We start from the raw sequence: 72,089 nt of genomic DNA on the forward strand, positions 1-72,089 counted from the left end.
ATTTTATTATTTTAATTAACATTTTAAGCTTAAAATTTTTAATTTTTACATTGTGTTAATTATTTTATTATTTTTTCATTATATTATCCTATTAGGACATTCTATATATTTTTACAGTTGTTTGGTCCTTTATATGTAAATTATTAAAATTATAATTGAACAACACTCATTATTTTATGTTTTTTTTTACTAAACCCACTATTTTATGTAGAATTGTGTTTCTAAGAATTTTGAGTTTTCTCATTCAATTGTCTAGAAATAAACACTAAATAAAAAATAATTAATATAATAAGGTGTTATAATCTTCACTATGTCAAGGTAGATACCTTGTTTAGTCATCTACTAGTCAAATGTAGAGTGTAAGAAAAATAAAAAATACAATATAAAAAAGTGAGAATTCATACATAAGTAAACTATAAGAAAATGAAATAGACAATACAAAATACACACACAAATAGTAACACATATTTTCTAAGTATTAATATCAGAGAGTAATATCATATATCACTATCAAACATACGAACACGTGCATAACAATCAAGTGTATGTGTGACAAGTATATGCTCATGAATGAGAGTAGACGGTACTTTGTGAAGCTAACTCACATCCTTGAGTGATAGGATCAATTATGTTTTCTAACATAGTAATATATAAAAAAACATGATTTATGTATCATTCTCACCACATCACGTGCTAAAAAATATTTAGTGAGCATATTAAAATTGATCGTGGTGTGACAATGACTTGTCATGAAGTTTGTACATGTGTAGTAAACTCAATATGACATGAGCGTACATTATCCACATCTCTTATGAAATATTGCACCTCAAAGTCCCCTAAGTCTCCAGTAAATTAATGGTCATTGTATAACTCAATTATGGAATGCTGTGTGAATATTAAATCATGAATATTGTGTTAACATACATTTAACTCATCCACATGCCTTAGGCTATATGGCTTTTTATATATCTCAATCTTTAATCCAACATCTCTTGACCATTAAGGGTCTCAATCCATCACCACATACATGTGCAAAGACCATTAATTCAATTTTAACAATAGAAAACATAACATCCTTTTTTTCTTGCAACATCTCTAACAACATCCTCGTGTAACCTTGACTCATCATCTAAGCCAAGAATCTTATCTCCTTCCATTCATAGTCCATAGAAATTGGGATTTAGGTCATCCTTTACCCTAAGAAAATAATCTTATATGATATTGGCTTTATTTCCAACTTTGTCCTCGTAGTCATTGAGAATTGAACTTTTGCAAGAGTTCCCTCTTTTGCCTTCTCAAGTGGTTGAAGAGCTAAGCAAGTCTGACATTACCTTTATTTTTCCCCCTTAGAAGGTTAACCTATGTTGACATTTACTTTCTGCATGCTTATGATGAGATGGTCTATTCTTCTTGTGTTATTAAGCAAGAAACCCTAAGGGAGAAAGAAACCCTAGGAGAGCATGGCATCCTTTTGTATCTTCTAATATAATTTCTAAATTTGTCCTATATTATTTCAAAGTATAATTATACTAAATATATTCTTTCTTTATACAATAATAACTAAAGTTTTCTTGTTAGCAAATTGTATTACTTGGATAAAAGAAAGTATAATATTTTGTAGTAAATTATATCTATAAATAAACTATTAATCTTTGAAATCATGAAAAATATATTAATATTTGAATCCTTCTTAATAATTCTACTTTTCATCTTGTGTAATGGAGAATAAATATTCTCTACAGATACAATCTTGAAAGAAAAACATTCAAATATAGAACTGAATAGTATAAATATTTTGTATTACCATAGTATATAGTTTTTGAAAATAAAATAATGATATCTTAGTTATTTCAATCAAAAGCCACATCCATTCATTCACCAAGTCTTATGGAGTATATTCTACAAGATTTTCAAGCTAAGCTTTTTTCCGAGTACCTTACCTATTACAACTTTTTGCTATGGTTCATCAGTCTTTTTTCTTTCTTTCTATAGAGACTCTAACAATAGGATATAATACATCATCTTCTTTTAACTTTTTTGTGGAAACTCCTCGTTTGAGCTAGATAGCTTTTCTACTTCTGTTCACAATCCATGAGAGTCAAGATTTGATTTTCCATTCACCCCAAACAAATATACTTTTATCATATTTTCTTTCCTTCCAACTTTGTCTTTGGAACCATTGGGAGGGACTTTTTATAGAAGTTCCATCCTTTGCCTTCATAAGTGGCTTGGGCTCAAGTGAGTTTGACACTACCTCTACTTTGCACCTCTTAAAGGGTTAACCTTTGTTGATCTTTATTTTCTTTAAGCTCCTGACAAGTTGGTTTTCCTTTTACTTATGTTAACAATAAAGAAATCCTATGGGAGCAAGAAACGCTAGGAGAGCATAACATCATTCCCTATCTTCTATTAGTATTTATAACATCATTACAATAACAACTAAACATTTTCTATTAGAAGATTTAGTTACACAAATAAATGAATGTATATTTTGTAGTAAACTATATAAATTATTAATCTTTGAATCCTTCTTAATATTTTACTCTCCGGTTGTAATATGCATAGAGAGTAAATATTATCTACAAATACAATCCTAAAAGAAAAACAACCAAATAAATGAATATTAATCTAGTACAAAAGTATTTTGTATGACCATAGTTTTAGAAATAAAATAATAATATCTTTTAGACATGGTAGTGCAATACTTGTCAAGACAATTGTAGAATATAGAAAGACAAATGTTGATGTGTTAAACAAAGATGGAGATCTTCCTCATGTTTTTGCATGAATTGTTGATCCCCGGAATGTGTCTGTATCCTTATCAAAATAAATGTTAATGCGTGGTCACAACTAAGAGATGATTTGGAACTATTGTGGCTCACATTTATGCCTACCATTAAGGGTGATAAACAAACCAACACCCGAATCGAATCCAACATAACCTAGAAAAAGTATTATTTTATTTAGTTGATTTACAACTAGTAGATGGGTTAATAAGTTTAAGAAACAACATGTAACATGTTGTTATGGTTGGGTGCAAATTGATTTTATTATTTCATCGATACCTGAACCAGTCAACACTAGTAATAAAATTCTAGAGGTTTGATGAAGTTTCTCGAAACCCTCACATGTTGAAGACAACTTTGCACAGTTACACATACATCATAATAACATATGCTTCTAGTAAAAAGCAGATATGCTTCCCCCATGATGAAACGCATCACCAAAGAACATCAATTTTGGTACTTATTTTAATATTTTATTATTTTATTTTGTAGATGTGACTTTCGTAGGTCCATTCACTGTTTCAACACTCTAGCTTTGCTCCTTTGTTTTCCTCTTTCTTTTTCCTTCTATCTATTTCTTTCTCTGCAACACTTTTTCATTAAGTTTTTCCCCATGATACTTTCTTCTCCCTTTGTTCTAATGTTGATGAATAAATTATTTAAGAAGTTACATGATATACCACCAATTCATATATCAAAAGAATCGAGCTTGCATGTTGAGGGTACATTTGTGGGTGAAAAATTTTCAGTGGCCATTATTGGGATTGCATTTTTTTTATTAGTCGAATATCTGCCACAACCTATTTGCGTACCCATAAAGTTGACAAAGCTACCACTCGAAGTAACCAAACACAAGTTTGGACGAATTTGGCTTAGGATTTAATACACCTCAATTTGCTTCGGTTGAGGATATGCGAACTCAAACTTGATTGATGATTTTCCATACCTACCATGGCCAACTAGGCGAGCATGTTTGCCTAAATTGTACTTAAATGTTGCTTCATCATCATTAGAACCAAACAAATAACACGAGTTACTGTTAGTTGGATCTGATCCTGGATAATGGTGAGTCTATGAGATAGGAAGACTATCAACACTAAATTTTATAGACTTTCAATGTTTATTATTTACTGCCAAATTAGTGAGGAGAGCAAATCATTTGGGGAAAATGATAGAAAGGTAAAGGGGAGATAAGATATTCCTATTAATATGAGATGTTTTGCTTATTGTTTACGGCCAAACTCACATGTTATAATAAGCTCATTTAAATTCTAATGTGAGATATTTTGCGTGGTTATCTTATTATTAACTTTAGCTTAGATGTGACATGTGTATCCCTATCCAGTTATACAACTCCTTGTTTTTCTATTTTCTTCACCTTTATCTATTGTGTTATCATGGGAGGGACATGAAACTTATGCCATTTTATTATCTTTTCTTTCATCCTTGTTAGCATGCTTTTTGTTTGCAATGTCAAACCTACTCCAAAAGCATTTGCTTACATGTTACCTTCTCTATTCTTTTTTCCCCTCTAACAATAGTTTCATCAGCTACTTTGCTTTTCACAGTGGTTGAAATATTCAAGGTTTTCACTACATTGACATTTAGAGTCCAAAAGCATTCTCCTAACCTCCAAATTCCCTAAAACAACAATACGAGTTGTAGGTTTGTTTCTTTCTTATTTTCCATGTCCTTATCTTTTGCTAAAACATTTGACATACTTCTTTATGATGACAAAACCTACCACATGCAAACCACGCAAGTGCATACCTTATTATAACATTATAAATCTAATGATTAAGGTGAAAAATTTAAATCAACGTCTTGAAGAGTTCCACTTCAACACAAACTCAAGAGAAAAATTGTGTATATTGCAACTATAGATTTTAGTAGGATAAATAAGGATGTGAATCTAAACAACCATTCTTCTAAAGTCATTTTCAAAAATTAAAAAAGTAACCTTCCATCTTTTGACAAAGAACATAATGATATGTTACAAGCCATGAACCAACTTCAAAGACATGGCACAAGTCTTTCCAATCTTAGAACATAACCAAGAAATATTCATCACCCAGTCTATGACCTCCATTACTCCATTTAGCTTTCACATCTTATTGTGAATCTATTCTGCAAGAACTTGAGGCTAAGCTTCTTACTAAGCACATTGACTATCACATCCTTTTGCCATGGTTCGTAAGCCTTTGTTTTTCTCTTCTTTGAAGTCCCTAATAGGGAGACATAAAATATCTTGTAATTTCTTTGGTGGTAGATAACTTCTATTCTTCCATTTAGAGTTTGTGGAAGTCAAGATTTGGTTTGTCGTTCACCTTATGTAAATATCTTTATATAATATTTATTTCCTTTTTAACTTCATATTCATAGCCGTCGAAAATGAATCCTCTAATGAAGTTCCCTCCTTTGTCTCTACAAGTGGTTGAGGCTCAAGCAAGTTCACCACTATATATACTTTGACCCTTAGAGGGCTGGTTTGTGTTGGCTTGTACTTTATGCACTTGACAAACCAATATGCCTCTTTCTATGTTAGCGAGTAAGAGAAACCCTAGGAAAGCAAGTAGCCCTAAGAAAGCATAACACTCTTCTAAATCTTTTCATTATTTTAAAGTATATATATTTTTACCACATTTATTCTTTTTTTATATAATAGAAACTTAACATTTTTTTGTTAATAAATTAAGTTTATTAAACAAAAGTATAATATTTTATAATAATTATATCAGTAAATAAACTATTAATTTTTGAATCCTTCTCGGTAATTCTACTTCCCTTGCATAATGGAGAGTAAATATTTTTCAATAAATACAATCTTAAAAAGAAAAATCATTCAAATATGCAAATGAATATTAATATAGTATAAAAATATTTCGTATATCCATAGTCTTAGAAAATATTTATTTCAATCAAAAGCACCCGTTCGTACAATGATGGCATCTTCATCACGATGATCACATCGTTTTTCCATTTTCTTCATGGAATAAAGGAGCATTATTTTTCGAAAAAGGAGTTTATCTAGGAAGAACTTTCACACCGTGCAAAAAGGCAGAAAAAAATAAAAGTGGGCAATGCATCCGTATAGGTATAGGAGCAACCCCAAATTTGGCAAGCACAGAACTCCAAGAACCTCTCCCTTTCTTGGCGACCACAACCCAAACAAAACCTAGTTTAAAAGAAAAATCTAGAGATAAAAAGCACCCACATAATAACAATAATAGAAATATTGAACCAAAAGAAAGCCTAAAAAACAAGGATCCCTCAAAATTATTCCACTTCTGTGAAGCAAAGTGATTTTGGTTTTGGGGGGTGGTGAGGTGTGTAGTGTAGTACTAGTTCAAGTACTTCTTCAAAGTCCAAAGCCACCTACATCATCTCTCTCGCCTTTTGTTTCCAACCTATCCACCTAAGGCCAAACCTTTCTCACAAATGGAAAAACCGCAACGAAAGAAAGAAGAAACTAATAAAAGCAAAAAAAAAAAAAAAGAGAGAAAACATCTAAATACCAAAATCCCCCTCTCAATTCATTTTCTTTAACTTTTGTTCAGCAACCACAACAACTTCTTCCCTTCTTCTCTTTCTCTCTCTAAAACCCTTTTTCTCTCTAGATTATTTCCTTCATCATTAGCTTAATTGATCAAGCTTTAGTCCTTTCGTTTGCTTCACCCCATGGATCTAACATTCGCACCTTAAAAGAGATCCTTCAAAGTTCAGTTCAATTTCGGATCAAAGTGGTGGCGTTCCGACACTGATAAATTAAAATTGAGAGAAGAGAGAGAAAAAAAAATGAAAATCCCGTGTTGTTCGGTTTGCCAAACGCGGTACAACGAGGAGGAGCGAGTTCCGCTTCTGCTCCAATGCGGGCACGGGTTCTGCAGAGAGTGTCTCTCGAGAATGTTTTCGGCGTCTTCGGACGCCACGCTGGCGTGTCCCAGGTGCCGCCACGTGTCCACCGTCGGAAACTCGGTTCAGGCGCTGAGGAAGAACTACGCGGTGCTCGCGCTACTCCAATCCGCCGCTGCCGCCGCCAACGGCGGCGGTGGAGGGCGGTCGAATTTTGATTGCGACTACACCGACGACGAGGAGGACGGTGACGGCGGTAGAGAGGATGAGGACGAGGAGGACGACGAGAAGCGGCGGCGGAACAGCCGCGAGTCGCAGGCGTCGAGCTCCGGCGGTGGTTGCGCGCCGGTGATCGAGCTCGGCGGCGGCGGCGGCGGCGCGCACAATGACCTGAAGCTGGTGCGGCGGATTGGGGAGGGGAGGAGGGCGGGGGTGGAGATGTGGATGGCGGTGATCGGCGGTGGTGGCGGCGGCGAGGGAGGAGGAAGGCAGCGGTGCCGGCACAACGTGGCGGTGAAGAAGGTGGCGGTGGCGGAGGGGATTGATTTGGATTGGGTGCAGGGGAAGTTGGAGGATTTGCGTAGGGCTTCGATGTGGTGCAGGAATGTGTGCACTTTCCATGGCACAATGAGGGTGGAAGATAGTTTGTGTCTTGTGATGGATAAGTGCTATGGATCGGTTCAGTCTGAGATGCAGCGTAATGAAGGGAGGCTCACTTTGGAACAAGTTCTAAGGTCTTTGATTTTTTTTTTTTCCTTTTTAGATTTAGGAATCTTTTGTTTCTTCTTGTGGTTGATTAATCTTGTTGTGAGAAGTTTATTTGACTTGATAGTGACTATGTAGTGAGTAGACTGAAAGAAGTGTGGTGATTGTTGCGTTTGATTAGTTTAGTTTCTCTTGGTTTGTTTGATGAGTAATTGTTGTGGTTGCAGTTGTGTGATTATTGTGTTTGATTAGTTCAGTTTCTCTGATTTGTTTGATGAGTAATTGTGGTTTTAAGTTACGGTTTTGGTTGATTAGTTTATATTTTTCATTATGTGGTTGTTGCAACCTCAGTACTGCAATTTTTCAAGTGATGTCTGCAATTTGAAAACTTGATCAGTATTATCCAATGTTGTTAAATGGCAGCATGATGGCAGAATGACGTGGCAGATTTTTTGCAAACCCCATAGGAAATTTTGAAGGGAGGACCGCAATGGCGGAAATTGTGTGTTTATATGGCGAAATTTTGGCCTTCTGCCATGTTCCGCCATTCACCATTGATAACATTGTTATTATTGCAATTTCACTGATAAGTAGGAAGCACTACATTCTGGTTAAAATTTGGGGATAATGCAATGTCTAAGTAGGCTGGACTAAATTAGGTTGGTTTATTCAACGTCTAAAATTTATCATTTTACTCCTGCTTAGGTGCGTTTATGTTTGTAGAAAATGTGTTGTTATCATGTCTCTGCTAGTCATTAACTAACCAATGTTTGGAGGGAGACACTGTCTATCTATGTGTTTTTCTAGGCTGACTATGTGCTTTCCTGTTGGTTAGGCAGATAGAAAATAGTTGAATGAGTAATCCCATATTGCATTTCAATTTTCCATGATGCTATAAATAATGATATTAAAATTTTCCAAATGTAGATATGGAGCGGACATTGCACGAGGGGTTGTTGAGCTTCATGCTGCTGGAGTTGTTTGCATGAATTTAAAACCTTCCAATCTTCTTCTTGATGCAAATGGTCACGCTGTGGTTTCTGACTATGGACTTGCTACAATTCTCAAGAAGCCTTCCTGTTGGAAGGCTCGACCGGAGTGTGACTCTGCGAAGATCCATTCCTGTATGGAATGTATAATGCTCAGCCCACATTATACAGCACCGGAGGCTTGGGAACCTGTCAAGAAATCATTGAATTTGTTTTGGGATGATGGAATAGGTATATCTTCTGAATCAGATGCGTGGAGTTTTGGTTGTACATTGGTGGAGATGTGCACTGGTGCCATTCCGTACGTGGAGCAATTCATTCTTTACTCAACTTTTCGTTCTTATGTTCTTCCAGCTTTTTCAAATTTCTTAGTGCAAAATCTGGTTGTGCAGTTGGGCAGGTTTAAGTGCTGAGGAAATCTATCGAGCTGTCGTTAAAGCTAAGAAACTGCCTCCACAGTATGCTAGTGTTGTTGGTGGTGGAATTCCGAGGGAATTGTGGAAGATGATTGGAGAGTGCTTGCAATTCAAGCCATCTAAAAGGCCTACTTTTAGTGCAATGCTTGCAGTATTTCTCCGTCATTTGCAGGAAATACCACGCAGCCCTCCTGCAAGCCCTGATAAGTAAGTCTGTTAAGCAAGCTATTATTACTGTGACTGCATCTTCTGTGTTGGTTTTGACAGCACTTGATTGAGAAGTTAAGGCTACTTACGGTTTTTAGTATGGAAATGTGAGCTTCAATAGGAATGAGCCAAATGCACAGTTGTCATTGATGTTCAACAAACAGCAATTGTCTTATACAATGTTATACATTTATGTGGATACAGTGGCTTAGATAAGGGCTCTGTGTCAAATGTGATGGAGCCTTCCCCAGTACCTGAAATGGAAGTTCCTCAGCAAAACCCAAACCATCTTCATCGACTTGTGTCTGAAGGAGATACTGCAGGTGTTAGGTTAGTTGGTGTCACGGCACTTCTCATCTGAGCTTGCTATTACTTAAACTTTATCATTTCATTCATTTGCTATGTATTTCTTGCTCAGAGATCTTCTTGCAAAGGCTGCATCAGAAAATGGCAGCAACTACCTATCGTCGCTATTGGAAGCTCAAAATGCTGATGGTCAAACAGCTCTTCACTTAGCTTGTAGACGTGGTAGTGCAGAACTTGTTGAGACAATTCTGGAGTGTAGTGAAGCAAATGTTGATGTATTGGACAAAGATGGAGATCCTCCTCTTGTTTTTGCATTAGCAGCTGGGTCCCCAGAATGTGTTCGTATCCTTATCAATAGAAATGCTAATGTGCGGTCACGATTGAGAGATGGTTTTGGCCCATCAGTAGCTCACGTTTGTGCCTATCATGGTCAACCAGATTGTATGCGGGTATGTTTTTCTTAAATTATACTTAAATGTTTCTTCTTGTTCTTCATTAGAACTATATTCGTCTGAGTTTATGTGGACAAATATCAGGAATTACTATTAGCTGGAGCTGATCCCAATGCAGTGGATGATGAAGGTGAATCTGTTCTGCATAGAGCAATTGCCAAGAAGTACACAGACTGTGCTCTTGTGATATTGGAGAATGGAGGCTGTAGATCAATGGCCATCTTGAATTCAAAGAATCTGACGTGAGTATTGTCTTAGATTCAGTTTTCTTTATAACTTGGAATTTGTTTGCCATGTGTGTCAATCAGTATAGAGGTATGACAACTGATCTTAATTAACTGGTTGGGAAATGCAACAATAGCTTATGTATTATTCCACAGGAAAGACAACTTTCCTGAAGTTGTCATTTTGTCATCAATTTTAATTTTCACGTTGGCTATCGTCATTCTTGGAATTTCAGATTTTAAAATCTAGGCTGGTTCTGTTCAACAGTTACAATATTGTAAACTATTTCATTTATGTTAAATTGATATTTTGTATCACATGAATATATAATCAATTAATCACACAGTTTTACTCTGGTGTTGCAGACCGTTGCACCATTGTGTGGCAATATGGAATGTTGCTGTTGTGAAGAGATGGGTGGAAGTTGCTACTTCTGATGAGATTGCTGAAGCAATTGACATACCAAGCCCTATTGGCACTGCCTTGTGCATGGCAGCTGCTTCTAAGAAAGACCATGAAAATGGTATCAAAACTTCATTGTTTGATAGTGATTTGAACATTTGGCTATTTTTTTTATTGTGGTTTATTTATTTATTTTTATAATTTAGTGCATCTAGAAATGCTTCAATATTGGCCATATATCAATTTCAAATGGTTTAGATAACAAGGAGTGTTGAAATTGTAAGTTTTAGGTATAGAGGAATAGATATATAAAAGAATTAAACACTGAAATTATATTAACCTAGTTGTATTACAATGTATTGATGTTTTTCAAACCTAGAGCACTAACCCTTCTTTTTTACTAATTATGAATTTGTCATCCTAACTAATTAGGGAAACAAATCATGATAAGATGAAATATGGTAACCAATCCTTAGAGATAATGAGATGATAGTGAAAGTAATCCTAGAGGATAATTTAAAATATGATCCAATATTTTCATATTATTCACAAAGAGAATCACAACTGTAGGATGTTAAGGAATCCTCCACTTCACCTGATCTGAGAAAATTTTCATGTTCATTATTGGCAAGTATTATGTTGTCTGCCGAAGGTGTAATAGATCTGAGATAACTAAGAACAAAATTCTAAAATGTTTTTTAAAAAATTAGCAAACCTGCCCAATCTCTAGTGGCATACTTAAATTAGTCAGTCACTGGCTAAGCATCAAAGGGACAAATATATTCTATCCCATAAGAAGTTGAGAAGCACACTGAGACTAATGCATGCATTCTACGCCAATGATGAATACACCAACGAACTGCTAATGCCACATAATTTATACTTCCTCATTGACAAAGCCTTGATCAAGCAGAACTTGTTCCAGAGTAAAGGTCAGGACCTATGCTTCCAATGAACCCTAGCATATTATTCCATGTGATGGGTGCCTTATAGTGCAAGTGCTCTTTTGGATCTGAACTGGAACTGTGCATAAGACACATCTGATGCTGGAGCTAAGTGAGGCCTAAGTACTACAAAAAATCATCTCTATTATTTGGATTAATTACCACTGTCCAAAAGAGAAAGAAGCTTGTTTGACCCCATGCTTGCTACCCGGAAATCATAACTGCTTATTTTAAAACTAGCTTACACTTTTCTGCCAAATTCCATAATTTTCGCAAGATCGGATAGTTTTCAAGAGCTATATGGATGGGATGTTGGAGTCATTATTTAACCATCTATCTTAAGTAGTTATCCTAATCTTACCTGTCCCTCACACATTTTCATTGAAGAGTAATTAATGTAATGCTATATAAGGCTTATTTCCTTATTTAATATAGGGATAGGATAGGAGTCTTATCGTAATAGTGATATTTGGTCTGTAGTTGTACTGTTGTAGCATTACTAAAATGTGCTTAATCTAACTCTGCGTAAATCAATGTTAGCTCTTTGTATTTATGCGTCATAACAAATCATTATCATTTTATATAAAAAAAATAAAAGCAAGAGTTGAAAAGTTCAAATTCTTTCTAATATAAAAGTTGAAGAGCTGTTACAGTGACAAATAAATCCTTGCTTTCTAATTTAAAAGCTTTAGTGTTGTACCTAGAAGGATTTATTTGTAACTGTAACATGATGACTCTGTTCACCTGCATTTGGAGGCTGCTTTTAATGTAGCAGCCATGGCGATAGCAAAGAAGACAAAGATGAAAAGGGAATGATGAGTTGGCAGAAATCTGATTAGGGAAAAAAATGGGTCTTGGGTCATCTAACCCGACCCAACCCACTCTTAAATTATAAAAGCCTAAAAACCAACTCAGCCCTCAACCTGTTCCTTTTTTCCCTTTGACCCCTGACTGTTTGACAATACCTCTGTATTGCAATTTTATCTCTGCGCACATTTATATGGCGGATTTTCAGATGGCCGTCATAGTCCACCACCCGTCATCGAGAACACTGCTTCTAATTAGTACTTCATTTATGCTATTTAGTCTCTTTAGCAAAATAGTTGAATTGTCTAATCTTGTTTGTTCATGCCAAATATAGAGGGGAGAGAACTGGTGCGGATATTGCTTGCAGCAGGAGCTGATCCATCTGCTCAAGATTCCCAGAATGGGAGGACAGCTTTGCATACAGCTGCTATGACTAATGACGTGGACTTGGTTAAGGTAAGTGAATGAGCTTCTTGATTAAAATGATTATTAAAATAATTTTTTGTTGCTAAAAAATGCACATTTTGGGTATTTTGAGTAGGTTATTTTAGGTGCTGGGGTTGATGTGAACATTCGCAATGTGCACAACAGTATACCTCTTCACTTGGCCTTAGCTAGGGGTGCAAAGGCATGTGTTGGACTGCTTCTTGATGCTGGAGCAGATTATAATTTGAAGGTTTTCATCCAAGTCCCCATTTGATCACATATAAGTATAATTATAATTATAACTAGCAGAAAGATAGCCATTGTTATGCTTGTCTGTCCACATTTTTTGGTTACGAAGAGGAGAATGAGAGCCATTAATTTCTAACGTAGCACTAGTCCAAAAAGAAAACTGAAATTGGAGTGTGTAATTACAGTACAATTGCATTAGTAGCAGTTTATGGGTAAAATGGCTCAAGAAATGTCTACATTAAAAGTTGGTATCACTTTTATATATTGTTATAGATGAAATAGAAATTTCAATATGCTATTTTGCTTTGTGATTTCTTCTTTTTCCCTGATTTCTCGTATAGTTTATAAAACTTTCTATTTACTACATTAGATCTTTATTATATGACATTTATTGCTGAGTTCAGTATCTGATGTAGCCATTCTTTATTATTTGAGTAATTTAAGCTTAATGATAGTTAATACCATTAAAGGTGGTTGGGGGGTAACAAATCTAAGGAAAATGATTTCTATTAAAATTCAATAACCCAGTAAGCTGGAGAAGACATAGAATGAATATTAAAACCATTTTAGTAAGTTTATATAATTGACTTTTATTCTGAAATGAATGGTGAACTATTGATTTAGTTGTGGGCATATGCTTGTTTCCATGGACATTGAAACAGTATTTGTATATATTTGAACCTTTTGCACTGGTTATATGTACGACCCATAATAAGTGTGTGCAACTTATGTTTAGCTTATTAAAAAAAAACAGTTATGTTTAGCTTGAATTTTGTTTACTTAGTAGAAATAATTGGAAGTTGACATGTTCCCTGTCTTGTGGAAGGAAGCTTTGCCGTAATGTCCTTGTCAGCTAAGGTTCTAATGTAACTTAATGTCAGGATGATGATGGTGACAATGCTTTCCATATAGCAGCAGAGACAGCAAAAATGATTCGTGAAAATCTTGACTGGCTTATTGTTATGCTAATGAAGCCTGATGCTGACATTGAAGTTAGAAACCACAGGTAAGCCACAGCTAAGGGCACTGTATTTTCATTAAGTTGTAATTATTATTTTTGAACATCATATACATATCTAAAATATTATTGTCATAACTTTGAAACTGCATTTAACTGTTGCATGTTAGTCCTATGTAACCTATTAATGACATTGAACTCCAATGACTAATATGACTGATGGGGTTATGTTTTTTGACAGTGGCAAGACACTACGTGACATTTTAGAGGCTCTCCCCCGAGAATGGTTATCTGAAGATCTGATGGAAGCACTCGTGAATAAGGGAGTTCATTTGTTTCCTACAATGTGAGTGGAAGATATTATTTTCTAGTGTTTCTTGTTTATGATATTTATTGTCTATTGATATGTGGCTAATATGTTTAAAAATTTGTTTATTGATGACTATATAGATTTAAAGTGGGAGACTGGGTGAAGTTTAAAAGATCTGTCACAACTCCAACACATGGATGGCAAGGTGCTAAACCAAAGAGTGTTGGTTTTGTGCAAAGTGTTCTAGACAGAGATAATCTCATTGTTTCATTTTGTTCTGGAGAGGTTCATGTTCTTGCAAATGAAGTCATAAAAGTCGTTCCATTGGATAGGGGACAACATGTACACCTGAAAGAAGATGTAAAAGAGCCTAGGTAAAATTTTACATAACTGATACACCTTTTTTTTGTATTTAATGGCTTTATGTTATGTGTCTAATGTTGGGGAGTTTCTTTGATCTTTGTTAATAACAATTCTTTTGGTTTATCATGTCTTATTTTGACTAGAAAATTGGGTAAACTAACTAGTTGCAAAGAACATTTGGTTTATCATGTCTTCTTTAGTAAGTGATGTGATCCTTATTAGGAGCAGATCGCTTGGTAAAGGTCAAGGAATCAGATGATGCCACTTCCAGAGATGGAAGATAAGTCAAGGGTAGACGCCACAAGGGTTCAACCTTGATAAGTTTGAGATTGGTTCAACAAGGAACCCAGAGAGAAGCTCTCACAAAATATATGTATTTTCTCAAAATGCCAAAAGTTCCCTTTTCTTCAAAATGAGTTCAATACATATAGTGTAGCTGAAGTGCAGCTGAAAAGACACCAATTTATTTAATTAAAATTACAAAAATAGGAAAAATATTCGATATGGGCCTTCAAATTATTTTGGGCCTTCAGCAATCAAGATTCTTGGGAGTGTCTCTGGGCCTTCCTCCTTCTTCATTTTGGCCTTGTCAAGTATGATTGTTACCATTTATTGGAGGGTATCCTCTGACTGTTTGGTCCTATTTCTGGTCATAGGTCCCTGTAGTTTGGCAGCTTTAGGATTCTCATCATTCCCTCTTTCTTGAAAAGCATTTGCCCCCAAATCTTCTGAATCACTACCTACAACAAATGGAGTCAAGTCAACAACATTAAAAGAGAAACTTACTCCATACTCACTTGGAATATGGATCTTGTAAGCATTGTCATTGATCCTCTCTAGTATTTGGAAAGGTCCGTCTCTTCTAGGTTGAAGTTTGGACTTCCTTTATTCAGGAAACCTCTCATTCCTCATGTGTACCCAAACTCAATCACCTGGTTCAAGTACCACTTTCTTCCTATTCTTGTTGGCTTGCTTGACATAGCTTTCATTCTTCTTTGCAATTTGAGCCTTCACTTGCTCATGCAATTTTTTTACATATTCAACTTTTGCCTGTGCATCCTTATGCTTAAAATAAAAAATGTTTGGCAATGATAACAAATCAAGAGGAGTCAAGGGATTAAAACCATACACTACTTCAAATGGAGAGTGTTGTATAGTGCTATGTACGACCCTATTGTATTCAAACTCAACATGAGGCAGACATTCTTCTCAACTCTTTATATTCTTTTTAATCACAGCCCTAAGAAGAGAATTCAAAGTTCTGTTTACTACCTCAGTTTGGCTATCGGTCTGAGGATGACATGTGGTGGAAAAAAGAAGTTTTGTTCCAACCTTACCCCATAATGTTCTCCAAAAGTGATCGAGGAACTTGGTGTCTCGGTCCGAAACGATGCTTCTTGGTAGTCCGTGGAGGCGCACCACTTCCTTGAAAAATAATTTAGTAACATGGCACACATCATCATTTTTCTTACATGGTACGAAATGTACCATTTTTGAAAACCTGTCAACCACAACAAAAATGGAGTCCTTACCATTCCTCATCCGAGGCAAACCTAAAACAAAATTCATAGATAAATTAGTCCTAGGATATTCAGGAACAGACAAAGGAGAATAAAGACCATTAGGCATGACTTTAGATTTTGACTGCTTACAAACAATGCACTGTTCACAAAACTTATGCACATCATGTTTCATATGTGGCCAATAAAAATTCTCTTGTAACATGTCTAAAGTCTTTTGAACCCCAAAATGTCCCATTAATCCCCCCTCGTGGGCTTCTTTCACAAGTAATCTTCTTATGGATCCTTTAGGCACAACAAAAATGGAGTCCTTACCATTCCTCATCCGAGGCAAACCTAAAACAAAATTCATAGATAAATTAGTCCTAGGATATTCAGGAACAGACAAAGGAGAATAAAGACCATTAGGCATGACTCTAGATTTTGACTGCTTACAAACAATGTACTGTTCACAAAACTTATGCACATCATGTTTCATATGTGGCCAATAAAAATGCTCTTGTAACATGTCTAAAGTCTTTTGAACCCCAAAATGTTCCATTAATCCCCCCTCGTGGGCTTCTTTCACAAGTAATCTTCTTATGGATCCTTTAGGCACACATAATCTTTTTTCTTTGAACAAATAATCATTATGCCAAAAGAAACCATTTTGGGCAGTATGTACATATGCAGAATATTTAGAAGCAAAATCTGGTTCATGGTCATACAATTCTTTAATGTGCTCAAACCCAATGAATTTAGTTTCAAGAGTAGAGAATAAAGCATACCTTCTTGAAAGTGCATCAGCAACTACATTGGATTACCTTTCTTGTGCTTGATCACATATTGAAATTTTTCAAGAAGCTCCACCCACCTGGCATGTCTCTTGCTCAATTTACTTTGTCCCTTGAGATGTGTTAGGAACCAAGAATTGAAATGAGAAAGAAAATAAAAGATTTTATTGACTAGTAAGAAAAGAACAGAAAATAGGAGAGAAAATTCTCCTCCAAGGGTTTCCTCTTCACAAAGGATTTCTCCTTTCATAAAGAGCTAATGCTCAATAAATCCCCCTCTCTCCTATCATTCTTCCTTTATTTATATCTAATAAATCCCTCTAACTAACTAACTAACTCATTAGTAGTCTAACTATATTAACTAACTCTTTCTTCTCCTTATATCCTAACAATACATCCTTCCTATAAATCAACCTTGTCCTCAAGGTTGGAATCTGAAAACTAGAATTGTACACTGAAACTTCTAAAGTTTTGTTTGATTGCTGGAAGACAACTGCACCCCTTGTAGCTTAATTGGGAACGACCCACTGTCCCTGCATGCAAACTGAGGTCTAGTGGCTTCGGTGGTGGGAGGGACAAGGGTGGACTCCATATAACTTTAATCAACTTGATTGATTCAGTACATTCCTTAGCCATAGCTCCATGGCTAAGCTGTCAGCCATAGATGCAACAAAATTTAATGCTCAAGGCTCTCCCAACAGGTTGACATTCCAAGATTCTAGCACCATTGTTGTTCCAACCACCTTCATGAATGATTTTTGTTTCACCATAACAATCTTTTTATGGAAATTTGAATCTTGAAAACAATGTGGCTTGGTTGAATCACCAGCTTTGACTTCCTTCTTGATCAAATCTGTAATTGGGTTATCAAGAAAATCGTCTTCGTAGCCCACATTTGTCACTCCATTTTCCTTGTGCTTCTCCCTCTTTATCGATGGATCAACTTCTTTCTCCATAACCTTTTCAATCTTTTTTTCTCTTGCTAACTTTGCTTCCTCATTTTTGGTTTCTTCTCCACCACAAAGGGTGTGGTTCTTGACTATTGAACCTTTTTTACTTTTATTTTCTGATTTCAAGAACTACAATGGGTCACTGGCACACTCAAAACTACTACCCTTCAAATCAGTTCCCCCTTTTCTATCAAAGTTGGGTAGTTCCACCTTTCTTGCCCAAGAACTAGCATTTGCTTACTGAATTCTGACCCACTTCCCTCCATGCTATTTTTGTCTTGTTGAGAGGCATGAGAATCAACTTCTTCATTCAATATCTTGCGCAACATGTGTTTTCGCTCTGAAATCTTGGTCTTCCCTTTCAAGAACTCTGTGGAAGTCTCCCATTTTTTGATGTGGGTTTCTGTCTCAGTTGGCTTTTCTTGCTTCAAGATACTCAATCTTTCAAATATGTGGCTACCATGGCGATCTCTGAATCTTTTGATCGAAGCTGTGGAAAATGACTCCCAATCTGAATCTGGGTTGTTTGGGCTCCAAATGTAGAACCAATGTATCGCAGCACCCTCCATGCTCATGAATGCATATTGCAGCTTATGGAATGAAGGAATTTCTTGTACCTCAGAATTTTTCAGCCCTAGCAATCCAACCAATTGGGTCTGTCCTCATGAACACTGGTAGCTCCACCTTCTTAGCCCAAATTTGCGCTTCCTCCATCTCTAACGCTGGCTTCCCCTCGAAGATCCGATAGGTCGGACCAATTTGTTAGGAATCAAGAATTGAAATGAGAAAGAAAATAAAAGATTTTATTGACTAGTAAGAAAAGAACAGAAAATAAGAGAGAAAACTCTCCTCCAAGGGTTTCCCCTTCACAAAGGATTTCTCCTTTCACAAAGAGCTAATGTTCAATCTACAAATGATATAATCCCCCTCTCTCCTATCCTTCTTCCTCTATTTATATCTAATAAACCCCTTTAACTAACTAACTCATTAGTAGTCTAACTATATTAACTAACTCTTCCTTTTCCTTATATCCTAACAAGATGCTTCAAGGATTCATGACCATTATGTATGACAAATTGTTTGGGTAGAAGATAATGCTGCCAAGTTTGTAATGCCTTTACCAACGCGTACAACTCCTTGTCATATGTGAAATAATTAAGGACAACCTCATTCAGTTTTTCACTAAAGTAGGCAATGAGATGTCCCTCTTGCATTAAAACAGCCCCTATCCCAACCCCAGACGCATCACACTCAATTTCGAAGGATTTGCCAAAATTAGGTAATGCAAGAATTGGTGCATGCATCAATTTTCCTGAGTGTAGCGAATGCATGTTCTTGTTTTTCTCCCCATTTAAATCCTACATTTTTCTTGGAAATCTCAGTAAGAGGTGTTGCCACAATACTAAAATACCTAACAAATCTCCTGTAGAAACTTGTCAAACCATGAAAGCTTCTTACATCACCAACAACTTTGGGGGTTGGCCATTCTTGAATGGCTTTTACCTTTTCTTGATCAACCTGTACTCCTTGTGAGCTAATAACAAAACCAAGGAAAACTACATGGTCCAAACAAATCACACATTTATCCATGTTAGCATACAAGCTCTCACGCCTAAGGGCCTCTAAAATTCTCTTCAAATGCACAAGATGTTCATCATGGAATTTGCTATAAATCAAGATATCAAAATAAAGCACAACAAATTTTCCTTGAAATTCCCTTAACACATGGTTCATTAATCTCATGAAAGTGCTAGGAGCATTGGTCAACCCAAAGGGCATAACCAACCATTCATTCAATCCATATTTAGTTTTGAAAGTTGTTTTTCATTTATCCCCCTCTCTAATCTTAATTTGATGATACCTACCTTTCAAATCAATTTTAGAAAAAACACAAGCTCCATGCAATTCATCCAACATATCATCTAACCTAGGAATGAGATGCCTATACTTTATTGTGATGTTGTTGATGGCTCTGCAGTCTGTGCGCATCCTCTAAGTTCCATCTTTCTTTGGCACTAGAATAACTGGAACGACACACGAACTCAAGCTTTCTTGCACCCACCCCTTTGCATGAGGTCTTGCCCTTGCTTCTGAATCTCCTCAGTCTCTTGTGGATTGCTCCTGTAAGCTGGCTTGTTAGGCAATGAATCTCCTGGAAGGAGGTTAATTTGATGTTCTATGCCTCTTGAAGGTGGTAGTCCATGAGGAATCTCCTTGAGAAAAACATCTTTAAATTCCTACAATAGGAGTTCAACACTAGGAGAAACAAAAATAGTTAACTCATTAGAATTATAAGCAGAAATGGTATTGTCTTTGCAGTACAGTAGATAGAGTGACTCACGAGCAAGTAGTACTTTCCTCACTTCACTCACCTTTGCTAAACAATTAAATTTTTGCATGTGTATCACACTTTCTCTCATGTGTATCACTCTTCTTTTTCTTATTCCTCTTTGGTGCTTCATTTTTCTCTTTCTCTTGTTCTCTCTTTTCTCTCATTCTGATTTGGTCATCACACACTTCTTTAGGCGATAGAGGTTTAAAAATAATTTTCCGGTCATGGTGCTGGAAAGAAATCTTGTTGGTGAAGCCATCATGTACTGCTTTAGTGTCATACTGTCATGGTCTTCCTAATAGTATATGAGTCGTCTCCATTGGAACCACATCACACAACACCTTATCATTGTATCTTCCAATGGTGAGACACAACTCAACCTGCTGAGTCACTTTTACCTCTTCATCTTTACTAAGCCATTGGAGTCTGTATGGTCTAGGATGAGGCTTAGTTTCCAAATTCAGTTTGGACACTAACTCCCTCAATCAATAATTATAGAACAAAGCTTACCATTAATGGTACACCTGGTGTGGAAAATATTTTATCTTTGGGTGTCGTCCAGTGGCTGCATCTGACTTTCCAACAGCTTTCTCACCAATAACATATCACCTTGCGTAGCTTCCTTCTCAAGCTCTTCTTTTACTTCTTCATTGATTTCAGATTCACTGGTGATTTCTCCATCTGCCTTCATGATTATGGTCCTCCTGGTTGGACATTCAAAAGCAATATGTCTTCTGCCTAAGCATTTGAAGCATTTTATGTTTCTGGTACCAGTGTTGGACGAGGTAGAATTATGTTTGGTTCTAGCATTGGACACTGCTGACTTTCCATGAGGGGACGCTGCTGATGGATTGGATGAGTTGCCTCCCTTCTTCTTCGATCTGTTGGTCTAGTTCTAGTTGAAAGTATTGGATGAGTTCCTTCTTGATGCACTTTTCCTCGAGTTGTTGTTCAACCTGTACTGTCTTATGCAACAAGTCATCCAACTCCTATAATTCAACAACACCTCTAATGTTAGGATTTAGACCATTCAAAAAACGAGCCATTGTATCCCCAGTTTTCTCTTCAATGTTGACTCTCACTAGTGCCATCTCCATTCTGTTTTGCCTCGGTCCATCATTGCCCTCTCTGTTCCCACTATAAGGTCTTTTAGCATTCTGATTCAGATGGTTCTCTAGTCCTTCTATTCATTTATAGAGCTCTTCATTGTTACGGTTCAACAAACGTTGCATTTGTGTAATCATCACGTCCAGTAACAAACGCTGAGATCCGTCCAGTTGATGATATTCACCGCCACCGTCACTAGCTCCTGCCATAATTAAGGAACAGAAAAATTTGAAGTAAATTAAACAAAGGTTTCAGGACCTCACCACACTCTACTTACATATTTTTCTCTTTGATGGTAGTACACTCATGTTTGATGCTCTCAATATAGGCTTTTGTGTGATATTTTTTCCATTCTTGCCTTTTATCACTCACTCCTCTTAAGTTCCTAGATGAATCAAATTGGACTTAATAACAGACAACTGAATTCATAAATAGAAGACAAAAAGGCATGGACAACACAAAACAGGTAGAAGAAACAAAGAGACTACTCAATTAACAGAGAAGAAGAAGAATAGAAATAGCGAAAATGACATGTAAACTTCTAATGGTCATAACTTTTGTTACGGTTGTCCGTTTGAGGCCCACTATATATGAAAATGCTCAGAATTGAAAGGGAAATCCCTAGGCAAATTCTCGAAGGGGATCTGGTCCACTATTTTTGCCTAAAAATGCCTCTAACTACCTCAAATCTGCGTTCAAAGATCAAACACCCAATCTTTTTTTTTAAACTTTTCAAACTTTCTGCAATTGCTTTCTTTTTTTTTTTTTTTGTTTTATAATGCGCTTTTCACAATTCCACTGGTCCCGCCAATGTATTCGTTCAATAGGCAATTAGGCAAACAGGCAATTAGACTAAACCCTAAATTCATCAAGCAAGCAGAATTCGTTCCTAATAGTATTCGAATATAACAAGGCACAAACTGACCATCCATAGCAAGCAGACAGAGAAACGAAATCGAATAGAATAGACAGAAAATGAAAACGAGAACAAAAACAAGAACGAAAACAGGAACAGAAACAACAGGAATGAAAAACAACAAGAACAAAAACAACAAGATACGAAGGAAAAAAATATCGAATAGGATAGAACCTGTATCAAAAGTCGAAGCTCTGATACCAGATGATGTGATCCTTATTAGGAGCGGATCGCTTGGAACAGGTCAAGGAATCAGATGATGCCACTTCCAGAGATAAAAGATAAGTCAAGGGTAGACGCCACAAGGGTTCACCCTTGATAAGTCCGAGATTGGTTCAATAAGGAACCCAAAGAGAAGCTCTCACAAAATACACATGTATTTTCTCAAAATTCCAAAAGTTCCCTTTTCTTCAAAATGAGTTCAATACATATAGTGTAGCTGAGGTGCAGTTGAAAAGACACCAATAAAATTACAAAAATAGAAAAATATTCGATATGGCCTTCAGCAATCAAGATTCTTGGGTTGGGAGTGCCTCTAGGTCTTCATCCTTCTCCACTTGGGCCTTGTCAAGTATGGTTGCTACCATTTGTTGGAGGGTATCCTCTGACTGTTTGGTCCTACTCCTGGTCATAGGTCCCTGTATTTGGGCAACTTTGGGATTCTCATAAGTAAGTTTCTTTGGTTTATCATCCTCTGGATTAACAGAACAGAGTATGTCAAACAAGAGTTCCAGAAAAACTTGAGATCAGAATAGTGACAGGACTAGTTGCAGAGGATGATACTGCTCTATTATCTTGTTGAAAATATAGGGCTTATAGATAAGGAAGGAAAAAAAGAGAAAACAGAAAATCAAAATAATAGGATATTAGATTAATATGGTGTAATGTGTTGCGATGCAAAAGACTATACTAATCCCTATTTATTCTCGGAATTAGGTTAAGTACCGAACTCCTAATTCTAATCAAATAAGGTAACAAATGACTTACCAAAGATATGATAAAATTCTTAAGAACAAGGTTCCTAACAAAGATAACAAATTATCCTAAAATAAGAAATAATCATTCCTAAAATAACAAATTATCCTAATATAATATGCATCATTCTCTCCATCTAAGATATTTTATTGATATTCTAACATTAGCCAGCAAAGTAATGTACATAAAGAAACCATTTGTTGTGCATAAAAATGAGGGCATACAGACTTGCATATTCTGCATAAGCTGATTAGGTAGAACTTAATGGCTGAATATTGTAGCTTTAAGCGGCTACCAAACATATTGATCCCTGCTAGCAAATCTCCCTTCCCCAATCTTTCAATGATTATAGACCCATCTCCCTTATAGGGTGTGTCTATAAAATTGTGGCAAAAGTTTTGTCCAAGAGGTTGGCTGCTGTTATTCCTCGCCTTATAGATGAAAGGCAGACGGCTTTTTTGAAGGGGAGGCACATCCTTCATGGTGTTTTAATTGCCAATGAGGCTCTAGCTGAGGCCAAATCAAGAAGCAAGCCTTGTATGGTCTTCAAAGCGGACTTTGAAAAGGCCTATGACTCAGTTTCTTGGGGATTTCTTGACTACATGCTTATGAGGATGGGATTTTGCGAAAGGTGGAGGAAATGGATAAGTGGTTGTCTAAACACTGCAACCATATCCATCTTAGTGAATGGAAGCCCATCTAAGGAATTTATTCCTAAGAGGGGTCTAAGGCAAGGTGACCCCCTTGCACCTTTCCTTTTCAATATTGTAGCGGAAGGGCTCACTGGTTTAATGAGGTCAGCTGTATCCAAGAATTTGTTCAAAAGCTTCCTAGTGGGATCTTTAAAAGAAGAAGTAAACATCCTCCAGTATGCTGATGATACCCTGTTTTTTGGAGATGCTACTCAGCATAATGTCAGAATCTTAAAATGCATTCTGAGATGCTTTGAAGAGGCTTCTGGTCTCAAGATAAACTACTCAAAAAGTCATCTTGGCTGTGTGGGTAAATCTGTCAGCTGGTGCAGGGAAGCTGCCCATTTTCTCAACTGCAGTACTTTGGAATTCCCATTTAATTACCTTGGAATTCCAATAGGGGTGTCCTCTAAAAGCTGGATCGTGTGGCAGCCTATTGTTAGGAAGTTTGAAACCAAACTTGCAAAATGGAAGCAAAGAACTCTATCAATGGGGGGCAGAATCACCCTTATTAATTCTGTTCTCTCAGCCTTACCTATCTACCTTCTATCCTTCTTTAGGATCCCCAAAAAAGCGGTGCACAAAATTGTTTCCATTCAGAGAAATTTCCTTTGGGGAGCTCACTAAGAGGCCAGAAAGATTCCTTGGGTAAAGTGGGATATAATTTGTCTTCCTAAGAACCAAGGGGGCCTAGGGATTAAAGATTTATCTTTATTTAACGAGGCTTTACTTGGTAAATGGGGATGGCAGTTGGCAAATGATCATAACCAACCTTGGTCTAGAATTTTAACTTCGAAGTATGGTGGATGGAAGGAGCTGATTTCTGGTGGAAGGAGAAATATCAGCTCCCAATGGTGGCAGGACTTGAAGATAATCTTTCAGCAGCAACACAACAAATGCCTTAGTGATAATTTAAAATGGAGAGTGGGTACGGGGTCCAACATCAGGTTCTGGAAGGATATATGGCTAGAGAACAATTGTGATCTCCAAGGAAGATATCCCCAATTATATGTTATTAGTAAACAACAACATTCTCCAATTAGTTCCATGGGAGACTTTGTGGAGGGCAGATGGGAATGGAAGTTATCATGGAGAAGGGATTTTTTTGATCATGAAATACAAATGGTAGTTGATCTTCTAGCGGAGATTGATTCTGCTCACATAAACCAATCCAACAGGGATATCCTTTGGTGGAAGCCAGACCCTAATGGATTATTTTCAACAAGATCTGCCTACAAAGTGCTGCAGGAGACTCATCATAGTGTTAGTCAAGACAATGTTCTTAACACTATGTGGAAGTTGAAAATCCCTCCAAAAGTGAGTGCTTTTTCTTGGAGACTCCTCAAGAATCGACTCCCTTCTAGGGACAATCTCAGAAAGAGACAGGTCACAATGCCTTCCTATAGCTGTCCCCTTTGTGATCATGAAGAAGAATCGGTCGACCATCTTATGTTCAAATGTGTTATGACAAGGAACCTTTGGTGGGAGCCATTGAGATGGGTTAATAGAGTGGGTCCTTTTTTCATAGACCCAAAGAATCACTTCTTACAATTCACTCAATGGAATAGCAAAGCTAGTACAAACAGAAGATGGGAATTTCTGTGGCTAGCCCTGTCCTTCTCCATTTGGCATTATAGAAATGCCATGATTTTCAAGAACCAGCCTTTTAATCCTGAAAAGGTCATGGATGATGCCCTGTTTCATACTTGGTCATGGCTAAAATATGTTGAGAAGGACTCCCAACTGCACTTTCACTCTTGGTCAACCAATTTACAGGATGTTTTTTCCTAGAGGGGTTGGGCTTGTTGTATTCTGTGGGCTGCCTTCGATTTTCCCTAGTGGGGTTCACTTTGTATCTTTCTTGCCTTTATCTTTGTATCTTCAGTACAACTAGTACCGAATCTCTTTTATAATATATATTAATGATTTTTGCAGTGCAAAAAAAAAATATCTTTGTTTTGTTAAATGATTTCAAGTATTTAGGGAAGATTTACTACGAGTGTAGTTTGAAGCTACCAAGTCACCCAACAATAAATGAAAATTAAACTGCAATTTATTTGGTCTTTTTTTTTGAACAGCCAAATATATATATATATATATATATATATATATATATATTATAAGATAATTAGTACCAGAGGTACTGCAAGATAACACATGAGAGAAGATTTCCTCAGATATAGCAATACATCAGCCCGACAATAAAACACCAAAAGCCCAACCCTACAGACCACACACTAATTAAAAGCCATAGCCATAGCTGAGGACCATTGATGGAAAGGAACATTAAAATCCTTTTCCCACCCCCTTAGCCAGGACCAAGTGAGAAAATTTGTATTATCCACCAACTTCGAGATGACAAAAGGTTGATTATTAAAGATCATGTCGTTTCTGAGCTTCCATATAGACCTTGTAGCTGCTATCCACCATATTTTCCACCTTCTATTGGTATCCTTCGAGCCTGCCAAGGAAGAGTGCTGGAGGAAATTATCCATAGGCTCTATCTTCCTTAACCCAGGAATTAAATTCCCACCACAGAGGCATAACTTTTTGACACGTGAAAAACAGATGAGAGGCAGATTCAGCTTTGCTTTGGTAGAAGGGACAAAGGTCATTTTCAATGTCGACTTGCCTCCTAGATAAGTTCTCCTTAGAGGGAAGCCTATCCCAAAGTAATCTCCAGGCAAAAGATAAAGCTCTAGGTGGAATTTTAATGTCCCAAAGCTGACGGAAACCTAGACATTGATCTTCAGAAAGCTGCTCAGCTTTGATACAAAGATAAGCATAATTGGTAGAGAAGATCCCCTTAGGTTCAGCTCCCCACACCCAAGTATCCTTCACATTTGCATGTGGACTTATTGCAGCAGTTTGATCAATAAAAACTGAAGCTCTCCCCATCTCATTGTCAAACAGATTTCGCCTCCAAGAAAACTTCCATTCCCATCCAGTTTCACAAAGGAACCCATATTTGCCACTGTCTGAAGTTTTTGAGATGAAATTTGATATAATTCTGGGAATTTTTCTTTAAGGGTTATCCCACCATTCACCCAAGAGTCTTCCCAAAAAAGAATTTGATCACCCCTACCCAACTTCCAAATGGACCTCAGCCATACTACTGTGATGATTAATGGACCTCAGATCAGACCACCAGTGAGAGAAATACTGCTTTGGAGGCCCCTCTTCTAAGCCTCTCCAACCCCTGTACTTCGAAGTCAGAATTCTGCTCCAAATTGATCTGGTTGTTGAAACATCAACCATTTCCATTTAATTAGAAGAGCTTTGTTGAGAGCCTTGATGTCTTTGATTCCCAATCCTCCCCTTTCTCTAGAGGCACACACTTGACTCCAAGCCACTCAAGCTATCTTCTTCCCTTCTAAATTACCACCTCAAAGAAAGTTTCTTTGAATGGCAATAAGCCTATTAATCACTGCTGTAGGGGCCTTGAAAAAAGACATATAAAACAAGGGCAATGCTGTTAAGACAACATTAATTAAAGTGATTCTGCCCGCCATTGATATACTTCTCTGGTTCCATTTATTCAGCCTAGCCTTGAATTTTCTGATTATAGGCTCCCACACCACCTTCCTTCTCGAATTGATTCCTATAGGCAGCCCTAGATAGTAGAAGGGAAAATGCAGAGGGCCACAGTTCAAGTAGTCAGCAGCAAGTCTGCACCACTCCTCAGATTGCCCAATTGCTCCAAATTGGCTCTTAGCAAAATTGATTCTCAGGCCAGAAACCATCTCAAAGCTTCTAAGAATAGCCTTGATAACTTTAACATTATCCATTGAAGCTTCCCCAAAAAAGATAGTGTCATCAGCAAATTGAAGGATATTCACTGGAACCTTGTTCTTCCCCACCATAAAGCTGTGGAAGCAGTTTTTGGATATTGCTTCCCTCATCATTCCTGTCAAACCTTCAGCAACCAAGTCAAACAATAGAAGGGCCAAAGGATCCCCTTGTCTCAAACCTCTTTGAGGCTTAAAGTTGGGCTTCCATTCACTAGGATAGATATAGAGACTGATGTGAGGCACCCCTTAACCCAACCAATCCACCTGTCATGAAACCCCATTCTTCTCATCATATAAAAAAGGAATTGCCAAGACACAAGGTCATAGGCTTTTTCGAAATCCACTTTAAACACCAAGCAAGACCTCTTTGACCTCCTAGCCTCCTCAACAACCTCATTAGCAATCAGAACTCCATGGAGCAGCTGTCTACCCTTAACAAAGGTTGACTGCCTTTCATCTATGAGGTGATTCATGACCTTGCTAAGCCTGTTAGTTAGAATTTTAGCAATGACTTTGTAGACACATCCTATGAGGGATATGGGTCTGAAATCACTAATATATTGAGGGTCCTTAATCTTAGGGATAAGGGCAATGAATGATGAATTGAGACCCTTAGGAAAAGCAGCATTCACATGAAATTCTGCAAAAAACCTTAGAAACTCAGGTTTCAGATCCTTCCAAAAATGCTTAATAAACCTGAAGTTAAACCCATCTAGCCCTGGGCTTTTGTCACTGCCACAAGTCCACACTGCACAAGATATCTCCTCCTCTTTAAAAGGCTCAACCATCATCTCTCTCTGATTTGAAGTCAGGACATTAAAAGAGACCCCATCTAGATTAGGTTTGAGCAGATGAGGTTCAGAAAATCTGCTCTGAAAATGCTGCAGAATTTCAGCCTTAATCAGATTAGGGTTTTCAACCCAGATACCATCAATCAACATCCCCCTCAAGGCATTTCTCCTCTTGCTGTAATTAATAATTTTGTGAAAGTAAGAGGTATTGTTGTCTCCCTCTTTGATCCATTTGCTTCTTGACTTCTGTCTCACAATAGATTCATGAAGAGTAGCCTTTTCCCAAAGATCAGCTTGAGTTTTCTTGAGCTCTTGGACTTGCTGGTCAGAAGGCTGAGCTGTCGAAGAGTTCTCCAAATCATTTAACTTTTGTTGGATCTGCTTCACCTTGTTACCCAAGTCTCCAATATTGTCTTTACTCCAATTTTTCAACCTTTGCTTGGGGTTCTGAAGTTTGCATTTTAGAGCATAACCACCCCATCCCCTAGGCTGAGTTTCAAACCAGCAATCCCTCACCACCTTCTGATAGTCTTTATTCATTAACCAACCATCATAAACCTTAAAAGGCTTAGGGCCTCAATCAATGCATTTAGAATACATAATGATAGGACAATGATCAGCATAGTTCCTTTCAAGGTTAAATTGGGAGCTATCAGGCCACTTAGATAACCATTCTTCAGAGACCACCACTCTATCCAATTTGCTTTTACATGATCCATTTGACCTAACCCAGGTAAAAGGCTTACCCACACAAGGAATGTCATCTACCTCCATAACGGCAAGTCAATCATTGAATTCAGCTATAAGATTAGTATCTGGATTATTGTGATTGCTTCCCATTCTTTCAGAGGGATGTCTAACAATATTAAAATCCCCTACAAGACACCAGCAATTAACTTGGGACTGAATCTTCCTTCTACTCAAAATCTGCCACAACTATCTTTTACCTTCTATATCACAAGGAACATAAATATTGGCCACAACAACTCTCTGCATGTCAGCCAACCATACCCCTTCCAACATAATGAACCCCTTTTCAGAGATTCTAAAATCAACTTGGAAGTTTTTGTTATTCCAAACACACAGCAGCCCCCCAGCAGTGTTCACAGCTGGGTGCCATTCCCAAGCAATATCTGGGTGCCCCCACAAGGCCTGGCAAGCTGCCTTATCGAAGGAGTCCCTCTTTGTTTCTTGCAAACAGAGAAGGTCCACCTTGAGCTTCCCAACCAAGTTCCTGATAGAGGCCCATTTAATACCTCTACCCAGCCCTCTAATGTTATAGGATAGAATATTCATCTATGGGCTTTCCTATTACCCAACTCCATAGCTTCTTTTCTGTCTCTGGATTCCATATTGGCATAGTTTTGGATAAAGTCAGAATGGTCTGTAACTGCCTCCATGCCTATGCTTTTTCCCAAATTCCATAGTTGTTGAGCCTCTTCCAACACCTCTGTGTTGCATTCAATTTTACTTTTTAACCTCCTTTCTGCTTCAAAATGACTCTGGTTTTGGGCCTTGTCCCAGTTATCAATTATGGCAGCCATAACATTATCTCCTTCTTGCAGCTGAGATTGATCTTCGACAGGTTGAAGAGGTCGGGCTTTATATTGAGGGTGTCTTTGTCTAACATAGACTTTGGAATATTTATCTGGGGTCTCTTTAGAGGATTGGGCTACAGGAAAGAGTTCTTCCTTATTACACCCCTCGTTTTTCCAAAGTGGGCCCATGTTGTGGCTTGGCCCAACACCTTCTTGAGACTGCACAGAATGCGGATCTGAATGGGGTTCTACGCGTCTTGTGTCTCCCTCGACTTCCCCATTAAAAGGCTGTTCAATAGGAACTTTATCTCCACCATTCAAATTGTTTCCCTCTCTGGTTGACTACTCTGCTTTCGTGCAACAGCTTGAGTCTTGTAACAGGTTGCCTCTTTAATGAAAGCTTTTTCTTTTTTCGTTTTTACATTACTTTCTCCTAGGTCAAACTTTGCCATAACAGGACCCTGTGTACCCTCCTCAATATCCTCTAACTTGTCCCTGTGGATGTCGTCAGATTGGGTTTTGCCCAATGGTCTGGTTTCACGGCAGCACCCATAAGTTCCTCCTTCTGACCGTTGGATATGGGGGGATCTCGGTTTCTTGTTGGACAACTCTGTCGTCGTCGGCGTCGCCGACGTCTCCTCCGTCGTCCAACGTTATCTCCTCCGACCATACATCGGATGCTGAGCTTCCCTTCTGGTACAACCCGCCATCTACCCCGGTCTCCTCCACAATCCACACCCGATAATCAATCTCGCCCACTCGAACGATGACATCTCTCCTTATCGACGGCTGGAAAGGTGTCCGCACCAACAGCCGAGCCCGGTCCAGTCTGCGCCGGTCCTCTGTGTCATCGTCTGGTTCAATGACGTCGCCGATAGTGGATACAACTTTCTTGAGGTGATCCATTTCCCACACCTCTATCGGAAATCCCCACACTTGAAGCCAAACAACCCGGTTATTAGGCTTACATCCCGACCTCCACTTCTCCATAGAGTAGAAAAGGGAGTTTCCGCTTTCCATCTTCATTTGAATGATGAGTTGAGCTTTTTTGTCCGACAACCCAGTGAGGAGAATCATGTCATCTCCGAGAAATTTGGTACGAATATTGTACCCTAAGTCCCATGCTATTCGGTCCTCTAAGGTCTCCACCGCCATTACCTTTAACTTCCCAACCCAGGCTTCGTTGCACCAATATCCCCTACCTTCATTTGGGGTGATCAATATAGTTGATGTTTAGACCTCACCTCTCGTCCTATCACCTAGAAGTTCCCCCTTAGTCGTCACTTCTGCGTATGATCTCCGAAAAGGTCTAGTGGTTACATCGCAAGGTTTACAGGGTTCCTTGAAGGGCTTCCTCCCGACAATAGTCTTTTGCTGCAACTCTTTAGTCCATGCTGTCCTCGTGAACCTAGGTAAGTTGACAAATAGTTTATAATCGTTGATGAAGATATTGTCCAACTTCACCTCCAGTCCTTTTGCATCCGAGACTCCCTTGAATCGCACGAAACCATATCTTCTACCTTCCTTGTTGCGTCTTTTAGCAATGTAGACTTCTCGCACATCACCCCATATTTTGAAATATTTCCATAACAACTCTTCGTTAGCTTCGTCGGGAAAGTGAGTGAAGTAGTATGATGTAATGTCGTCCTTGTTCCTCCAGTTGAGGTGGTAGCGTGTAGAGTTGCCCCGTGCCTCAAGGTTCTGTGTTTGTCTATCAGCTATTAGAATCTTCTTCCTATCCTTTGCTGTCTTTCTGCTAACCACCTTAGTCCATACACCTTCGTCAGCACAGGTAGTGTCCCTTCCAAAGTCGTTGAGGCACGTCCCGACATTTGGTTTTTCCTTTCGATCCATGCTCCTCCATCTCCTTGAAAGACCTGTTGGAGTTCTTCTGTTTGCTCTAGAGGTGACTCTGTCTCTGTTCCTGTCTCCGTTGTCCTTACGTACCAGCTTTTTCTCTCTATACTGGTGTTTTTCTCTCACCCTCGCTCTCTCTGTTTCACTCCCTCTCCCTCTCCCTCTATCTTTCTCTGTATCTCTCTCTCTCACTCCCTCTCCCTCTCCCGCGCCCTCTCTCTCTCTCTCTCTCTCTCTCTCTCTCTCTCATGCTCTCTCTGCAAAGTTGCGTTTGTCTGATGTAAGGCGTTTTGTGGACAACTCCTTTAAGGTCGTAAATAAAATCAAAAAGATTCGATGGGAGGCAAGAACATCTGCTGATTGAAGTTGTTGTGATAAAACCAAAAAGATATCTGGCCTGCAATTTATTTGGTCTTTGAACTTGTAACAACTCATTTGTCTTAATTCATGATGAGGCAGAGGCAGTCTGGTCCTTCCTGAAGGAGGTTGAGTAGTAATATCTGACTAAAAGGAGACCAGATAAGATTTTGGAAGCAAGATATTGAAATTAAATGCCAGAGGACTCTGGTGGCTCAGTGGTATCACCCACGTCTGATGCTTCTTCCATATAGGTCTTACTACAGTCTACAATTGCTTTGGTATATCATGGATTCTTAAAGGATGTCATGTGTCTGGAGTGCCTAATTAGTTTGGTGTCATCATGCTATTTTTTAAATCTATTTGTTTGGTGGATTTATTATGCTGTTATATATTCTTTGCTCAAGGTTTTTGTTTAAAAATAGTATACAAGACAAGGGAATGATAATGTAGAAGACAATATGCTTTACTACCAAAGTCTGTTTATTAGTACCTTGTGCATGACATGCTTGCAATCATTGATGCTTTTGCATTTGCCTTCAAATATTGATGACTGTTTGTCTATGTTAGATTTGGTTGGCGTGGGCAGTCACGTGACAGCATTGGGACAGTATTATGTGTTGACGATGATGGAATCCTCCGTGTTGGATTTCCTGGAGCATCCAGAGGATGGAAAGCTGACCCAGCTGAGATGGAACGTGTTGAGGAATTCAAGGTTGGAGACTGGGTTCGTATTCGTCCGACTCTTACATCTGCAAAGCATGGACTAGGATCTGTGACACCAGGAAGCATTGGCATTGTATATTGTATCCGACCAGACAGTAGTCTGTTAATAGAACTGAGCTATCTTCCAAATCCATGGCATTGTGAACCAGAGGAGGTTGAGCACGTTGCTCCTTTTAGGGTAAGAAAAATGCAGATAATTTTCATTCTATGATGTTTATTTGTCTCCTGTCTTTACATGACTTGTATTAACAAAATTTGTCTTACAGATTGGGGACCAGGTATGTGTTAAACGATCTGTTGCAGAACCTAGATATGCTTGGGGTGGTGAGACACATCATAGTGTTGGAAGAATAAGCGAGATTGAGAATGACGGTCTCTTAATAATAGAGATACCAAATAGACCCATACCATGGCAAGCTGATCCATCAGATATGGAGAAGGTGGAAGATTTCAAGGTAGCTATTCATTCTGTTGAAGTTGTTCATTTGCTACCTTTTTAGTTTGTTCTTTCTATATATTTAATATCAGATGCCTTATTATTGGTTTTGCTCTGTTTAATTGTTGATATGTCCAAAGCAGGTTGGAGATTGGGTAAGAGTGAAAGCTTCGGTGTCTTCTCCAAAATATGGATGGGAGGATGTTACCAGGACTAGTATTGGGGTAATTCATAGCTTGGAGGAGGATGGCGATATGGGTGTTGCTTTTTGTTTCAGAAGTAAGCCCTTTTCTTGCTCAGTCACTGATATGGAGAAGGTTCCTCCATTTGAGGTGGGCCAAGAAATTCATGTGATGCCATCTGTTACTCAGCCACGGCTTGGGTGGTCAAATGAATCACCAGCTACTGTTGGAAAAATATTGAAAATTGACATGGATGGTGCTCTCAATGTAAGCTTAGTTTTTTTTTTTTTTTTTCTAGTTTATGCGTGATTCTACACCTTTAATGACTTTAAGCTAACTACAACATCTGAAATGTCTTTCATACCAAACTGAGTCTATCACTACTTAACAGTGTGAGAAAACCACCTCGTACTTAGCTTTGCTGGAATCCCTGCCTAAACTACATGAGAAAATTAGACTAAAATATTTGACCATTGTAACTATGGGATTATATAAATTTCATATAAAACATTTCATAGACAATGTTATTTGTGATTCATCCTGAGATTACAAATAATAAGTGATTTTGTTGGTTTCTTTGTAGGTGAGGGTCACTGGTAGGCAGAACTTGTGGAAAGTTTCTCCTGGAGATGCAGAACGGGTTCCGGGATTTGAAGTTGGGGATTGGGTACGGTCAAAACCAAGCCTGGGAACCAGACCAAGCTATGACTGGAATAGTGTTGGGAGAGAAAGTTTAGCTGTTGTGCATAGTGTACAGGATTCTGGATACTTGGAGTTGGCTTGCTGTTTTCGCAAAGGGAAGTGGATCACTCATTATACAGATGTTGAAAAGGTTCCTAGCTTTAAAGTTGGGCAATATGTTAGGTTCCGAACTGGTTTGGTTGAGCCAAGGTGGGGTTGGAGAGGAGCTGAGCCTGAATCTCATGGGGTTATAACTAGTATTCATGCTGATGGAGAAGTCAGGTTCGCATTTTTTGGTCTGCCAGGATTGTGGAGGGGAGATCCTTCAGACCTTGAGATTGAACAAATGTTTGAAGTGGGAGAGTGGGTGAGGTTGAACTACAATGCAAATAATTGGAAATCAATTGGGCCAGGTAGTGTTGGTGTTGTTCAAGGAATAGGGTATGAAGGAGATGAATTGGACAGAAGCATTTTTGTTGGATTTTGTGGGGAGCAAGAAAAGTGGGTAGGACCAAGTTCCCATCTTGAAAGATTTGACAAACTCTTTGTTGGACAGAAGGTTAGAGTAAAACAATATGTAAAGCAACCAAGATTTGGATGGTCAGGGCATACACATGCTAGTATTGGGACTATACAAGCAATTGATGCTGATGGAAAGCTCCGGATATATACACCAGCAGGATCCAAAACATGGGTCTTGGACCCATCAGAAGTGGAGGTGGTAGAAGAGAAGGAGCTCTGTATTGGAGACTGGGTTAGGGTTAAAGCATCAATTTCAACCCCAACCCACCATTGGGGGGAAGTGAGTCATTCAAGCATAGGGGTGGTGCATCGGATGGAAGACGAGGATCTGTGGGTGTCATTCTGTTTTACGGAGAGGCTATGGCTTTGTAAGGCATGGGAAATGGAATGGGTTAGGCCATTTAAAGTGGGGGACAAGGTAAGGATCAGAGACGGACTGGTGACCCCACGATGGGGATGGGGAATGGAGACACATGCAAGCAAGGGACAGGTTGTAGGGGTAGATGCAAATGGAAAACTGAGAATAAAATTCCGGTGGAGGGAAGGGAGGCCCTGGATAGGAGACCCTGCTGATCTTGCCCTTGATGAGGACTGATATGTTATTTTAGGAACATGGAAGGTTGTATCATAAGTAAATTTTCTCATTCAGCTCTTTAGCCTATGTTTTTCTGGGCTGAGCTTGTGCAAAGTGGAAAGCTATATATGCGGTCTGCTACTTGATGTGCTCTAAACCATAACTCCTTTATGAAGGTTGAAATGCAGTTTGGCCATACATGTATTGATGTTAATAAACAGAAGGGGTGGAAGAATGGAAGCTGTGGAGATAGGAAAACTGTCTTGCTGACCGAGTGGTGGAGATTTAAAGGCAGCTAAAATAAATATATTGGCAGTTGGCCCATTTATATATTCATTACTCACAAGTTTGTAGTCCCAGATTTTGAGGTTTATATCGTATGTATGTTTATTTCATATTGTACAAATTGTATTCAACTGTCAACTTAATGCATTTTTTTGACTCGATTATGCAGTTGCATAATTCTTGAAATAGAATTGATTCCATTATACAGCTTGTGCAATACCTACTGTTTCTGCTTTGGCAATATGGGTATGGCTGTGAGCATTTTCTCCTCAGTTCAATTAGTGCTCCAATTCGTTGCTTGGTGACAAGACAACACTGTTGTAAATGGAGAATCAAGAATGAGCTAGGGGAAGACAACACAGGTTAAGAAATTAATATAGTTCTATTTCCGTCGGGAGCTAGCTGACCCAATTCAAAGGGCCCTCGAATCTTTCATGCTTTACTATTTTGGGTGTTGCTAGGTGCACCTAGCATTATTGCTGGTGCACCCAGTACTTAAGGTGAAATGATGAAAATACCCTTGATCCATAAGTATTTAAATTGATCTGTAAAAGTCTTACGGATCAACTTGATCCGTAAGCTTTTTACAGTTCAACTTGATCCGTAAGTTTTTTATGGATCAAGTTGATTCGTATTGTTCCGTAAAAGACTTACGGATCAAGTTGATCCGTATCAACCTTACGGATCAACTTGATCCGTATGATTTACGGATCACCTTCACACACACCCATCACAAATGCGAAAAAAGCATAGGGATAATTTTGGTATTGTAATAAAATGTTGGGTGCACTAGCAATAATGCTGGGTGCACCTAACAACACCCTACTATTTTTGTTCCGGTCAATTATCACAGTTAATCGATTGGATTCATGATTAATTTATCTCGCGACGTGTGATTGTTGTTGGTTCAAGAGAATTTTTCACAGGATAAGAATTGAATACAAATTTTTCTGTTAAATAATTTAGTTTCACATATGTGAACACAATGGAAATTTACATAACTGAATCAACCATTTAGGGATTAATCTTTCATGCTTTACCATCTTACAATCACGCACCAATTATGATTTATGAAAAACAAAATATGAAACTCTTCGCAATGATTTTTATGTATGAAAGAACGGTGAAAGATAAAAAGCAAAATCAAATCAGAATAAATGCTGCATGAAAACAGCGATTAGCATTCAGCCAACTGATTGTCCCTTCAGTACCAAGGGGGCGGTATGAACCAAGAGATATTCTTCATTATGTTTCAAATAAAAAAAAAAAAGAGCAGAGAAAAATTTGAGTACATAAATATAATCAATATGAATTTTATTGAAATGCACAACATGATTTTTTTTTTCTAATTGTGATCTAATCATAAATTTATATATAATTAATTTTTTTTTATAATAAGTACATTTAAAAGTGATATGATAATTTTAATTAATTGACTGTAAACCTATTTACACTTACAGTGTATTAACATTTTAGTTACTACATGAAATACTCAATTGACATTCTTTAAATTTATATCTAATCATAACTTTGCATACTATTTTCAAACAGATTTCGGCCTTAAAAAATTAAAAACTTACCGCGTGTGTTTTTAGTCCTTAATTTTTTTCATCAATTTTTAGTCTTTAACTTTTTTTTTTTTACTGAATTTTAGTTCCTTGACTTTTTTTATCCTTATTTTTAGTCCCTTAAAAGGATCAAAATAAGAATAAAAAAAATTAAAATACTAAAAGTAAAGATAAAAAAATTAATTAAAAATAGACTTAAAAAGTTCAGTGTCTAACAGAAATTTTAAAAAAGTTTAAGGATTAAAAAGATAATTTACCCTATTTTAAAATTGCTCTCAAAATTTCATCAAATAACTCTTTCTGAAAAAAGATTTTCAAATTTACTTTCTAAATTAGCTTGGAACAAAAAAAAAAAAAAAAAGAGAGAGAATCAACCACACCTATGTAATCCTGATCAGAAATATCCTTCCTAAAATAAGTGTCACTAATCTTTTTCATTATTGGCCCCTACAAATGGTTGTCAGTTCAGTCTTGAATAGCACTCCTCATTTTTTTTACTGCTATAACTATTTTTTACTTTCTGTGATAACTTAATTTTTTAAAACAGAAAAGAATATTGAAATTTAACATAAAATAAAAGGTTTAATTATTCTGAGTCTTGAACTTTTACCATATTTTAATTAGATTTTAGATTTTTTTTCTTATAATTGGGACCTTGGACTTGTATTTGTTTTTTAATTAGTTCAATGTCGAAACTAATTAAGAAATAAATACAGATCCAATTGAAACAAAAAAAGAAGTTTAAAAATTTATTTAAAAAATATGTAACTTAGGAACTTAATTAAAAAAATTGTGAATCTCTGTTGGCCAATATTTTCACCCCCACAAGTTCTAAACTGGTGTGAATCTCTGTTGCCAATATGTTCACCCCTTGCAAGTTTCAAACTAGTTGAAGAACCTAAGAATATTCAGTTTAGAACTTGCAGAAGTGAAAATACCAGTTTGCAGAGGATAACTTCTTAATTAATTCCCTAAATCATTTTTCATTTTTAAATAGATCCTGAACTAATTTATTTTTTAGTTGGATCCTAAAATTTTTTTTGATTATTAATTAAGTCTATATTGAATTCCTGTTGAATCTAATAAAAAAAAAAGAAATATAAGCTCAGAGACCTAATTGAAAGAAGAAAAAAAGTTTAGAAACTTAATAAAAAAAATTGATTATCGTTCAAGAAACTACAATATAATTAAACTTAAAAATAAAGTTAAGAATAATTTCATTTAATTATCTAAATAAATTCATAAGGCATAATTTATTTTCACAAGAAAAATGTATAGTTAGAGAATATTGACATAATATAATAATTATTATATTTTTATTTTTACTTACATTATAAAAATATAGTCAAGTAATCTTCCAAGATATAGTAACGTGCTTGCCAAGTATTCCACATAATAATAAAATAAGTAAATCTTCTAATCAATCAAAATTACACTTGATATTTTGATCTAATATTTAAACAATATGATAAGAAAATATAGAAACAAATTAAAAGAATAAAAATAAATCTGAAAATTCTAAAACAATTATAGAAAAATTTATTATAGCAGAACTTTTAATCATGAAATATCATTCATTTACCTAAAGCAACTCAAAAAAGAAAAAAAAAACATTTAGTATTGATAAAATGTCAAATTGCTACTATTAAAGTTAGTAACATTTTCAAGTTAAACAAAGTCAAAAACAATTAAACGACACACAAACTTTGGACAAATCAATAGTTTCACTCTTCATATATTTAACATTATTCTTATCATTTAGTTGTTATTACTTCTCATGGTTGGAAGTTTTCTCTTCATCCAATGAGCATGTTGAATTCTTCATTATAGTACACAACTAATGACATTTTGAGTCTTCTTTTATATTTTTAAATCCATTATCCTTTCTGAATGATTCATGATAGTCTTTAATTTACTTTAGTTGTTGTTCTTTATTGAATTTGTCTTTTCTAAATACATTTAAACAAACTTATCAGTAGACATAAACTCAAAAGACTTATGATTTATGTTACACAAAGTTTTGAACTCAACAATACAAAAATACAATTATCATAGAGGCAAGCTTCCCTTACCTTACAACTTTCCCTCAAGCTAGGTCTTTGAAGAAGAGAAGAGAAGAAGATGATCTTGAGCTCTATCCATGGTTTCCCTCCAATCAACAACACCAACCGACCATACCCATCTAATACAGCCCAAAAACAACACTTAAGAAGTTTTCTACACCAAAACCCACCATGGTTAGTGAAAAAGGAAGGGAGGAGAGGAGGAGAAAACTCACCTTCCATGGAAGCTCAACCAAGCTCAAGAAGAAAGGGACAAACAATTGTCACGAAGGACTTGACCCTTAGCTCAAAGGGATTCAATGAGACAGGGAAGAAGGAGAGGAGAATGAAAAGAGTTCATGAATGAGGAAGAGAAGAAAGAGAGTATTTGAGTGGGAAAAAAAAATTTCTATTTATATTCTCAGTATCCTCGACCATTCTCACTTAAGCTCACATGAAACAAAACTAAAGCGCCATTTTTAGAAACAAGTTCTAATTTTAGCACTTAAGCCTAGCTAGGTCAGTTCGTGCTTAAGCTTAACTCTGGCTTAAGCCCCAAAATCAACAACACCATTTCTTTTGTCACTTAATTCTAATCAAGATTTGACTTTAAGGGATTACAAAACAAACCAAAACCACCCCACTAGATCATTAACAAGCTTTATTATCTTTAAATTCTAAAAATTAAACATAATTTATTTTGCATTTTAAATCAAACACTTATCATCCATGATGAAAATCACAATGTTACAATAAATCAAGAAGGGTGATCAACTCTCTCACACTTATCATATGAAGAAAGTAAATCATTAAAATCATCACTAATACACCAAGGAAGATGAGATAAAGAAGAAAGATTCCTTAACATGTTCCAAGAATCTTTTCTCCTATTATGCTAAGAAAAACCATACATACTAGTAAAACACCAAATTTTTATTATTATTATCCGCAACCATTACATTAATGAAATTCAAAGAATAACTAATAATCTAGCATTTAACTTTATTATTCCAAAACATAGCTAGTCCCCCGCTCCTCCCGTCTCAGCTAATTGCAAAGCAACTATCAAACCCAATAGTCTTTTTTATATCCCCAACTTTGTTAACGTGCACCAACGTCCCAGATAAAAGCAAAACATCCGATTATAGCTCCAAATGAGGTCCTTAAAGAATATGAACTACGCGCAAGTTACCCGGTCCCGACAGATCCAACTCAGAATCATCATTGTTCCTTGTTCATCTTCATTGACTCCTCCCACCAACATCTTCAATTTCTACGATTCTATTTCTCCATGCCTGCGCCTCTTTTTTTCAATTTGGTGGTCTATTACTTTGTAACAGCTTCCTTTGTCATGGTCCCACCTACACGTGTTGTTTGGTCGTCAATAATGACTGATTGCACAGAATGGGATGTTTCACCAATCTGGGGATTTGAGTTATTGTGGCCACTGTTAGCTTTATTTCCTCCATCAATTCTAGATGTTTTAATTAACGCACCATTATTAGGATTCTGAATTTGTCCCCATCACTATTATTGCCCTCATCATTATGTTGACTTCCATCATTATTGCTCCCTTAATAACTGCTATCACCATAATTGTGGCAAAATTCTCCTCTGCTTTCTTCCCTCAACTACTTGCTTCCCATGGAATCACCATAACGATAGTTGTTGGCACGTATATCAGCCCCCCATTCTCTTACTCCATCATCACCCAAATGTTAGAAAGCATCTCTTCCACTCATAATATATCGATGCACCACATCGTATTAAACTCAACACTAATTAATAAGATATTCGATACAAATTGTACTACAAACTAATCATTTAAATACATGTTTTTTTCAGAAAAGAAATACATGTTTTTGAATTTATATTGTTTCATCATTAACTAATTTTATCTTCATTGCATTAATAGAATATTAAATTAACAAGTATTTTTGAATATACTAATTTAAATTTGTATAAATGATTAATTGAAACTTGAAAATTTAAAAATATTATAAATACTTTATTGAAATATAATAGTTTAGAATATAAAATTAAATTCAAATTTATAAATTGTAATTATTTGAAAATGGTTATGAATACTTATCTGAAATTTTAAAATTTTCAAAAATATTACAAATGCTTTATTGATACTTGGAAACAATAAAATAAAATAGTTAAATTAAGATTTAATAAATATTTGATCATTTATAAGTATTTTTTAATGTACTAATTTTAATTATTTAAATTTTTTATAAATTCTTTCTTAAAACTTTAAATTTTTAAAATATAATTAATATTAGTAATGAATTTAAATCCAATTTTATAATACTATATTTTTTATTGAATTAAATAAATTAAAAGTAGTTTTTGAATAAATTAATAAAGTTATTAATATATTTCTTTCATATAATCCAAAAAAAAATCCCTTCAAATTTACCCGTAAAATGATGTCTCGCCTTATTTATTCTAAATTTGAAATGCACTAATTGATTCCACATAATTATATTTGATTGATTTAATCAAGATTAATTTAAAATTTAATGATTTCAAATATGTTCCACTTTATGATATATTTATTTTAAAATATATTTATTTTTGATTGAATTGATTGATTTGATTAAGATCAATTTAAGATTTAATAATTTCAAATATATCCCATCTTATGATATATTTATTTTAAAATATTTTACATTTTAATTGAATATATTAAATGGTATGCCACGCCTTATGATATAGGCAAAATCTAGAGTGAACCAGCAAATATATGATTCACCCGTGAATCCTCTTATAAAAAGTGATTTCAAGTTTTATTTATGTGGTGCACTGGTGAGGAATGTAGTTAGCAGCCGTTGGATATATAAAAAAAATAGTGAACGGTGAAAGATGATGGACAGGTAATCTTCTGGTGGTGTTTTTTAAAATATATTAACGTAAATAAAACAAGTGACTTGACGAAATTGACCCTACCAAACACCTTCCGCTAAGATCTCCACCCCACCAAACGCTCAAGCCAAACACCATCACCCAGGACCACGAAACCCATCACCCAGTACGACCTATGTTTCCTACAACAGCATTATATCTGGTTACTCGATGAACACAAATTTCACCCCTGCAAGAGAATGTTTGATAGAATGCCCCCCAAAAAATTATTTTCCTGGAATCTAATGCTTATTGGGTATACCAGGAATCCACTGTTGCTTTTGCTTTAATCACTGTTTCAAACCCATCTCCAACTAGTGAAAGATTACCAGGTGATCCTTCTTTGCAATATTTAAGATTAATATTGAAAACACAACCCTTTATATTTGGAGTGTCTTTCGATAGGACTATCATAACGGTAAAGGTGCTGTCTCTGGCAGTTCTGGAGTCACTTTTGTAGGATTAGTTGCTAACTTGTTATGTTTATCAATCAACAGAGAAGGGAAAATGTATTCGTTGACTGGGAGTTTTGTTGGGTTTAGATGCACTTTTATAATTAATGCACTTGGTTATTAATAGGAACGCTTTTGTAATATTTTTGTTATATACCCTGGCTGGGAGTTTGTTATCGTGATTAGAAACATGATGGGGGACCAGAGTGTAGTTTAGATTCTCACTTTGTTTCATATGCTTCTTTTCTTGTTACTCGAATAGTGCAGGTTCAAGGGATCTTTTGATCCATTTTGATGTTTGTAATTTGAGGGTACTTCTTATACCCAAGTAATATAATTATTTGTTGATAAAAAAAAATAATATTGCAGACACAACATAAATAATATCTTATTAGTTTCATTGGAAGATGTTGTATCAAACATTTGTTACGCAGAAGGAGCGACAATGTTCGACGGCAGCGGTCAAGTTGGTGTATAGCTTTCCCAGTCACTTTTTCAATTATTTTATGGGGGTTAATTTGTCATTTTACAGTTTTTATAATAAAAATAGACAAAATAATAGTTATCTACAGTAGTCACTTTTTGACTGGTTTAGGTGAACCATTTGGTGAACTAGCTCACCCTAGAATGCCCATATGATATATTTATTTTAAAATATATCAATATTTTGATTGAATCATTTATATTATTTCTATCATTTGAGTTTTTTTTATTTAAATATAATTTTTTGAATTCTTTCAACAAATTGGTATTTCGAGTTTCGGTTCAAGATTAGTTCCGCATCTGTTTTATGGTAGATCAAGTCATTAATGATTAATCATTTTGTTATCTATTTGTGTTGCATCTTTAAGATTTTATTAAGAAGATGATTAACACAATCAAGATTGAGAAATTCACGGTGAAAAATAGCTTCAACCTTTGGTGTAGGTGGAATGCATTGAGAAAGTGCTAAATTGTTTAGGGATGACATTTGCAAAACTAGTAGAAGGAATACATTGAGAAAATGCTAAATTGTTTTGGGATGACACCTAAGCACATTTTGTTATGGTAGAAGGAATACATTGAGAAAGTACTAAATTGTTTTGGGATGACATCTGCAAAACTAGTATGTACTCCTTTAACAGTGTCCATTCATCTATCTGAACTCAATACTACTCAATCAGAATTAGAGAAAGAATACATGCCTCGTGTTCCTTATGCAAGTGTTATTGGTAGTCTCATGTATGTTATGGTATGCACCAGACTAGACCTAGTACAAGCAGTTAGTGTTATGAGTAGGTAATGGGTAATCTTGGTAAGGAACATTAGCAAGCTGTGAAACGTATATTCAAGTACCTTAATGGTACAATTGATATTGGACTCGTCTACCATGGAAACACATCTTGTGCTCTTGCTGGTTACTCAGATTCTAACTTTGCTATAAATTTGGATGCAAAGAGATCTATGTTTGGGCACGTATTCACGATTGGAAACTCTCTTATCAGTTGGAAGGAAACACTTCAGCTCACAGTGGCTTTATCCATTATAGAGGCATAGTACATGGCTCTGGTAGAAGCAATAAAGGAAGGAATCAAACTGAAGGGTTTGATTAACAATCTTAGGTTTCCACAAGAAAATGCTACGATTTTCTACGGTAATCTATTTAGTCAAGGATCAAGTCCTTCATGAGAGGAATAAGCACATTAAATCAGATACCACTTCATTCATTTAGAGAAGAAGGTCAAACTCTAGAAAGATGATACAACAGATAATCCAATTGATATGTTCATGAAGCCTATTCCAATAAGCATATTCATGCTTTGTCTGGATCTACATAACATAGATTGTTGGAAATGGATTAGGTTTCTTGTAATTTAGAAATGTTATTGAACCAAGATGGAGATTGTAGATTACTGGACATTGAATGATAGAGATAGGGTGGTTGACAATGGTTGTCCAATCTTCTGTAATCTAATGGAGTGTCTAGTCATGTAGAAAGGAGCGTCCATCTGGTAGTTCGTTAGCATAGGTTATGTTGTAATTGTAACTGTTTTTTGTTTTTCTATTGTAACCATTTTTTGTTAGACAGTTTGTTGGTGTTTCCTTAATAAGGAGCTTTGTATTTTGGATTCAGTGAGCTTGAGATTGCATTGAACCCCTTCATTGTAAATTCTATTATTCATAATAAACTAAACAATTTTGTGCGATATTTCTATTCTCCTTCTATCATATGAGCTTCCCTATCTAAATAGAATTTCTTGAATCTTCCTAACAATGATGCATTCAACTTTAGCTTTTACTTTTTATCCCTTTTTTGTTTGTTACCTTCTTCATCAAGCTTCCTAAAAAACTCATCACTAGAAGAATCAAAATCTGATGAAAGATCAATAGGATAAGGAAAAATTGGACTACCTAAAGGAGTAAGGAGTTCTTGGAGGCTCTCATCCAATGATCTTGTAAAAATAATCTCCAGTTAGATGCCACTTCACAACTTCTTTTTTGGCATAATCACGATCTTCAAGAGCTTGTGCAAGTGCTTGAAATACAATAAATCACACTAGAAGGGGGTTGAATAGTGTGTTACTCAAAATATAAAACCTTTTTGAAATGAGAGATATTTATAATAAACAAGTTTATAGAACCCTCGTTAAGTGACTAAAAGTGGATTGTCGTCCATTGATGTGTAAAACTTATTTTTTAGTGAAAACCTTGTGTGCAGAATGTATCAATAATGGACTTTGAAATACTTTGATACACTAAAGAAGAGTAGTAAAATACTTAGTTTTATAATTCAGTTCTCCTTTACTAACCAGTAAAGGATTCCATTAATCAAATTTGATTACAACAAGTATTATTTTCTGCCACTTCTGGCTTACAAGTTTCTCAAGGCCACTATTGGCACAACAAGTATTATTCAAGGATGCTTCAATAACAAATTGGAGCATGACCTCTTCAAGAGTTTCCCTTTCTGCATGATCCATATCTTTAGGAACAACAACAACTTCCATCTTTGTCTATCTTTGAGCAACATCCATAGACAGGAGTCCAGCAACATGTTCTATTGTAGATTAAACTTTTTCCAGTTCTTCCATCTCTGCCTTCTTTAACTTTTGTTCAGACTATGCTAGAATGGACTCAACTATTACAACTTCAAGCACTAGCTCACCATCTATGTGCATCATGGTGTCTTTCTCTGAACTTTGCCTTTGAACTTCTTCAGTAGACAATGTCTTAAGAGATTCCAGAACAACGTCTTCATGAATTTCTTCAGATGTCTTGTCTGCTAAGTCAACAAGTCTTGCATCTTTAACCAGCTTTTTCTTATGCTCTTCATCTCACAAAGCTTTCACATATGCAAGAACACACTCTTCCAACTCTAAGGCTTCCTTCTTTTTCTAAGTCTCATCCAACTTGACCTTCTTGTGTGATTCAACGAAAGACTTCTTTTTATCCTTAGCTGTCAGACCCTAATTTCATCTGGGGACTATCATTCATTGATGTTTTGATTCTCGCTAGCCGAAATGCGTTGTTCAACACCATTTACCACACAAGATGAAAGATCGTTCAATGTTTTGATAAAAAATGCGAAATATACCAAAATGAGGGGCAAAAGGGTCTTTTTACTAAGTTTTCTGGACCTTAATTTCTTCAGTCTTTACATTTTAAGACTTCAATGTCTTCACTCTTTAAATTTTCAAGACTTCAATGTCTGCAGTCCTTACATTTTCAAAACTTCAATGTCTTCAGTCTTTACTTTCCAAGAGTTCAATGTCTTCAGTCTTTACATTTTCAAGACTTCAATGTCTTCAGTCTTTACATTTCAAGACTTCAACGTCTTCAGTCTTTACTTTCCAAGAGTTCAATGTCTTCAGTCTTTACATTTTCAAGACTTCAATGTCTTAGTCTTTACTTTTCAAGACTTCAATGCCTTCAGTCTTTTACATTTTCAAGACTTCAATGTCTTCAGTCTTTACATTCCAAGACTTCAATGTCTTCAACCTTTACTTTTGAAGACTTCAATGTCTTCAGTCTTTACATTTTCAAGACTTCAATGTCTTAAGTCTTTACTTTTCAAGACTTCAATGTCTTCAGTCTTTACCTTTTCAAGACTTCAATGTCTTCAGTCTTTACATTTTCAAGACTTCAATGTCTTTAGCCTAAAGGAACCAGCTCGCCTGGGTGAGCCAATAACTTCAGGAGTAAGTCTCAGCTCGCCTGGGCGAGCTCCAGCTCACTTGGGCGAGTTGCCATGGTTCCAAATGCCATTTTTTCTATAAATAGGAATGAAGGGGAGATTAGGAAGGGGTTCCAGCATTCAATATTGAGAGAAATTGAGAGAAATAAGGGAGAAGAAGAAGAAAGAAGAGAAAACGAAGCCGAGGTGCTGCCAAATCGTGACTGTGATCAACCTCTACATCGTTCTTCGTTCGGTGTTCTTCGTGCGACCATCGGTTAGTTTTTTTTTTTTAAGATATGAATGTGATCTATGCACCCTTAGGGGTTCTCTTTGTTGTTTTGTTCATATTCATCTCCTCCTTCTATCATCGGTAATCACCTTTCTTTTGTAATGTATAATCTTAACCGATCATTAGCGCCGTAAAGTTGTCTTTTAGAGAAATTTAACAAATAGAACTAAGATAAAATCGATTCATAACTGGATTTCTCTCTGCCAAAGTCACTTGAGATCCTTCAAGGTCCAACGCCTTAATGACCCTTTTTGTTCTTGTTGTTTAAAAAAGAATCTTTCAAAAGCATAAAAAAAATTTGACACACTAACTTTCTCACTTTAAAGAACTACGTAGGTCTGAATTCCTCATCGCACCTGAGGATACATAGAAGCAAGGGCATCCCTTTGTCGACCCCAAAAAATAAAGATATAAAAAAGGGGGAAAATAAATAACTTTTGAAGTCACATTGCACACTTGATTTGAGGCCATCGTCCCTTGTGACAGGCGCATGGGGTGTTAATACCTTCCCCACGCGTAAACAACTCCCTAACCCTTATTTTCAATATTCGTAGACCTCTTTTTAGTTTTTCTAACGTTTTTATCGAATAAACATTGGTGGTGACTCTCGCTCGTCAAAGGGTAGGTTGCGACAGATGGCGACTCCACTGGGGATTTTTGTTAGAAAGTTAGGCCATTCGATCAATGTGCAATTTTATCGTGACTTTTTCTTTATTTATCTTCCCTTTTTCCCTTCTACGTTTTGTTTTGTTCATATTTGTGTATAACATTTGCTGTGTTATTTTGTTTTGTGTGTCTATCTATTACATCCGTAGCTAGAAATATTTGTTTGTGCTATGCACACATGGCACCTACACCTTTGCACACATGTTGAGGTATTAGGCCCTATACCCGGGTCTGTGTGATACATAGGGAGTGGAGGTCGATCTGTGGTCTTGCTAGGTCTTTGACCCGCTTGATAACAATGAAGCCTCATCTAGAGTTTTCCTCTTTTGATGATACGTTGTCGCTGGTAGTCCCTACCACCACAATGTTGTTATCAAAGAGGATGATATTTCTAGAAACCTTGAAAGTTACGTACAACTACCCTTGAGAATTATCATCGGATAACAAACTTTTGATCCCCTCCATTAGGATCCTAAACTAGGGACACAAAACAAACTCACTATGTCTTGTTTCCTTGATCTAGTCATGCATATCTTCATACATCGTAATAGTATGCATCATTCCTGTGTTTACCAGTCAAGGAGAATGGGCAACATTCGTCGATGTATTAGCTCTGCTAGTGTTTGGGAAGTACTATTCCTGAATGTAGACGGGTTGGTGGATCTAGCGACAATCAACGCCTTTCTGGCTTATCACCACAGCAAGGAAAGCCTGGTCATCGCTGTTTTGGCGGATACATATGATATGTTCGACTTGAGATGCGAGAAGAGCAATGCAAGAATTGTCTATTGTACACTTGCTCTTTATGTAAGGTTGGTATCCCACGTTTTTAATCATGAAGGTAGATTTGTCTGTCCCCTACAAGGTCACCGCATGTGCTCTGGAAAAGGGCAAATAAAATTGGGAAGAACTCTTGGCAGGCATGACGGGAGCGTCCATTAGTTGGTTCTCATGGTGGAAAGAAGGAGGGGCAGGAGTGTTATGCTCGTGTGAGGGATTCCCAAATGTCCCCTTGATGGGGACGAGAGGTTGTATTAATTATAATCCCATGCTGGCCATAAGACAGTTAGGCTACCCTATGAGAGGTGCACCGTCGGAGGAAATCATCACGTCTTTCATCGCGCGAGGTCTTAATGAAGCTAATGCGAAGATACTTCAGAAAATCCGTAAAGCATGGAATAGAGTGGGAAGAAAAGATAAGGAGCTTAGGGGAAGTAGCAATGGCGTCATCGATGGCTATCACAAGTGGTTGAAGTCTAGAACGCAAGGGATAACTTGGCTCCCAAATCTGAAAAGTCTAAGTGAGAAAGAGGTTGAAATTCCTGAGGAAAGTGAAAAAGTGTAAGCTTTGAAAATAGAGCTCAAAAAGACAAGAATGGAGAAAGAGAAGTTGAAGACAACAGTCACTAGCGTCAGGAAAGAGTGTGATGAGCTGAAAGATATCAACATGACCACAGTTGAAGCATTAGAGCGGGAAACAAAAAGGGCCTGAAAGGAAGAATGGAGCAGGAACAAGTTCTGAGGGGCTCTTTGGGGCAGCAGTAACGAGCTCAAGCTTAGAAAGGTCGAGAGGGACGAATCAAGGATGGAAAGCCTGGTGTTAGAGGATAAGTTAAAGGCTTGTCAGAGGTCAAAGAGAAGTTTGATGGAACAGCTAAGCAAAATAGAAGAGAATATGTTAATAATCATTGATCAATATAAGGAGAAGGTGAACCTTGCTGTTAGCCATGGACAGATGCTGGAAGATGAACAGGCAAAGGTGTCGGCTCTATAGATTGAAAGGGAAGCGATAGATAGGGTGATAGAGTTATTGCACGGGGAAGCCATGAAATGGATGAATATATTCGCTCTCACTCTGAATGAGAGTCAAGAGCTGCCAAGGTTGTTAGCCAGAGCCAAGGCAGTGGCTGACACATACTCGGCTTCCGACGAAGTCCACGGTCTTTTCAATTTCTGTTAACACATGGTCGAACTAATGACCCACATAATTAGGAGTCGTTGAGGAGTCTGTGTTGTATTTATGCTTTGACTATGACAAGATGTGATGAACCATGTTGTTTTAATGAAAATAGGATTTGATTCGACCCTATATTCTACGAAATGTTTTGTGTGAATTCAATACTTCAGCGACTTATCATTGTCATGCATTCACATTTATCCAGTTGTTGCATTACTCATTGCATTCTGTTTTTAGCAGTCATTGTCATCATAAAAAAGTAACCATAGTAACCAAAAAGAATGTATGCGCTTTACGGCACCCTTACCGAACCTGTGCCAAGGCTAAAATCATGAGCAAGATAGAGGAAGTTCAGGAACAGTTGAAGGCTGACATGGATGCCATGAAAGAACAAACGACTACCATGATGGAGACCATTATGAGCATGAGGAAAATGATGGAGGTCAACACGGATGCAGTTGCCGCTACAAGTGCTGCCATTGAGGTAGACGCGACTAACCCATCTGGTGTGAATCAAGTAAGTCATCCAGTCCTGAACATGGTAGGTCAGGGGGGCAAAGTATTAGGAAGTACGGGTGGCCCCCATTTTGCGCAGGTCTAGAGCAAGCATCCATTCCCACCGTATGGCTTGCCTCCCAATTATACACCACCCAATGTTGCACATGTGCCCAATGAGAACATCGACCACTCCACTCCTATACCCTTGAGAGCCAATAACCTCAGTCTGGGCATGCACATGCTGCTTAACCCATGGGGGAGACACATGAAGTACCCCGAGACCACATGCTGGCCGACTTCGAGCCTTACCCCGGATATGCCGCCGAGGGGAAAGCATTTGGTGGCATACCCCAGCCAAACACCTTAGGGGGCCTTCAGTATCGCCCACAATTGCAACTATAACCCTTACATTTTTTTGTGGAAAGACTGCCTCCTGCCATGATGGAAAGGAAAAATTTTGATCACCTAGAAGAAAGGCTAAGGGCCATTGAAGGATGGGGAGACTACCCTTTTGTCGACATGGCGGAACTGTGCCTAGTACCCGACATCATCATTCCTTCGAAGTTCAAGGTGCCGGACTTTAACAAATACAAGGGGACTACTTGCCCCAAGAACCACCTGAAGATGTACTGCCGAAAGATGGGGGCGTACGCGAAGGATGAGAAGCTCTTGATGCATTTTTTTCAAGAGAGTTTGACCGGGGCAGCTATCACTTGGTACACTAATTTGGAATCTTCCTGGATCCGTTCTTGGAAAGACCTAATGGCTACCTTCATTAGGCAGTACCAGTACAATTCTGACATGGCCCCGGATAGAATGCAATTGCAAAACATGTGCAAAAGGGAGCATGAGTCCTTCAAAGAATATGCCTAGAGGTGGAGGGATCTGGAAGCTCAAGTAGCGCCCCCAATGATGGAGAGGGAAATGATAACAATGATAATGGACACATTACCAGTGTTTTACTATGAGAAGATGGTGGGTTACATGCCTTCAAGCTTTGCAGATCTGGTATTTGCGGGCGAAAGGATCGAAGTGGGCCTAAGAAAGGGCAAATTCGATTACACCGCATCAACAAGTGCTGAAAATAGGAGGACTGGAACAGGTGGGGCAAAGAAAAAGGAGGGAGATGCCCATGCCGTAACCACAACACCCACACAACCAAATTCCCAACAAACCCCTCAAGATCCCATGTACCAATATCCTTCACACCAACATAATTACTCGGCCAACATCGGGTCTCCCCCCCGCCCGACGCCTGTCCGAACAAGCATGCCCAATGAATCACAAAGACCTCCTTAACACAACCCACAAAATCCATTCCCCACAGCTCCCTGACCAAATGTAAATCCCAACCCTAATACAAACACCAACCTAAGGAGGAACTTCCTAGAAAGAAAACCCGCAGAGTTCACCCCAATACCAATGCCAATGCCATATGCTGACCTGCTGCCATCCTTGCTCAGCAACGAATTAGCTATGGTGAGCCCCGAAAAAGTCTATGATGTGCCATTATTTTATCATATTCTTAACCCTTTTTGCACCATTTTAAATACTGATTAGTCTTAATTGTCAAATTTATGAGGCAGTTTTATTATTTGGGCCCATTCAGCTAATTTGATGTTTTAAATCTAATTTCAAGAATTAATAAAGCATTGGACTTGAATCTAGAATTGGGCTTGGGCTTGAATCCAGAATTGGGCTTGGACTTGAAGAGGACAGACTAATTTATTCTACAAAATTAGATCTTATCTTATTTTATCTAGATATTATTTAGATTTGATCTCATCTAGATATTATTTCATCTAGATCTTATCTTATCTTATCTAGATTTGATTTGATTTTACTTATGGGCTTGGATTTAAAACAAATTTGTGAGCTTTGGGGCTGAAAAACTATATAACAGCACCAAGGTTATAGTCTCTTCTCTCTCTCTCTCTCTTCTATTTTTGATTTTTAGTTTTAGTCTCTCTTCTCTTTCTCTTTTATTTTCGTTTTTTATAATTCCAGTTCAGACTTTTAGTTTTATCAATAAAATTTCGTTCTCTATTTGATTAATGGAAGGCTAAGTCCGCAACGTTGTTTTCTTTTGAGGATCAAGCACAGTTCTCTTTGAGGTTCTATTATTACTGTTAAATTTTGTTCAGTTTTTCCTCTTTACTAATTACTCTGAATTTGTTGCTATTAATTCATGCATGCTTAGTGCTTGATTAATTGTCTCTGCGCTTAATTTACGCTCATGCTTAATGATTGTTTATGAGTAATTGGTGTGTGTGATGCTTAATCACATAATGAATGCTTTATGTTAAATTTCGCTTAGTAATTTAATTTAGGGTTGGATTAAGTGGTTGAATTGATAAAGGATAAATTCTCGCAACCTAGGATAAGAGACTTGCTTGTGAATCAAGGGGAAGCAACGTATTTTAATTTTGATAAATTCTAATTTAATTTACTCGTTTAATTTACAAAAGCAAACAACCCCCCATTTGTTACTATTTCCTACTATCTGTTATGAACATTTGGTGTATCATTGCTCGTTGGAAACGACCTAAGATCACTTCCTAGTTACTACATTTTAATATTTATTTGATTCGGGTACGGCCTCAATCAAATTTGGCGCCGTTGCTTGGGAGCAGTGTCCAAAGGTTCATAATAGCTAGTGTCGTGTTAGTGTTTAATTCTTTCGTGTTTTATGTTTAATTGTTAGTGTTGTGTTCGTGTGTTAGTGTTGTTTAGTGTCTTGGTATTTTGTTGTGTGTGTGTTCTGTTTTAGTTTTTCTGTTGAGCGCTTCCCCTGTTTCAGTTTTGGGTGTTTTGTTGTGAAAAGTGTTTTGCGACGGACTTAGCGCCCACTTTTGCTTGCGGCAAAACGAAGTAGTAGTGGAAATCATGTAGCGACGGATTTTAGCGACCACCCTTGCTGAATTATTTGGGATTTTTTGTTTTAGTAGCTAGAGTTGTTATTTTTGGCTGAATTTTTTTTGTGGTAACTTCTTTTAATCTATATTTTGTGGAAAAAATATCTAGAGCCTTTAGTTTAGTCAGATTTGAAAGTTCCAAAAAAGTAGCAAATTTGATTTTTGTCAAAACTTCAAACGACCATAACTTTTGCTCCAATTATCAGAATCACAATTATTATATATGTATTTGGGGTAGAAAAAATTTTCCTACGCCATGGTAGCCTGCTATAGGCTGGCTGAGGTCTCCATCGTCCAAAAAAAGTGATTCTGTCAAAAGTTTTTTATTTTCCAAGTATTATTCTCTTATTTTTCTTAACTTATCATTTTTAGCTTATATAGTTAGACTTTGAATTTTCATTTGAAATTTTTTGTGCTATCTTCTCATCATTTTATAAGGTTGCTCACAAAATTTCAAGTCATTTGGATATCATTTAATGGTAGTTGTAGTTCAAACCTACACTGTTACTTGCATAAGAAGGCAACTAGTTGTGCATGCTGAATTTAGTGTATGACTAGAGGAAATCCATCTGACTTACAACCCTTTGATCCTGAGATAGATAGGACATTTTATAGATTAGTTAGACATCATTTAGTACCTTTTGAGCATCCTGAGCATTCTGATATTGGTGATTTTGAGCATTATAATTTTAAACATTCTGATTTTGTACATTATGAGAATATGACACACCCTCCACCCCGTGAGAGGACTCTAAGGGAAATGGCTGCACCTGATTTCACCTATGAAAGCTTGTGCATCCAGTACCCTGATGAGGATGTTCCATATGTTCTCAAGACTAGACTAATACATTTGCTGCCCAAGTTTCATGGTCTTGCAGGTGAAGATCCTTATAAGCATCTTAAGGAGTTCCATATTGTTTGTTTCACCATGAAGCCCCCTGATGTCCAGGAAGATCATATCTTTCTAAAGGATTTTCCTCATTCACTGGAGGGAGTGGCAAAAGATTGGCTGTACTACCTTGCTCCCAGACCCATCTCTAGCTGGGATGACCTTAAGAGAGTGTTCTTGGAGAAATTCTTCCCTGCATCTAGGACCACTGCCATGAGAAAAGACATTTCAGGCATCAGGCAACTTAGTGGAGAAAGCTTGTATGAGTACTGGGAAAGATTCATGAAATTGTGTGCAAACTGCCCTCACCACCAGATTTCTGAGCAACTCCTTCTCCAATATTTTTATGAAGGACTCAACAACATGGAGAAAAGTATGATAGATGCTGCCAGTGGTGGAGCCCTTGGAGACATGACCCCTGCTGAAGCCATAAATTTAATTGAGAAGATGACTTCCAACTCCCAGTAATTCAGTGCCATAAATGATGCTATTGTCATTAGAGGAGTGCATGAAGTAGCCACAAATTCATCTTCATCAGGTGAGACTAAGAAGCTTGAAGGTAAACTAGATGACTTGGTTAACCTAGTAACCCAACTGGCCATGAATAAAAAATCTGCACCTGTCACCAGACTCTGTGGTTTATGCTCCTCTGCCGACCACCACACATAGCTTTGCCCTTCTGGGCAACAATCTAAAGCAATTGAACAGCCTGAAGCTTATGCTGCAAACATCTACAACAGACCTCCTCAACCTCAACAACAAAATTAGCCACAACAAAATAACTATGACCTCTCCAGCAACAGGTACAATCCCGGATGGAGGAGTCATCCCAACCTTAGATGGTCGAATCCTTCACAACAGCAGCAACAACAACAACCTTATTTTCAAAATGTTGCTGGCCCAAGCATACCATACGTTCCTCCACCAATTCAGCAACAACAACAACAGCAACAACCTCAGAAACAACAAACAGTTGAGGCCCCTCCGCAACCTTCCATTGAAGAACTTGTGAGGCAAATGACTATGCAAAACATACAGTTTCAGCAAGAGACCAGAGCCTCCATTCAGAGCTTAACTAATCAAATGGGAGATTTGGCTACACAGTTAAATCAACAACAATCCCAGAATTCTGATAGATTACCTTCTCAATCAGTCCAGAATCCCAAAAATGTGAGTGCCATTACATTGAGGTTAGGAAAGCAGTGTCAAGGACCTCAACCAGTAGCATCTTCCTCATCCGCCAATGAACCTGCCCAACCTCACTCTACTCCAGAAAAAGATGGTGACAAAAATTTAAAGAGTAAGTTACCTAACAATTTCTATGCAGGTGAATCTAAAGAGAAGCAGCATATCCCTCTTCCATTCCCTCCAAGAGCAATTTCCAACAAAAAAATGGAAGAGGCAGAGAAGGAGATCTTGGAAACATTTAGGAAAGTAGAGGTAAACATACCTCTGCTGGATGCAATAAATAAAATTCCAAGATATGCTAAATTCTTGAAGGAGTTGTGCACTAATAAGCGGAAACTTAAAGGAAGTGAAATAATTAGTATGGGCAGAAATGTCTCCGCATTGATTGGTAAATCTGTTCCCCAAATCCCTAAAAAATGTAAAGATCCAGGTACATTCAGCATACCTTGTATTATAGGGAACAATAAGTTTGACAATGCCATGCTAGATTTAGGAGCTTCTGTTAGTGTTACGCCTCTGTCTATTTTTAATTCTCTATCTCTAGGTCCTTTGCAGTCAACTGATGTGGTGATTCATTTAGCTAATAGATGTGTTGCCTATCCTGTTGGTTTCATAGAGGATGTCTTAGTTAGAGTTGGTGAGCTGATTTTCCCTGTTGTTTTTTATATTTTAAATATAGAGGAGGGATTTTCTAAAGGATTAGTTCCCATCATTCTAGGCAGACCTTTTATGAAAACTGCTAGAACTAAGATAGATGTATATGCAGGCACACTATCTATGGAGTTTGGTGATAGAACTGTTCATTATAATATTCTTGATGCTATGAATCACCCATTTGAAGATCTTTCTGTATTTCGTGTTGAAATAATTGACCATATTGTTGATGAATACATGACTGATCTTCATTCTAATCTACATGCCTATCACTCTTCATGCATTGAATCTAAATTTGTACTTGATCATATGTCTGAATTTGATGCTGAGAGTGAATCTGAATTTGATATTGATTACATGTCTGCTGATGTTTTACCTCTTGAGATTGATTTTATAGAGTCAGATAGAACTAACCATGTTTCAAGAAGTACGCATACCTCTGACTTTCTATATGAGGTACAGGCTGAGAAACCATCTGCTGGATGATAGCAAAAGTTTTCAAGTAATTATATCTGCCTCCCTTGTTGATGAGCAAGAGGAGAAGCTGTTATCAGTTCTCAAGAAGCATACGAAGGCTATAGGCTGGACCCTGGCGGACATTCCTAGTATTAGCCCATCCACATGTATGCATCAAATAAATTTAGAAGATGAAGCTAAACCAGTAAGACAGCGACAGAGAAGACTCAACCCGGTGATTCTTGATGCAGTGAAGAAGGAGGTAACCAAGCTTTTGCAAGCTGGAATCATTTATCCTATCTCCGACAGCCAATGGGTGAGTCCCGTCCAGGTAGTTCCAAAGAAAACCGGCCTCATCGTGATAAAAAATGAGAAGGAGGAGCTGATTCCTACTCGGGTGCAGAATAATTGGAGAGTATGCATCGACTATAGGAGGCTGAACCAGGTTACCAAAAAGGACCATTTTCCACTGCCATTCATTGACCAGATGCTTGAACGCCTAGCAGGTAAATCTCACTACTGTTTCCTTGATGGTTTTTCTTGTTATATGAAAATCACTATTGCTCATGAGGATCAGGAAAAGACCACATTCACCTGCCCCTTCGGCACTTTTTCCTATAGGAGGATGTCTTTCGGCCTGTGCAATTCCCCTGGTACCTTCCAGCGGTGCATGATTAGTATTTTTAGTGATTTTTTAGAAAATTGCATAGAGGTGTTTATGGATGATTTCACTATATATGGATCCTCTTTTGATGTTTGTTTGGATAGTCTGGAAAAGGTTTTGAATAGATGCACTGAAACTAACCTTGTTCTAAATTTTGAAAAATGTCATTTTATGGTTGAGCAAGGTATGGTTTTAGGCCACATTATTTCCAATAAGGGCATTGAAGTAGATCCTGCAAAAATTTTTGTTATTTCACAATTGCCTTACCCCTCTTGCGTGCGAGAGGTGCGATCTTTCCTTGGTCATGCACGATTCTACAGGAGCTTTATAAGAGATTTTAGCAAGGTAGCCCTTCCACTATCCAACTTGTTGCAAAAGGAGGTGGAGTTTGACTTTAATGATAAATGCAAAAAGGCTTTTGGTTGCCTCAAGCGTGCAGTGACTACCACCCCTATCATTCAGGCACCTAATTGGACAGTCTCATTTGAGCTAATGTGCGATGCATCCAATTACACATTGGGGGTTGTCCTTGCTCAAAAGATCTCCTTACTTCAACTTACTTCTTTTCCGCCATGACTTAGGGAGTTTTTCTTTTCCTATCTCCTTCTTTACTTTTATTACATTTGTCCGATTCTATTTGATGGTTTAATTGCTTTTAATCTTTTACATGTGCTACATTGAGGACAATGTGTTGTTTAAGTATGGGGGGAGTGTTCTTTGGTTTTGCTAGTTTTGTTAGTTTTTTTAGTTGTGCTAAATTAGTTTAATTATGTTAGTTTTGTTGGGTTCTAGTTTAATTTTGTTAGTTTTGTTGTGTTAAATTTGCATGTTTGTCTTTGAATTATAGGATATGTTCAAGTAATGGGTAATTGTTCTGAAAATAAAAGTCTCTTGACATTTTGTGACTTGAAATCCTTGTAAGCTCAATTTGAAAGTGATAATTTTACCTTTGTGAGAATTCGAGCCATCCATCATCATAATCTTTTGGTGTGTTTTGCCCCATTGATTGCTTGCACAATAGCCTTGGCTTGATTCTTGTTGATGCTTCCTAATTCACATGCATATTTGGAAATGATTTAGGAAATTTTGTTCTTATAAGCTTCTAGCCAAATGGACTTACCTTGAATTAATTCCTTTGATAGCCCCTTTGAGCCTATTTTCCCCTTTCTTTGTTTTGAAGCTCATTACAAGCCTTAAGTGAAAAACCATGATATCACCTTACCCTTAAGGAATTTTGGAGCTTTGGAATTGTTTTGGGAATAAGTATGGGGGGGGGGGGGGTATGTTTCATTAGAAGATATGATTTTTGGCCATGCTTAATGTTTTATTTTGGCCATGCTTAATGTTTTATTTTGGCCATGCTTGATGTATATATATATTGCCTAGTTCTTTCTTTAATCTTCAATTTCGTACTATTCAATAAAAAAAATCAAAAATGAAAAAAAAAATTCAGTTGCTGCAAATTCTGCAATTTCGTACTATTCATAAAAAAAAGAAGACGAAGAAGAAAAGAATTGAAGTTGAATAAATAAGGTCTTGATATGAGAACTTGATTTGGGAGCCTTGGTTGATTTTGTTGATATTAGAGGGTTTGGGTTTACTACTTGTGCTTAATTTCCACTTATTCCCTATTGCTCCTCTATTCCTTTGGGATTTAGCTACTTATTCCATATTTTTCCCTACCTTGTCCTTGGCCCCATTACAACCTTTAAAGACCTTTTGATCCTCATATGCATGTGTTGTCAAGTCGTTTGTCAATTTTAGAATTTTGCTAAGTCTATGTGGTGTTTGTTTTCATGGGTGCTTCGAGAGTAAACAGTAGCCTAGACACTTGAGAGATAGAGTGTATATCTTTTGAGGCTTAATCATTTTTCATTATTGAGCTGATTAACTATTTTTCCATGATTGGGTTGCTTGGATGATTTTTACGAATGTCTTGACTCTTTGGATCTCTTCATGTTAGATGTTACCCATTCCTTTCATTCCTTGATGTTCATTGAGAAATATGTAAATGTTTTTGTTTGTCTCTCTTTGATATCCTTGGATTTTGTTCTTTATTTCATTTTGCCCAGGAGTGCAAAAGGCTAAGTATGGGGGGTTTTTATGTGCCATTATTTTATCCTATTTCTTAACCCTTTTTGCACCATTTTAAATACTGATTAGTCTTAATTGTCAAATTTATGAGTCAGTTTTATTATTTGGGCCCATTCAGCTAATTTGATATTTTTAATCTAATTTCAGGAATTAATGAAGCATTGGGCTTGAATCTAGAATTGGGCTTGGGCTTGAATCCAGAATTGGGCTTGGACTTGAAGAGGGCAGACTAATTTATTCTACAAAATTAGATCTTATCTTATCTTATCTTATCTAGATATTATTTAGATTTGATCTCATCTAGATATTATTTCATCTAGATCTTATCTTATCTTATCTTGTCTTATCTAGATTTGATTTGATTTTACTTATGGGCTTGGATTTAAAACAGATTTGTGAGCTTAGGGGCTGAAAAACTATATAACAGCACCAAGGTTCTAGTCTCTTCTCTCTCTCTCTCCTCTATTTTTCGTTTTTAGTTTTAGTCTCTCTTCTCTTTCTCTTTTATTTTTGTTTTTTATAATTCTAGTTCAGGCTTTTAGTTTTATCAATAAAATTTCGTTCTCTATTTGATTAATGGAAGGCTAAGTCCGCAGTGTTGTTTTCTTTTGAGGATCAAGCACAATTCTCTTTGAGGTTCAATTATTACTGTTAAATTCTGTTCAGTTTTTCCTCTTTACTAATTACTCTGAATTTGTTGCTATTAATTCATGCATGCTTAGTGCTTGATTAATTGTCTCTGCGCTTAATTTACGTTCATGCTTAATGATTGTTTATGAGTAATTGGTGTGTGTGATGCTTAATCACATAATGAATGCTTTATGTTAAATTTCTCTCAGTAATTTAATTTTGGGTTGGATTAAGTGGTTGAACTGATAAAGGATAAATTCTCGCAACCTAGGATAAGAGACTTGCTTGTGAATCAAGGGGAAGCAACGTATTTTAATTCTGATAAATTCTAATTTAATTTTACTCGTTGTTTAATTTACAAAAGCAAACAACCCCCCCCCCCCCCAATTTGTTACTATTTCCTACTATCTGTTGTGAACAATTGGTGTATCATTGCTCGTTGGGAAACGACCTAGGATCACTTCCTAGTTACTACATTTTAATATTTATTTGATTCGGGTACGACCTCGATCAGTCTATCAACCTCCATTTCCCCGATGCTACAATCCCAATGCCACATGCACTTATCACGGTGGTGTCCCGGGGCACTCTATCAAGCAGTGTGTAGCCCTCAAGTACAAGGTACAAAGCTTGATTGATGTTGGATGGCTGACATTTCAAGAGGATAGTCCGAATATGAGGACTAATATGCTTGCCAATCATGGAGGCTCGACGATGAATGCAGTGGAAGAATGGGAGTCTCGAGGGCTGAAGCATATAAGGGATGTGTCGACTTCCAGGTGGTTCATATTGGAAGCATTGCGCGAGGCCAATGTAATTGACCTTGACAGTGACAAAGGAGATCCGTGCTTAATGCATCCAGGGGCGTCGCACGATGTGGAAACATGCCCGGTAACTGAGGAGCTACTGCAGGGAATGATAAACAGGGGGCAAATTGAAATTCGTAGCTCAAAGAAAAAGGAAGGGGAGGTATGCATGCAATCGGGTGACAGAAACCCGAGTAAGCCTAAGCTTTCGGCGATCCATTTCACCAGGGACATTACCACTAAAAGGCCCTGAGGCTTCCAACCCTTTACAACAAAGACGCCTGCACCCTTCCCTTACAAGAGTGATAAGGCAATACCATGTAAATATGGTGTACGGGGGCCCGACGAAAGGCAGGACGTGTTCGTCATACGTGTTGGGAATGACTTGCCATCTGCTAAGATTACAAATATTTCCGGTACGAGTGGAATGACTCATAGTGGACGTATTTTTACTACTCCCGAACTATCAACAAGGTCAAAAGACAAGGGGAAGGCGAAGGCGGATATAGGCAAGAGGGAAAGGGCGGACCCGACGGTGAATGACGAGGTCCTTGTTGGAAAAATTGCAGAGGAAGGAGATGACTTTAGAATGAGGGAGATATCAGCTGAGGAGGTGACTAAATTTATGAGAATCATTCAATAGAGTGAATTCAAAGTGATTGAGGAATTGAACAAGACTCCAGCCAGGATCTCTCTATTAGGGTTGCTCATGAACTCCGAACCTCATCGGGCGCTGTTGGTCAAAATTTTGAATGAGGCCTATGTAGCGCAAGACATATTAGTGGAGGGCTTTGGGGGCATAGTCAACAACATCACTGCAAACAATTACCTGACTTTTTTCGATGAGGAGATAACAGTTAAGGGCAGAGGGCATAACAAGGCTTTGCACGAGTCTGTCAAATGCATGGACCACATAGTGACCAAAGTACTCATTGACAATGACTCTTCCCTCAATGTCATGCCCAAAACTACATTGGATAAGCTGTCATTTGACATATCGCACATGAGGCCAAGCTCCATGGTGGTAAGGGCTTTTGATGGTAATCGGCGTGACGTGAGAGGAAAGATCGATCTCTTGATTCAAATTCGGCCTTGGATCCATTCTATTGGGGTGGTCCCGTCAACGCTGCACTAGAAATTGAAGTTTGTGGTAGAAGAACAGCTGGTGATAGTGTCAAGGGAAGAAGATATACTAGTGAGTTGTCCATCCTCTACACCCTATGTGGAAGATGCAGAAAAGTCATTGGAAACATCTTTTCAAGCACTAGAAATTGTGAATAATTCTTATGTGGAGGCTCCTTCGGTGCAACCGTGTCTATCTGTTGCCTCCTTGATGGTGGCCCGAGTTGTGTTAAGGGATAAGTATGAGCCTAGAATGGGTTTAGGTTGAGGTTCATTGAAAATCATGGAAGGTTCGGTCTGGGTTACGAGCCTACACATGCCGACAAGAGAAGGGTCGCCTTAGAAAGAAAGGAAAGAAGTCTAGCCCATTAAAAGGGCGAGGACCACAAATGGAGAGGGTCTCTATGTGCCACATTAGCAAAGCTTTGTTAGCACGGGGTGGATGCATGAGAATCAGGTTGCTGTGCTAGATGAAGAAACCGGCCAAGAGCAGCCAAGTTGGGTGCAACCGTGCTCCCTGGGTTTTGAATTGAAGAATTGGCGGATCATAGAGAGACCCGAGATTTCTTTATTTATAAATATACAACCTTTTTTGTTTGATATGTTCCCTCTCGCACTTTCGTCCATTTCATTCTTCTGCATATTTATTTTTGTTGTGATTAAATGATTTGATGCAGATCAAACAATGAGTCCTGTGAAAGTAGTGATACCGAGGACTTGGATGTTGATTTTGGGCAACTAGTAAATCAAGCCGAGGAGGAAGAAAATGAGGATTGGGGGCTTCCCTCAAATTTGAGGAGAATGATGGAGCAATAAGAAAGAGAGGTGAAGCCACATCGAGAAGAGAAAGAGGTTGAGAACTTAGACATTGACTCTGTTGTGAAACTACCAAGACATCTTCGCTTGGTCTTACCAGGATATGCCTAGTTTGAGCTTAGATATTGTGCAACACAAGCTACCTCTAAATCCTGAGTGCTCCCCAGGCAAGCAATACATACCTTTCACGGCTAGGTTGTGTTTTGACTACACAAACAATATAGCGGAGTACAAGGCATGTGCCCTTGGGATCTGAGCAGCAATCGACTTTAGGGTCAAGTTACTCAAGGTATACGGGGACTTGACATTGGTAATTCGTCAGTTGAAAGGTGAATGGGAGACCAGAGACAACAAATTGGTGCCTTACCAGACTTACATCAGGAAATTGATGGAACTCTTTGATGACATATCATTTCATCACATTCCTAGAAAGGAAAATCAGATGGCCGACTCCCTTGCCACTCTAGTGTCCATGTTCAAAGTGAGCCTGCATGGAGATTTGCCATACATCGGATTCAGATGTCGTGTTGAGCCTGCACATTGTTGTTTGATAGAAGAACAAAATGATGGTAAGCCTTGGTACTTTGATATCAAACGATACATTGAAGACAAGGAATGCTTGCCTGAGGCCTCTGACAATGACAAGAGGACCTTATGAAGGTTGGCAACCGATTTCCTCCTGAGTGGAAATATCTTGTACAAAAGAAACCTTGACATGGTGTTGCTTTGATGCGTGGATGCAAGAGAGGTCGAACAAATACTAGTGAAGGTGCATGAGGGATCCTTTGGTATGCATGCCAATGGACATGCCATGGCCCAAAAGATTCTAAGGGCAGGGTATTATTGGCTCACTATGGAGAATGATTGTTGCGTTCATGTAAGGAAATGCCATAAATGTCAGACCTTCACTGATAATGTTTATGCTCCACCTGTATCGTTGAACGTATTGCCAACACCATGGCCATTCTCAATGTGGGGCGTAGACATGATCGGGGCCATCGAACCCAAGGCTTCAAACGGGCACCACTTCCTTTTAGTCGCCATTGATTACTTCACCAAATGGGTGGAAGCAAGTTCATATGCTAGTGTGACTAGAAGTGTGGTGATTAGATTCATTAAGAAGGAGATAATGTGCAGATATGGCTTACCCAGGAAGATCATAACCAATAATGCCACCAATTTAAACAACAAGATGATGAAGGAAATGTGTGAGGACTTCAAAATCCAACACCATAATTCCACACCTTATAGGCCCAAGATGAACGGGGCAATTAAGGCTGCCAATAAGAACATCAAGAAGATCATTCAGAAAATGACCGTATCATATAAGGATTAACACGAGATGCTCCCTTTTTGCATTGCATGGTTATCAGATTTCTGTGCTTACATCCACTAGGGCAACCCCGTTCTCTTTGGTGTACGGGATGGAAGTTGTGCTCCCATTTGAGGTGGAGATTCCTTCTTTAAGAATCCTAGTAGAGTCAAGATTGGAAGAAACAGAGTGGGCCCAGGCACACTTTGATCAATTAAATCTTATCGAGGGTAAGAGATTGGCTGCCATGAGCCATAGGCGACTATATCAAAGCAGAGTGAAAAAAGCTTTTGACAGAAGAATGCGCCCGTGTAAGTTCAGCGAAGGGGATCTTGTTCTGAAGAAAGTGTAGCAGGTTCAAAAGGATCACCGAGGAAAATGGGCCCCGAACTATGAAGGACCGCTTGTTGTGAAGAAAGCTTTCTCAAGAGGAGCGTTGTTGCTTATGAACATGGATGATGAAGAGCTGCCTTTGCCTATGAATTCCGATATCGTCAAGCGATATTACGTGTAATACTTGGCAATTCGAAGGCTTAATGATTTGCATCTCTCGCTCCAGTATTGTGTCCTTTGCACTTTTTATTGCCTTTGAGCATGAACATAAACTCTCGTTCTTGCTCACTCACACGACTGGTATTTCGGAGCCATTCGGCACGTTCAGTAGGGGTGCTGTAAGCCTTAAGTAAAATTGAACACAACAATGGAAAATCACAACACCCATTTAATTATTACGTTTAACGTTCGATCATAAACATGCATGCATCCGCATCTTATCATCAAAGTATCATGCAAATCGAAAAATGAATGAAGAGTCATTTTGGGGTGATGGTTAGCACCACACCAATTTGGGTAAGCCTAGGGGCAAGTGGAAAGGTGATACGAGAAGGTGCCTACAGGTGCTAGGTCCATGATCAGATCTGCTCACAATCAAGGAAGGGAGTTAGGGAGGATGAGATGGTGAAGCCTCAACCTCAGACCACACGTCCAACTAAAGACGTTAAAGTAGTGCTCCTAGTATCTCTAACTTTGCTCTTTAATTTTATGTTTCATACTTGTTCATTTTCTTGAATTATCTCGTAAGTTTACCTAGAGTTTGTACATAATTATAAGGCTTAAAAGGGAAATATGTAATGATAACTCAAAAACTTTGCAAAAAAAATTGCAAAAAAAAAAATTATTAGCTCACCTAGGCGAGTGGCCAGCTCGCCTGGGCGAGCAGAGGCTGACGAAAAATAAAAGGGGAGGGGTGAAATCAGATTTCACCACATCTTACCCCAAAATTCAAAAGCCATTACCTAAAGACCCACGTGAACTCCATTTTTGCAGCCAACTTCAAGCTTTTTTGGGCACCTTTGTGCCATTTTTCTTGCATTGCTTTCATCCCACTCAAGTAAGTGCCATCTCCATCTAATTTTACCTCTTCCTTGTGATGTTTGGTGCTTTATTTGTTGTTTTCTTTGCAATATTTGTGAGATGAGTTATGTGCAAACCCATAATCGAAATGCTTGGATTGGTGGCTGCAATGGATGACTATAGGCCTATCCTTGATTCTTTTGTAAATTTGCATGTCATATTGCTCCTTATCCCTCATTCATACATGTTTTAACATGTGCACACCAACTGTTTGATGAAATGCCACAATGACTATTCTATGTGATTTTGAAGTTGAATGGGTAATGATCTTTACACATGTTCAACCATTATTTTAGGTGCACGATCAACTTAGGTTATTAAATTAAATGCCAAGGGTATGAACTAAGTTTGAAGTTTTGGACATTGTTTTAGATGCAATTACATAAGTCATATGAATGCTTAAAGTTGTTTGAATTGAATTGGCGTATTTGTTTGGTTAAACTCGCTGCACCAAGGTGGGTACATTGTGCATAAATTGCAGTAGAATGTCAAATTCTTTCCTTCAAAATAATACACACTGAGTGGTGATCTTTATTAGTTGTATGGTAACACCTACAAATAATAAAGACCACACAAAAATTGGTTGACTTCTTGGTTGCTATACTTGGGATAACTAAAATAGTATGGTTATGTATTTCATGCAAAATAATCTTCATGCTAAATTTTAGTTGGATGTGTCTTTGTAGGTGTCATACCCTAATTTCGTCCGGGGATTGTTACTTGAAAACATGCAACCTTTGGTTAGCCGCTTTGAGATACTTGGCGTCCTTTGTTGCACAATAAACGAAGTCCCGAGACGTCTCAGAAATCAAAAGGAAGGAGGCTTGAGCGATCCGTGAAATTCCGTAATGTGGCGGAAGTCGAAAAGAGGTGTTTTTGCGCAATCCGTGAGTTCCGTAACTTCTTCGAAAGGTAAAAAAGAGTAAATACATAATCCGTAAGGATTCGTAACCTTGCGGAAGGAAAATAAGTATCGTTACGAAATTCGTAAAGTTTCGTAACGTTACGGAAAAAGAATCACAAAAAAAAAACAGCAAAGGGGGGTGTATTTAGTAAAATGGGGGTGCAAATAGTACTTTTCGAATCTGGGCCCTTCTAGAGGTTTCTGGGCAATTTCTTGCTTAAGGTTGAAGCAACCTAGCTCGCCTGGGCGAGCTGAGCTCGCCTGGGCGAGCTGAGCTCGCCTGGGCGATCTAGGTGGCCACCACACCCCCCGTTGTGTTGAAAAATGGGATTCCGGGGCTTCCGGGACACCCGTAATGCTTCCGTAAAATTCCCATAACCCTAAATAAGCATAATTAACTTAATACGGGTGAGACGGAAGAGAAAAAAAGAATAAAATCAAGTCCTATATGCTTCCGTAACTTTTCCGTAAATTACGAAAGAAGGGGGTGAACTTATCAAAATTGGGGGGGTGCAAATAGAAATTTCGAAAATTTGATTTGGGCCTTCCAGAATATTTTTTGAAGCTGGATTGCTTCTGGAGGAAGCAACCCAGCTCGCCTGGGCGAGCTGGGCGGCAACCTCCTCCCCCTTTTTCTTATAAATAGGCTGAAGGGGGCTGTTCTAAGGAGGGCGGATGCCCCTGGTGAGGTATTTCAGCTGTTTTGGGTGAAAAAAATTGTTTTCGTGAAGAAAATCCAAGCCGAGGTGCTTCCGTAACGCTTCCGAGAGGTTTCCGTAAGCAAATCCGTGAAGGTTTTCCTCCGTTATTCACCGTTCTTCATCCGTTCTTCGTTCTTCAACGGGTAAGTTCTCAAACTAAGCTTTTCAATTCATTATATGTACCCGTGGTGGTCCACATTTTGTTTCATGTATTTTCATTCTCGTTTTCATTTACTTTTTATACCCCCTTTTGACGTGCTTAAGCCATTTATTTAAGTCATTTCTCGCTTAATCTAAAAATAAAATAAATTTCCACCGATCGTTTGAATTGTATCATCCGTTAATTTTGGTTAAAATGAATTCCGACCGTTCGGTCGTGCCGTAACCACGTTGGAAATAAAAAAAGAGGTAAAATAATAATATAATAATCAAAAAAATGTCTTTTAGTAAAATAAAGCGAAAGATCAAATCGGACGTTTTCTCTTTGGGATTTCTCATTCTTAATTGAATTGACTAATAACTAAAGTGAAACTAAGGCTAAAATCAACTCGCCTAGTCAAGCTCGTCCACAAAAATAGGTTTTTGAAAGTTTATCATTTCAGTTTCTTACTAAGAAAAATGGATCATTTTTAAGGTCCAACGCCTTAAAATGATCACCCCTCAAGTAAAAAAAAAAATCGCTTGATTCACGCATAAGGAAGAACTACGTAGGTCTGATTTCCTCTCCAAAGGAGGGTACGTAGGAGCAAAAGCCCCGCTTTTGTCGACCTCAAAAATAAAAAAGAAATAAAAGTTAAGATAACACAATTCCACAATTCTAAAACATAGGCTGTTGTCTTTTGAGATAAACGTGAGAGGTGCTAATACCTTCCTCAAGCGTAAATACAACTCCCGAACTTAGAATTTTCATTTTGACCGGTTTCCTTCGGTTTTCCCGACGTTTTCCACGAATAAACGTTGGTGGCGACTCCGCGCATCTTTCCTCCTTTGGGAAGCACACCCGTGAGCCTCGCCCTCGCTTGCCCGCAAAGGGCACGTTGCGACAGTTGGCGACTCCACTGGGGACTTTTTGTGAGTTAGGCCTATTTTAAGGAATTGTGGATTTGTGAAACTTTGTGTGTACATTTGTTGAACTGTGTAAAATAACTGTTGTCTATTTCGCATTCTTTACACTGCATTCTAAGCACCCACGGGTTTGAGTAAAAAAAAAAGGGGGCCCTACACCCGGGTTCATGGGAATTTAAGGAGTGGAGGTGAATCTATCATCATGCTAGGTCTCCGACTTGCTTGATAATAGTGAAACCTCGTCTAGAGCTTTCTCTCTTTATGATGTGTTGTCGCTGGTATTCCATACCGCCACAATATTATTATCTTGAGTGATGATACCTCTAGAGAACGACCGTGTGAGTTATAAATTGTTGGGAAGTAGTTATTAGAGACCCCTAGATATTGTCCTATAGGTTCCCAAATAGGGGCAAAGAGCAAACACGCTCCATGCCATTCGTTCTCATGCATTTTTTTGGTAAATAGCACTAGTTTATAGTTTTGCTAGTGATGTTTGGGTTCTTTAGAGTAATACGTAACCCTTTTTAATACTACGTTGAGGCGCCATCATGCCTAAAACGTAGCATTAAAGTTGGATCTCTGCAGTCTCGTATGTGTGAATTACCCCTTTGTGTTGTTTTCTTTCCGTTTCATGCATGCGCATCTGCATCATACTGTCACACATGCGTTGTATGTGGGTCTCGTCTTTTGTCATGGGAAGCCGGAAGATCTATATCGTCTTCTTAACTGCACACATGGGGCACTGCGCCCCCCAAATGCGCAATAAGGAGAGATAATTTTCCGGGCTCTCGTGTCCGTAAATGCATTCATATCATGCACCGCATAAACATCTCTTCAGCATCATAATGAACATATCGTTCCTGCATTTGTCCGTTATCACATTCCCATTTTGCATGAGTCATTGCATCATCATGCATATGCGTTCAACATACTTTTTGTTCTACATGTTTGCTCATACATGATCCTTGTATTTTCCTCTACAAAACAAAAGCAAAAAAAAAAGGGGAAGCATGAAAATTCATGATGCATTCTTAGTTGCTGTGTTAGGTACCATGAGCCAACCATGTTGGGATCACAAACCCATTTCTAAAATTAAAAAAAAACACAAACAACAAAACAAAATGATTGAGCATGGTACCTAATGCGTGGTTAACTAAGAAAGGATGTTTCTTCGGGCATCTCAATCTCATAATTACATTTTCCATGCATAGTCTTGCATCCCTATGAATTGTTGATGAAGTATTGGTGATCAAAATTGTCATTCCCTGGGTTATGGGGTTGAACCAAGCTCGCGCTTTTACGAAAAGGTTCATCGAGTCAAGTTGAAGCATGGAAGTAACCATCTTGCAAAAATTGGGGCAAAAGATGGATCATGTTACATCATTGCTTTGTCTACTGCCGAACACATTTAGGGCTGTCGATGTCCCTGTTACTTCCAGTTTCACCTTGACGGAGATGTCATGGACCACGTTGAAAATCTAAACTGATTCAACCCCATATCCAGTGTAAAAATTTGCAATACTTCAATTGTGCGTCATTCGCATACATCCATGTTGTTCATTGGTTGCATTGCTCATTGCATTCTTTCCTTGAAAAAAAAAAGAAGAAGAACTTAATCATTGTTATAAAAAAGAAAAAAAACATGCTTTACGATGTGCTCTCACTGAACCTGTGCTAGAGCTAGAGTAATGGGTGAAGTAGAGGAGATACAAGAGAAGATGAAGACCGACATGGAGGCCATGAAAGAGCGAATGGCCACGATGATGGCCATGATGAGCAAGAGGAAGATAATGGAAGCCAATGCGGTTGCAATTGCCGCTACCAGTGTTGTTGCTCAAGTGAACCTGATGTCCCCATCTGGCTCAACCAAATGAATCATCCAACCTCAGATATGGTAGGCAAAGATTTGGGAAGTACGGGCGGCCCCCATGATGTGCAAATTCAAAACGAGCGCGCCTTCCCGCCATATGGCTTGCCTCTCAACTATACGCCACCCAATATGGCGTACACTCCCAATAAGAATGTCAATAACTCCACTCCTATACCCATTGAGAGCCAACAACCCCAAACTGATCATGCACATGTCTCTTAAACCGTGGGGGAGACACATGAAATTCCCCACCACAATCTAGCCGACTTTGAGCCTTGCCTCGGATATGCCACTGAAGGGCAAGCAGTTGGTGGAATACCCCTACAAAACCCTTTGGAGGGCCCTCAGTATCATCCCCAGCTACATCTCTTGCATTCCACAACAAGTAAAAACCCTCATGCTATGGCAGAAATGGGAAAGTTGGATCATCTAGAGGAAAGGCTCAGGGCCATTGAAGGAGGTGAAGATTATGCCTTTGCTAACCTAGAAGAGTTGTTCCTAGTACCCAATATCATCACCCGTCCCAAGTTCAAGGTGCTGGAATTTGACGAGTACAAGGGGACTACTTGCCCCAAGAACCATCTAAAGATGTATTGTCGGAGGATGGGGGCATACGCAAAAGATGAGAAATTGCTGATACATTCCTTCCAAGAAAGTCTTACTAGGGTAGCTGTTACCTGGTACACTAACCTGGAACCTTCTCAAGTCCATTCTTGGAAGGACCTAGTGGTTGCCTTCGTTAGGCAGTGCCAGTATAATGGCTTCGGATAGGATTCAACTACAGAACATATGCAAAAAGAGGGCACGGATCTTTCAAAGGATACGCCCAAAGATGGATAGACTTGGCAGCTCAAGTAGCGCCCCCAATAACAGAGAAAGAGATTATCACAATGATAGTAGACATGTTACCAGTGTTCTATTATGGAAATGGTGGGTTACACACCTTCAAGCTTTGCGGATTTGGACTTCACCGGCAGAAGGATCAAAGCGGGTCTGAAAAGAGGCAAATTTAATCATCCCACTTGGACGAATGAGAAAACTGGGGCAAATGAAGAGGGTGAGGATGAAGGAGGAGCCCATGCTGTGACTGCCATTCCTATACAACCAAGTTTCCCACCAACCCAACAATGTCATTACTCAGCCAATAACAAACCTTCTCCTTACCCACCGCCCAGTTATCCACAAAGGCCATCCCTAAATCAACCACAAAGTCTGTCTACCGCACTTCCAATGACAAACATCACCTTTAGCATGAACCAAAACACCAACCAAGAAATGAATTTTGCAGCGAGAAAGCCTGTAGAATTCACCCCAATTCCAGTGTCCTATGCTGACTTGCTCCCATATCTACTTGATAATTCAATGGTAGCTATAACCCTAGCCAAGGTTCATCAACCTCCATTTCTCCAAGAATACGACTCGAACGCAACGTGTGCTTGTCACGGAGAAGCCCCGGGGCATTCCATTGAGCATTGTAGGGCTCTGAAGCATAAGGTGCAAGGTCTAATTGATATGGGCTGGCTGAAATTTGAGGAGAATCGCGTGTAAATCCTGACATTGACAAGAGAGGCCACACATGGGGCAATTTTGAAAGCTGTTGTTAGATGTCTCTAATGACTCATCAGGATTTTCAAGTTTGTACCATTATTGTAAACCACAGTTACAATGTTAAATGAAATGGATAAAGTTGATATCTTTGTCCCTCATCCTCTCACAAATGCATCTTTGCTTATTCAACTTTCACTGGAATGTGGGGGCAAGGCATTGGTCTGTTTGCTCAAGCGACCTGTGCTCCTGAGTTTGGACTTCCAAGACCATTCAATCAGAGATTACTCATCTTGCACGTTGGTGGGGGTGCTGTAAAACAACGAGTAAAGTTCAAAACAAATAAGTTTCAAAATAAAAATTAAAAAAGAGTTCAAAAAAAAAAGAGAGAGCATTTGATTGACTGTGTTTTCAAGACGTCCATATGACCTCATTTTATCATTACAGAAAGTTTGTCTTTTTAGAGAGAAGTGAGTTATCAAGAATAGGACGTTGGATAAATGGCCTTAGTTACCTTAAGAAAAAAAAGGGGGTTGAATTAAGATACGAAGATTATTCCCCAATTAAACTTTCACTCTCTCTTTTCGGATTAACAATGCACACAGGGACAACCCTTCCCTTGTGTTCAAGAATCCTCTACAACAAGAGACCCACGATCTCTTAAATCCCTTTTCAGAAATAAGAAGAAGAGAAGATGAGATCTCTCTTGAAAGAGATGGATTGTACAATGAAGATCAATCAAAATTCCTTATTGAATATGCAAGTGGTTGACCAAGGAATCTTTTTGAGAGGATAAAATATTTCAGTTCAGAAAAACTCTTAATCTTTTAAGAGGATAAAAATTTTTGGGCAATGAAAACTCCCTTTAAGTTCGTGTTTCCGAGTCACCTTTGATGGTCATTCATAGAAAAAAATTGAATAGGTGTGACTCTTGGCAATTATTTTCTGAAAATCCCCTCTGGTAATCAATTACACATTATAAATTTTGAATTCAAATTTCTAATGACTGTGATAAACATTTTCAATTGCCGGTAATTGATTACCATAGAGAAAATCTCAATTTGAAATGATAGAATTCTTTGGTCAAACCTTTTGTATTTTCAAT

General features: G+C 37.8%; 1 protein-coding gene and 1 non-coding gene across 3 annotated transcripts; one reads left to right on the top strand and one right to left on the bottom strand.

Annotated features, from left to right (window-relative positions):
• The first annotated feature begins 6,013 nt into the window (after positions 1-6,013).
• Positions 6,014-35,605, top strand: LOC100782956 (E3 ubiquitin-protein ligase KEG). Of its 2 annotated transcripts, none has more exons than XM_006578362.4 (16): positions 6,014-7,372; positions 8,271-8,633; positions 8,725-8,955; positions 9,160-9,285; positions 9,374-9,710; positions 9,798-9,955; positions 10,304-10,461; positions 12,426-12,547; positions 12,633-12,767; positions 13,648-13,772; positions 13,966-14,070; positions 14,175-14,408; positions 32,567-32,900; positions 32,989-33,177; positions 33,299-33,607; positions 33,924-35,605. In XM_006578362.4, the coding sequence occupies exons 1-16, from the start codon at positions 6,582-6,584 to the stop codon at positions 35,136-35,138; spliced, it is 4,932 nt and encodes a 1,643-aa protein (XP_006578425.1). In that variant the 5' UTR covers positions 6,014-6,581; the 3' UTR covers positions 35,139-35,605. The 2 variants fall into 2 exon arrangements, with proteins under 2 accessions (XP_006578425.1, XP_003522897.1); XM_003522849.5 differs by having other exon boundaries at positions 6,015-7,372; positions 33,302-33,607.
• An 18,349-nt stretch (positions 35,606-53,954) lies between these two features.
• On the bottom strand, positions 53,955-54,061 carry LOC113001572 (small nucleolar RNA R71). Its single transcript, XR_003266966.1, has one exon. It is a non-coding gene; the product is annotated as a small nucleolar RNA R71 (small nucleolar RNA).
• Positions 54,062-72,089: the final 18,028 nt, after the last annotated feature.

Source organism: Glycine max, chromosome 4 (assembly GCF_000004515.6).
Source record: "Glycine max cultivar Williams 82 chromosome 4, Glycine_max_v4.0, whole genome shotgun sequence".
In the NCBI taxonomy this organism is placed as follows: Eukaryota; Viridiplantae; Streptophyta; class Magnoliopsida; order Fabales; family Fabaceae; genus Glycine; species Glycine max.

Bases quoted from the DNA above. Each gene is read 5' to 3' on its own strand.
- LOC100782956 (XM_006578362.4), top strand. From the start codon at position 6,582: ATGAAAATCCCGTGTTGTTCGGTTTGCCAAACGCGGTACAACGAGGAG. The intron at 7,373-8,270 runs GTCTTTGATTTT...TTCCAAATGTAG, and splicing joins ACTTTGGAACAAGTTCTAAG to ATATGGAGCGGACATTGCAC. The intron at 10,462-12,425 runs GTATCAAAACTT...TGCCAAATATAG, and splicing joins TAAGAAAGACCATGAAAATG to AGGGGAGAGAACTGGTGCGG.